Source organism: Mus musculus, chromosome 2, assembly GCF_000001635.26.
Source record: "Mus musculus strain C57BL/6J chromosome 2, GRCm38.p6 C57BL/6J".
Classification (NCBI taxonomy): domain Eukaryota; kingdom Metazoa; phylum Chordata; class Mammalia; order Rodentia; family Muridae; genus Mus; species Mus musculus.
The window spans coordinates 111519600-111591688 of record NC_000068.7 but is presented as its reverse complement, the minus strand read 5'-3'; the positions used below and the strand labels follow the sequence as shown (position 1 = coordinate 111591688).

Sequence of the window (72089 nt, the reverse complement as noted above, 5' to 3'; positions counted from 1 at the left end):
CCTGATGTCCTTTCTTCACTTCCCTCTCCTCTCTCAGCCAGGTCCCTCCCTCCCTCTGCTTCTAATGATTATTTTGTTCCACTTCTAAGTGGGATTGAAAGTATCCACACTTGGATATTTCACTCCTATATGGCCTGTGAATTGTATCATGGGTATTCTAAACTTTTTGGCAAATATGCATTTATCAGTGAATACTTACTATGTATGTCCTTTTGGGTTGGCATTACCTCACTAAGGGTGATATTTTCCAGTTCCATCCATTTGCCTGCAAAATTCATGATGTCTTTGGTTTTAATTGCTGAATAGTAATCCATTATGTAAATGAATCACATTTTCTGTATCTTTTCTTTGGTTGAGGGACATCTGGGCTGTTTCTAACTTCTAACTATTACAAAGAAGACTGCAATGAACATAGTAGAGCACGTTTCCTGTGATATGGCAGAGCATCTTTTGGGTTTAAGCCCAAGAGTAGTATAGCAGGGTCTTCAGATAAAACTATTTCTAATTTTCTGAGGAACAGTTAGATTGGTTCCCAGAGTGGTTGTACCAGTTTGCAATCCCCACAGGCAATGGAGGAGTGTTCATCTTTCTCCATATCCTTACTAGCAATTTAGGTCACTTGAGTTTTTGATCTCAGCCATTCTGACTGGTGTGAGGTTGAATCTTAGGGTCATTTTAATTGGCATTTCCTTGATATCAAGGGCTTTGAACATTTCTCTAAGTGCTTTTTGGCCATTAGAAACTCTTTGTTGTGAATTCTCAGTTTAGCTCTGTTCCTCATTGTTTAATTTTTTTTGTTTGTTTTGCTTTATTTTGCTTTGTTTTGTTTTGTTGTTTGAGATGAACTATATTGGATATTAGCCCTCTTTCAGATGTAGGGTGAGTGCAGATGTTTTCACAACCTGTAATTTGCCAACTTGTATATTGACAGTGTCCTTCACCTTACAGAAGCTTTTCAATTTCATTAAGTCCCATTTATCAATTGTTGATCTAAGAGCCTAAGCCATTAGTGTTCTGCTCAGAAAAATCCCCCTGTGCCAATGAGTACAAGGTTCTTTACTACTTTCTCTTCTATTAGATTCAGAGTATCTGGTTTTATGTAGATGTCCTTAATCCACTTGGACTTGAGCCTTTTAGATGGTGATAAATATGGATTGTTTTTCTTTTATTTGTTTTTTATTTTTTTATTTTTTTACTTTATTGGATACTTTCTTTATTTACATTTCAAAAGTTATCCCCCTTTCTGGTTTCCCCTCTGAAGACACTCTCCCCCTATCCACTCCCCCCTCTCCCTGCTCACCAACCCACACACTCCTGCTTCTTGACCCTAGCATTCCCCTACACTGGGGCATAGAGCCTTCACAGGATGAAGGGCCTCTCCTCTCATTGATGACCTACTAGGCTATCCTCTGTTACATATGCACCTGGAGCCGTGAGTCCTACCATGTGTATTCTTTGGTTGGTGGTTTAGTCCCTGGGAGCTCTGGGGGGTCTGGTTGGTTCATATTGTTGTTCCTCCTATGGGGCTGCAAACCTCCTCAACTCCTTGGGTCCTTTCTATTGTTCCTTCATTGGGGACCCTGTGCTCAGTCCCATGGATGGCTGTGAGCACCCACCTCTGTATTTGTCAGGCACTGGCAGAGCCTCTCAAGAGACAGCTATATCAGGCTCCTGTCAGCAAGCACTTGCTGGGATTCACAATAGTGCCTGGGTTTGGTGATTGTATATGGGATATATCCCCAGGTGGGGCAGTCTCTAGATGATCATTCCTTCAATCTCTGCACCATACTTTGTCTCTGTAACTCTTTCCATGCTTTGTTTCCTCTTCTGAGAAGGATCAAAGTATCCACATTTTGGTCTTCTTTTTGAGTTTCATGTGGTTTGTGAATTGTATCTTGGGTATTCTGAGCTTCTGGGCTAATATCCACTTATTAGTGAGTGCATATCATTTGTGTATTTTTTTTGTGATTGGGTTACCTCACTCAGGATGATATCCTCCAGATCCATCCATTTGCCTATGAATTTCATAAATTTATTGTTTTTAATAGCTGAGAGTAAATGTAATACATTTTCTGTATCCATTCCTCTGTTGAGCAGCATCTGGGTTCTTTCCAGCTTCTGGCTATTATCAATAAGGCTGCTATGAACATAGTGGAGCATGTGTCCTAATTACATGTTGGAGCATCTTTTGGGTATATGTCCAGGAGTGGCATTGCTGAGTCCTCAGGTAGTACTATGTCCAATATTCTGAGAAACTACCAAACTGATTTTCAGAGTGGTTGTGCCAGCTTGCAATCCTACCAGCAATGAAGGAGTGTTACTTTTTCTCCACATACTTGCCAGCACCTGCTGTCACCTGAGATTTTTATCTTAGCCATTCTGATTGGTGTGAGGTAGAATCTCAGGGTTGTTTTGGTTTGCATTTCCCTGATGACTAAGGATGTTGAACATTTTTTTAGGTGCTTCTCAGCCATTTTATATTCCTCAGTTGAATATTCTTTGTTTAGATGTGTTCACCCATTTTTAAATAGGGTTGTTAGGTTCTCTGGAATGCACCTTCTTGAGTTCTTTTTATATATTGGATATTAGCCCTCCATCGGATGTAGGGTTGTTGAAGATCTTTTCCCAATCTGTTGGTTGCCTTTTTTTCTTATTGACAGTGTCCTTTACCTTATAGAAGCTTTGAAATTTTATGAGGTCCCATTTGTCGAGTCTTGATCTTACAGCACAAGCCATTGGTGTTCTGTTCAGGATTTTTTCCCCCTGTGCCCATATGTTCCAGGCTCTTCCCCACTTTATTCTCTACAAGTTTCAGTGTCTCTGGTTTTATTTGGAGGTCCTTGATCCACTTGGACTTGAGCTTTGTACAAGGAGATAGGAGTAGATTGATTCTCATTCTTCTACATGCTAAATGCCAGTTGAACCAACACCATTTGTTCAAAATGGTAGGAGGTGTCTACCTCCTACTCAGTCTGTTTCTAGACAGCTGAGGTGCCAGCACCTCTGACCACAAACCCTTTCAATTATTTTTGAGACACTGAATGAATTCCCCTTGAGGCTCAGGCAATATCTATACTCTCTTCTATCTTTAAAAACAATTAAGCCAAACTTAGACTTCTACCCTATGATTACCTGATTGTAGGAAGCAGGCAGCTTTTACTTTGGCTCTCTGCCTCAGAGTTACCATCCTAAATATTTCCACAGCAGGGGAACTCAGAGCTTATGAACTGAATCTGTCCCTTTGTTTCTTTGCTTAGTATTCCTATGTGCTAGAGCCACATAACTTCACTCCAGTCACCGAGAAACCACCACTCCCCTCCTTCCAGACATGCTTCACTGTGTCTGAATCAATCCAAGAATCCTCAATTATTAGTGAATTCTTGCCTACCATCTGTTGCATGTAGTTTTAAAAACATGCTTATTCTTCCTTGGGGGCTCTCCCTGTGTTCCGGGTTATGTTCCAAGAACAGCTGCTGACATGGAGAGTCCCATTCTGCTAAGCTGCCAACAACTACCCTTCCTGAAAACTCTGGGAGCTGCTCTTCATGTGCTACCTGCTAAATGTCCCTGCTGACTCCTACAACCACCAATGACTACCCTGCAACAGTGCCCTTTCTCCTGCCCACTGAAATCTTCTTAGATGGAAAACACAAGACAACCTAAATATTTTATAATCAGCCAGATAACACAATCACTTGGCATGGGATCTATTGTCCTAAATTCATCAGCAATCTTATATCGGACTTTTTCCAGTGGTGGCCACAGGTTATAATAGCCTTGAACATATCCATACAGAGGACAATTTCTTGAACAGAATACCAATGATTCAGGCTTTAAGATCAACAATTGACAAATGAGACCTCATAAAATTGAAAAGTTTCTGTAAGGCAAAGGTCACTTTCAATAGGACAAAACTGCATTCTACAGATTAGGAAAGGATTTGTATAGTTGGATTAATATCTAAAATATAGAAAGAGTTCAAGAAATTAAATTAAAGAAAACCAAATAACCTAATTTTAAAATGGGGTACAGAGCTAAAAAAAATTTTTTTTAGCTGAGAAATCTCAAATGGCTGAGAAGCACTTAAAGAAATATTCAACATACTTAGTCTTCAGGGAAATGCCAATTAAAATGACCTTGAGGTTCCACCTTTCACCAATCAGAATGGCTAAGCTCAAAAACTCGAGCAACAGCATATGGTGGCAAGGATGTGGAGAAAGAAGAACAATCTTCCATTGCTGGTGGAACTGCAAGCTGGGAAAACCACACTGGACATCAATCTGGTGCTACCTCAGAAAACTGGAAATAGTTCTACCTGAAGACCCAGCTATACCATTACTGAGCCTGTATCCAAAGATGCCCCACTATACCACAAAGACATGTGCTCAGATATTTTCATAGCAGTCTTTTTTGTGATAGTCAGAAGCTGGTAACAATCCAGATTTCCCTCAACAACAACAACAACAACAACAACAACAACAACAACTACAACAACAACAAAAATGGAGAGAGAAAATGTGATTCTTTTAACAGAGGAATACTACTCAGCTATTTATTTTTTATTAGATATTTTCCTTATTTACATTTCAAATGTTATCCCCTTTCCTGGTTTCCCCTCCAAAAACCCCCTATCCTATCCTCCCCCCCCCCCCCCCCGCTCACCATCCCACCAGCTCTCATTTCCCTGTCCTGGCATTCCCCATTCCCCTACACTGGGGCATCAAGCCTTCTCAGAACCAAGGACCTCTCCTCCCATTGATGTCCAACCAGGCCATCCTCTCCTACATATGCAGCTGAAGCCATGGGTCACTCCATGTGTATTCTTTGGTTGGTGGTTTAGTCCCTGGGAGTTCTGGGGTTATTGGTAGTTTCATATTGTTGTTCCTCCTATGGGGCTGCAAGTTCCTCCAGCTCCTTTAGTCCTTTAAAATGAAGACTTTGATCTGCATACAGGCCTGACCCTTTGCCACAGATATCTGAACCCCAGTCCTATCCCACATTCCAGTCCTGCACAGAGAGAACAGGTTTCCCAGGAGTAGTAACATACCAAAGATCACAGGTGAGACCATCACTGCTGCCCAAAAACTGGACCCAAGTGAGTTCTTCCCAGATCCCACAGGACCCAAGATCCTAGGAATAGCCATGGACAGGATCTTTCTGGATTCCATCTGTGCCTGGGGATAAACATGTGCCACAGCTATCTGGACCCTAGTTTTGTCCCAATCCCCAGTCAATCCCAGAGAGAACAGGACTCCCAGGAGTGTTAACACACCAAAGATCACAGGAGTAATGACACACCTAAGACTATAGGCTCACAGGCTGATAGGAGGGACAAGCTCCTGTTAGAAACAGCAAAACCATCTATCACCAGAGATAACCAGAAGGCAAGCACAAAAACATAAACAACAGAAACCAAGGCTACTTGGCATCATTAGAACCCAGTTCTCCCACTTCAGCTATCCCTGGATACCACAAAACACTGAAGAACCAACATTCAAATTGAAAATTAATTATGATGATGATAGAGGAATTGAAGGACTTAAGTAACTCCCTTAAAGAAATACAGGAGCACACAGGTAAACAGGTAGAAGCCCTTAAAGAGAAAATACATAGGTTCATTTAAAGAAATACAGGAAAATAAAGAAGCAGGTGTTTTCCATACAGGAAAAAAAAGTGGAACAAAACCATCTAGGATCTAAAAATGGAAATAGAAACAATAAAGAAATCACAATGGGAGACAATCCTGGAAATAGAAAACCTAGGCAAGAGATCAGGAGTCATAGATGTAAGCTTCACCAACAGTTTAAAAGAGATAGAAGAATCTCAGTTGTAGAAGATACCATACAAAAACTTTGACACAACAGTCAAAGAAAATGTAAAATGCAAAAAGGCCTAACCCAAAACATCCAGGAAATCCAGGATACAATGAAAAGACAAACCATAAGGACAATAGGCATAGCAGAGCAAAGATTCCCAACTTGAAGGGCCAGTCAATATCTTCAACAAAATTATAGAAGAAAATTTCCATAACCTAAATAAAGAGAAGCCCATGAACATACAAGAAGCCTATAGAACTCCAAATAGACTGGGCCAGGAAAAAATTCCTCCTGTCATATAATAATCAAAACACCAAATGCACTAAACAAAGAAAGAATTTTAAAATCAGTAAGGGAAAAAGTTCAAGTAACATATAAAGGCAGACCTATCAGAATTACACCAGACTTCTCACCAGAGACTATGAAAGCCAGAAGCTCCTGGGAAGATGTCATCTAGACTCTAAGAGACCACAAATGCCAGCCCAGGCTACTATACACACCAATACTCTCAATTACCATAGATGGTGAAACCAAGACCATGACAAAGCCAAATTTATACCATATGTTTCCACAAACCAGCCCTATAAAGGATAATAGTTGGAAAACTCCAACACAAGGAGAATAACTACTCCCAAGAAAAAAAGATGAAATTAATCTTCTTTCAACAAATCAAAAAGAAGATAGCCACACAAACATAATTCCACTTCTAACAAGAAAAATAATAGGAAGCAGCAATCACTGGTTCTTAATATTGCTTAACATCAATGGACTCAATTCTCCAAAGAATTGAGACATAGACAAGGCATAGACTAACAGACTGGATAAGTAAACATGCCCAAGAATTTTGCTGCATAGAGGAAACACACCTCAATGACAAAGACAGACTACCTCAGAATAAAAGGCTAGGAAAAAAAATAATTTTTTCAAGAAAATGGTTTCAAGAAACAAGCTGTGGTAGCCATTTTAATATTTAGTACAATCTAATTTCAACCACAAGTTATCAAAAAGGACGAGTAAGGACATTTTATACTCATCAAAGGAAAAATCTACGAAGATGAACACTCAATTCTGAACATCTATGCCTGAAATGCTAGGGTACCCACATTCATAAAAGAACTTAGCTAAAGCTCAAAGTGCACATTTAACATCACACAATAATAGTGGGAGACATCAACACCCCACTCTTACCAATGGACAGATCACAGAAACAGAAACTAAACAGAGACACAGTGAAACTAACAGAAATTATAAACTAACTGAATTTAATAGATATCTTTAGAACATTTTATGCTAAAACAAAATAATATATCTTTTTCTCAACACCTCATGGTAACTTCTCCAAAATTGACCATATAATTAGTCACAAAATAAACCTCAACAGATACAAGAAGATTGAAAAACAAAAACAAAAACAAAAACAAAAAACATGCATCCACAGACTAAAGCTGATCTTCAATAACGCCAAAACAAAACAAAACAACAGAAAGCTCACAAACACCTGGAAGTTGAACAACTCTCTACTCAATGATAATTGGGTCAGAGAAAAAATAAAGAAAGAATTTAAAGAATTTTTAGAATTTAATGAAAATGAAGGCACAGCATTCCCAAACCTATGGGACACAATGAAAGCAGTGCTATGAGGAAAACTCATAGCTCTGAGTGCCTCCATAAAGAAATTGGGGAGAACAGTTGCCAAACAATGTCCATTCTATTCTCTCTACTTACTCCTTTCCAGTCTAAAATTTTAAACTGTTTTCCCTGTCATTTTGTATAGTTACAATGTAAAACCTTACACTGGTACTAAATGGTACAAAAACTTTTCTCTACAATGGTACTAAAACTTTTTTTAAACATACTAAAATTAAATTTAATTAACCTTATAATCATATTTATACAATCCCATTTATATTAAGCATTTTAAGAAAGGTAATTTGATTCATAAATATATATATATATATACATGTTTAATATATAATGTATTTTATATATATCTATATTAGATATTTTCTTTATTTACATTTCAAATGTTATCCCCTTTCCTAGTTTCCCCTCCAAAACCCCCCTCCTCCCTACCCCCTCCTCTGGTAACTGGTCTATATAGGTGTGTAGCTTTATATGCTTTTATCACTGGAGATCAGGGCATAAAACCATGTGTCTATTTGTTCTCATGAAAAGCACAATCATCATGGCTCAGAGATTTGCCAGAAAGTAACAAAAACATATATAAAGAAAGAATCTACAACTGAAGCTTAAAATTTGAGGGAAATGAAGATTGGAAGCAGAGAACAAAAGGAAAATAGAGGCATCTTTTCAATGTAGCTTCCATAGATTCATACCCCCGATAAAGCCTTCATGCTCCAATTCTGAAGAAAGTCATCCACAAGATCAAACAATGGAACAGCCCTTTCATTCTCTTTGGTTATCCATGCCTTAATGTCTGAGCTAATATTTAGAATGTAATTATTTCTCTCTATGATTATATATTTTCCCACTCCTAAAAAAATGAAATAAAGAATAAAAGAAAGAAAGAAAGAAAGAATTTGGCAAGAGCATATACTAGCAGCTTAACAGCACATCTGAAAGCTCTAGAAGGAAAAGAATCAAATACACCCAAGAGAAGTAGATGGCAGGAAATGATCAAACTCAGGGCTGAAATCACCAAATAGAAACAAAGAGAACTATACAAGAATCAACAAAACCGGGAGCCGGTTCTTGAGGAAATCAACAAGATAGATAAACCCTTAACCAGACTAACCATAGAGCACAAAGATAGTATCCAAATTAAAAAAAAAAAACATCAGAAATAAAAAGGGAGACATAACAAGAGAAACTGACGAAATTAAAATATTATCAGACCCTTCTACAAAACCTAAACTCATCTAAACTGGAAAATCTTGATGAATTGTATAATTTTTTTTAGACAGATACCAGGTACCAAAGTTAAAGCAGAATCAGATAAACCATCTAAACAGTGCCATCACCCCCTAAAGAAATAGAAGCAGTCTTTAAAAGTTTCCCAACCATAAAATAGAAAAACAAAAAAAGGCCTAGGACCAGATGGGTTTAGTGCTGAATTCTATGAGACCTTTAAAAAAGACCCAATTAGAAATCTCTTCAAACTATTCCACAAAATAGAAACAGAAGGAACACGACCTAATCTGTTCTATGAAACCAGTTATGCTGATAACAAAACCAAACAAAGAAAGAGAGCTTGAGACCTATTTTCCTTATGAATATTGATGCGAAAATACTCAAAAAAAAACTTGCAAAACAAATCCAAGAACTTATCAAAACTATCATTCACCATGATCAAATTGGCTTCATTCCAGGGATGCAGGGATGGTTCAATATATGGAAATCCATCAATGCAATCCACTATATAAACAAACTCAAAGAAAAAAACACATGATCATCTCATTAGATGCTGAGAAAGCATTTGACAAAATTCAATACTCCTTCATGTTAAAAGTCGTGGAAAGAACATGAGTTCAAGGCCTGTACCTAAATAGTAAAAGCAATCTACAGCAAACCAGTAGCCAAAAACAAACTAAATGGGGAGAAACCCGAAGCAATACCATTAAAATCAGGGACTAGAGAAGGCTGTTTGTTCACTCTCCCTGCCAAATCAATATAGTACTTGAAATTCTAGCCAGGCTCTGAGGCAGCGCCATTTTTGGCTCCAGACAACTGGCCACCTTTCTGGTCAGAGCACAGGTGTCCGCCCGGCCCGAGAGGCTTCTGCCTCAGGTTCCACGGGAGCCAGCTAGGTTCCGGGACTCCGCGGAGGGCAGTCTGCACAGGTGAGAGTGTGGAATACAGAGGCCAGCAGTCTCTGGGACAGGCGAGAGCCACAGACCCTATGAGGCGGCGCCATTTTCGGCTCCAGACAACTGGCCACCTTCCTGGTCAGAGCAGAGGTGTTCCCGGCCCAGGAGGCTTCTGCCTCAGGTTCCACGGGAGCCAACTTGGTTCCGGGACTCTGTGGAAAGTAGTCTACACAGGTGAGAGTGTGGACTACTGAAACAACGGCTTCTGTGACAGGCCAAAGCAACACAGCTTCTGGGAAAGATCCTGTTTTGGGCCTTCATCTTCGGCCAGGAGGAGGTCCAAACACCAGATAACTGTGCACCTTCCCTGAAAGAGGAGACCTTGCCTGCAGAGACTGCTCTGACCACTGAAACTCAGAGGAGAGAGCTAGTCTCCCAGGTCTGCTGATAGAGGGTAACAAAATCACCAGAGGAATAATCTCTAAACAGAGACAACTATAACAACTAACTCCAGAGATTACCAGATGGCGAAAGGTAAATGTAAGAATCTTACTAACAGAAACCTGGACCACTCACCATCATCAGAACTCAGCACTCCCACTTCACCCAGTCCAGGGAACCACAACACACCTGAAAAGCTAGACATGGATTTAAAAGCATATCTCATGATGATGGTAGAGGACATCAAGAAGGACTTAAATAACTCACTTAAAGAAATACAGGAGAACTCTGCTAAACAAGTAGAAGACATTAAAGAGGAAACACAAAAATCCCTTAAAGAATTGCAGGAAAACATAACCAAACAGGTAGAAGACATTAAAGAGGAAACACAAAAATCCCTTAAAGAATTGCAGGAAAACACAACCAAACAGGTGATAGAATTGAATAAAACCATCCAAGACCTAAAAAGGGAAGTAGACACAATAAAGAAAACACAAAGTGAGGCAACGCTGGAGATAGAAATCCTAGGAAAGAAATCTGGAACCATAGATGCGAGCATCAGCAACAGAATACAAGAGCTGGAAGAGAGAATCTGAGGTGCAGAAGATTCCATAGAGAACATTGGAACAACAATTAAAGAAAATGGAAAATGCAAAAGATCCTAACTCAAAACATCCAGGAAATCCAGGACAATGAGAAGACCAAACCTACGGATAATAGGAGTGCATGAGAATGAAGATTTTCATCTAAAAGGACCAGCAAACATCTTCAACAAAATTATTGAAGAAAACTTCCCAAATCTAAAGAAAGAGATGCCCATGAACATACAAGAAGCCTACAGAACTCCAAATAGACTGGACCAGAAAAGAAATTCCTCCTGACACATAATAATCAGAACAACAAATGCACTAAATAAAGATAGAATATTAAAAGCAGTAAGGGAAAAAGTTCAAGTAACATATAAAGGCAAGCCTATCAGAATTACACCAGATTTTTGACCAGAGACTATGAAAGCCAGAAGAGCCTGGACAGATGTTATACAGACACTAAGAGAACACAAATGCCAACCCAGGCTACTATACCCAAACAAACTCTCAATTACCATAGATGGAGAAACCAAAGTATTCCATGACAAAACCAAATTCACCCATTATCTCTCCACGAATCCAGCCCTTCAAAGGATAATAACAGAAAAAAACCAATACAAGGAAGGGAGCCATGCCCTAGAAAAAACAAGAAGTTAATCCCTCAACAAACCTAAAAGAAGACAGCCACAAGAACAGAATGCTAACTTTAACAACAAAAATAACAGGAAGCAACAATTACTTTTCCTTAATATCTCTTAATATCAATGGAATCAACTCCCCAATAAAAAGACATAGACTAACAAACTGGCTACACAAACAAGACCCAACATTTTGCTACTTACAGGAAATTCTTCTCAGAGAAAAATATAGACACTACCTCAGAATGAAAGGCTGGAAAACAATTTTCCAAGCAAATGGTATGAAGAAACAAGCTGGAGTAGCCATTCTAATATCTAACAAAATCGACTTCCAACCCAAAATAATCAAAAAAGACAAGGAGAGGCACTTCATATTCATCAAAGGTAAAATCCTCCAAGAGGAACTCTCAATTCTGAATATATATGCTCCAAATACAAGGGCAGCCACATTGATTAAAGAAACTTTAGTAAAGCTCAAAGCATACATTGCACCTCACACAATAATTGTGGGAGACGTCAACACACCACGTTCACCAATTGACAGATCATGGAAACAGAAACTAAACAGGGACACAGTGAAACTAACAGAAGTTATGAAACAAATGGACTTAAGAGATATCTACAGAACATTTTATCCTAAAACAAAAGGATATACCTTCTTCTCAGCACCCCATGGTACCTTCTCCAAAATTGACCACATAATTGGTCACAAAACAAGCCTCAAAATATACAAAAATATTGAAATTGTCCCATGCATCTCATCAGATCACCATGAACTAAGGCTGATCTTCAATAACAAAATAAATAAAAGAAAGCCAACATTCACGTGGAAACTGAACAACACTCTTCTCAATGATAACTTGGTCAAGGAAGGAATAAAGAAAGAAATTAAGGACTTTTTGGAGTTTAATGAAAATGAAGCAACAACAAACCCAAACTTATGGGACACAATGAAAGCATTCCTAAGAGGAAAACTCATAGCTCTGAGTGCCTCAAAAAAGAAACTAGAGAGAGCACACATTAGCAGCTTGACAACACACCTAAAAGCTCTAGAACAAAAGGAAGCAAATTCACCCAAGAGGAGTAGACGGCAGGAAATAATCAAACTCAGGGGTGAAATCAACCAAGTGGAAACAAGAAGAACTATTCAAAGAATCAACCAATCAAGGAGCTGGTTCTTTGAGAAAATCAACAAGATAGATAAACCCTTAGCCAGACTCACTAGAGGGCACAGGGAAAGCATCCTAATTAACGAAATTAGAAATGAAAAGGGAAACATAACAACAGATCCTGAAGAAATCCAAAACACAATCAGATCCTTCTACAAAAGGCTATACTCAACAAAACTGGAAAACCTGGATAAAATGGACAAGTTTCTAGACAGATACCAGGTACCAAAGCTAAATCAAGATCAGGTTAATGATCTAAACAGTCCTATATCCCCTAAAGAAATAGAAGCAGTCATTAATAGTCTCCCAACCAAAAAAAGCCCAGGACCAGATGGGTTTAGTGCAGAGTTCTATCAGACTTTCAAAGAAGACCTAATTCCAGTTCTTCACAAACTTTTCCACAAAATAGAAACAGAAGGTACTCTACCCAACTCATTCTATGAAGCCACAATTACTCTGATACCTGAACCACAAAAAGACCAAACAAAGATAGAGAACTTCAGACCAATTTCCCTTATGAATATTGATGCAAAAATCCTCAATAAAGTTCTTGCTAACCGAATCCAAGAACACATCAAAACAATCATCCATCCTGGTCAAGTAGGTTTCATCCCAGGGATGCAGGGATGTTTCAATATACAGAAATCCATCAACGTAATCCAGTATATAAATAAACTCAAAGACAAAAACCACATGATCATCTCGTTAGATGCTGAGAAAGCATTTGACAAAATCCAACATCCATTCATGATAAAAGTCTTGGAAAGATCAGGAATTCAAGGCCCATACCTAAACATGATAAAAGCAATCTACAGCAAGCCAATAGCCAACATCAAAGTAAATGGTGAGAAGCTGGAAGCAATCCCACTAAAATCAGGGACTAGACACTCTCGCCCTATGTATTCAACATTGTACTTGAAGTCCTAGCCAGAGCAATTAGACGACAAAAGGAGATCAAGCAGATACAAATTGGAAAGGAAGAAGTCAAAATATCACTTTTTTGCAGACGATATGATAGTATATATATGTGACCCTAAAAATTCCACCAGAGAAGTCCTAAGCCTGATAAACAGCTTCAATGAAGTAGCTGGATATAAAATTAACTCAAACAATTCAATGGCCTTTCTAAACACAAAGGATAAACAGGCTGAGAAAGAAAAAAGGGAAACAACACACGTCTCAATAGTCACAAATGATATAAAATACCTTGGCATGACTCTAACGAAGGAAGTGAAAGATCTCTATGATAAGAACTTCAAGTCTCTGAAGAAAGAAATTAAAGAAGATCTCAGAAGATGGGAAGATCTCCCATGCTCATGGATTGGCAGGATCAACATTGTAAAAATGGCTATCTTGCCAAAAGCAATCTACAGATTCAATGCAATCCCCATCAAAATTCCAACTCAATTCTTCAACGAATTAGAAAGGGCAATCAGCAGATTCATCTGGAATAACAAAAAACCTAGGATAGCAAAAACTCTTCTCAAGGATAAAAGAACCTCTGGTGGAATCACCATGCCTGACCTAAGGTTGTACTACAGAGCAATTGTGATAAAAACTGCATGGTATTGGTATAGTGACAGATAAGTAGACCAATGGAACAGAATTGAAGACCCAGAGATGAACCCACACACCTATGGTCACTTGATCTTTGACAAGGGAGCTAAAACAATCCAGTGTAAAAAAGACAGCATTTTCAACAAATGGTGCTGGCATAACTGGCAGTTATCATGTAGAAGAATGTGAATTGATCCATTTCTATCTCCTTGTACTAAGGTCAAATATAAGTGGATTAATGAACTCCACATAAAACCAGAGACACTGAAACTTATAGAGGAGAGAGTAGGGAAAAGCCTTGAAGATATGGGTACAGGGGAAAAATTCCTGAATAGAACAGCAATGGCTTGTGCTGTAAGATCGAGAATCGATAAATGGGACCTCATAAAATTGAAAAGCTTCTGAAAAGCAAAAGACACCATCAATAAGACAAAAAGACCACCAACAGATTGGGAAAGGATCTTTACCTATCCCAAATCAGATAGGGGACTAATATCCAATATATATAAAGAACTCAAGAAGGTGGACTCCAGAAAATCAAATAACCCCATTAAAAATGGGGCTCAGAGCTGAACAAAGAATTCTCACCTGAGGAATACCGAATGGCAGAGAAGCACCTGAAAAAATGTTCAACATCCTTAATCATCAGGGAAATGCAAATCAAAACAACCCTGAGATTCCACTTCACTCCAGTCAGAATGGCTAAGATCAAAATTCAGGTGACAGCAGATGCTGGCGAGGATGTGGAGAAAGAGGAACACTTCTCCATTGTTTGTGGGATTGCAAGCTTGTACAACCACTCTGGAAATCAGTCTGGCGTTTCCTCACAAAATTGGACATAGTACTACCGGAGGATCCTGCAATACCTCTCCTGGGCATATATCCAGAAGATGTCCCAACCAGTAAGAAGGACAAATGCTCCACTATGTTCATAGCAGCCTTATTTATAATAGCCAGAAGCTGGAAAGAACCTAGATGCCCCTCAACAGAGGAATGGATACAGAAAATGTGGTACATCTACACAATGAAGTACTACTCAGCTATTAAAAAATGAATTTATGAAATTCCTAGGCAAATGGATGGACCTGGAGGGCATCACTGTGAGTGAGTTAACCCAATCATAAAGGAACTCGCACAATATGTACTCACTGATAAGTGGATATTAGCCCAGAAACTTAGGATACCCAAGATATAAGATACAATTTGCTAAATGCATGAAATTCAAGAAGAACGAAGACCAAAGTGTGGACACTTTGCCCCTTCTTAGAAATGGGAACAAAACACCCATGGAAGTAGTTATAGAGACAAAATTTGGAGCTGTGATGAAAGGATGGACCATCTAGTGATTGCCATATGCAGGGATCCATCCCATAATCACCCTTTAAATGCTGACACCATTGCATACTCTAGCAAGATTTTGCTGAAAGTACCCAGATATAGCTGTCTCTTGTGAGACTATGCCGGGGTCTATCAAACACAGAAGTGGATGATCATAGTCAGATATTGGATGGATCACACGGCCCCCAATGGAGGAGCTAGAGAAAGTACCCAAAGATCTAAAGGGAACTGCAACCCTATAGGTGGAACAACAATATGAACTAACCAGTACCCCGGACCTCTTGACTCTAGCTGCATATGTATCAAAAGATGGCCTAGTCGGCCATCACTGCAAAAAGAAGCCCATTGGACTTACAAACTTTATATGCCCCAGTACAGGGGAACCCCAGGGCCAAAAAGGGGAGTGGGTAGGTAGGGGATTGGGGGGGTGGTTATGGGGGACTTTTGGGATAGCATTGAAAATGTAAACTAGGAGAATACCTAATAAAAAAATAAATTAAAAAAAATAGAAATTCTAGCCGGAACAATTAGACAATAAAATGAGGTCAAAGGGATACAAATTGGAAAGAAAAAGAGTCAAAGTATCACTATTTTGATATGCTATGCTATGCTATGCTATGCTATGCTATGCTATGCTATGCTATGCTAGTATACTTAAATGACCCCAAATACTCCACTCAAGAACTCCTAAACCTGATAAACAACTTTAGCACAGTGGCTAGATATAAAATTAACTCAAACAAATCAATGGCCTTTCTCTACTCAAAGGATTACCTATCCTAAATCAGATAGAGAACTAATATCCAATATATATAAAGAACTCAAGAAGGTGGACTCCAGAAAATCAAATAACCTCATTAAAAATGGGGCTCAGAGCTGAACAAAGAATTCTCACCTGAGGAATACCGAATGGCAGAGAAGCACCTGAAAAAATGTTCAACATCCTTAAGCATCAGGGAAATGCAAGTCAAAACAACCCTGAGATTCCACCTCACACCAGTCAGAATGACTAAGATCAAAAATTCAGATGACAGCAGATGCTGGCGAGGATATGGAGAAAGAGGAACAGTTCTCCATTGTTGGTGGGATTGCAAGCTTGTACAACCACTCTGGAAATCAGTCTGGAGGTTCCTCAGAAAATTGGACATAGTACTACTGGAGGATCCTGCAATACCTCTTCTGGGCATATATCCAGAAGGTGTCCCAACCGGTAAGAAGGACACATGCTCCACTATGTTCATAACAGCCTTATTTATAATAGCCAGAAGCTGGAAAGAACCCAGATGTCCCTCAACAGAGGAATGGATACAGAAAATGTGGTACAGTTACACAATGGAGTACTACTCAGCTATTAAAAAGAATGAATTTATGAAATTCCTAGGCAAATGGATGGACCTGGAGGGCATCATCCTGAGTGAGGTAACCCAATCACAAAAGAACTCACATGATATGTACTCCCTGATAAGTGGATATTAACTCAGATACTTACAATATCCAAGATATAAGATACAATTTAAGAAACTCATAAAACTGAAGAAGAATGAAGACCAAAGTGTGGACACTTTGCCCCTTCTTAGAATTGGGAACAAAACACCCATGGAAGGAGTTAAAGAGACAAAGTTTCGAGCTGTGACAAAAGGATGGACCATCTAGAGACTGCTGTATCCGGGGATCCATCCTATAATTAGCTTCCAAACGTTGATACCATTGCATACACTAGCAAGATTTTGCTGAAAGGACCCAGATAGAGCTGTCTCTTGTGAGACTATGCCTGGACGTAGCAAACACAGAAGTGGATGCTTACAGTCAGCTATTGGATGGATCACATGGCCCCCAATGGAGGAGCTAGCGAAAGTACCCACGGAGCTAAAGGGATCTGCAATCCTATAGGTGTAACAACAATATGAACTAACCCGTACCCCCCGGAGCTTGTGTCTCTAGCTGCATTTGCATCAGAAGATGGCCTAGTAGGCCATCAGTGGAAAGAGAGGCCCATTGGTCGTGCAAACTTTATATGCCTCAGTAGAGGGGAATGACAGGGCCATGAAGTGGGAGTGGGTGGGTAGGGGAGTGGGTGGGGGAGCGTGTGTGGGACTTTTGGGATAGCACTGGAAATGTAAATGAAATAAAAACCCAATAAAATAAAAAAAAGAAATTAGTGAAACAACACTTTTCATAATAGGCACAAATGATATACATTATCTTTGTGTGACTCTAACCAAGCAAGTGAATGATCTGTATGGAAAGAACTTCAAGTCCCAGAAGAAAGAAATCTAAAATCTCAGAAGATGGAAAGGTCTCTGATGCTCAAGTATTGGCAGGATTATTATAGTGAAAATGTCCATCTTGCCAAAAGCAATCTACAGACTTAATGCAATCTCCATCAAAATTTCAACTCAATTCTTCAAAGAAAGAACAATTCTCAAATTCATTGGAATATCAAAAACAAACAAACAAATAAACAAACAAACCAGGATATCAAAATCTAGTTGTCTTAGTCACGGTTTCTATTCCTGCACAAACATCATGACCAAGAAGCAAGTTGGGGAGGAAAGGGTTTATTCAGCTTACACTTCCATACTGCTGTTCATCACCAAGGAAGTCAGGACTGGAACTCATGCAGGTCAGGAAGCAGGAGCTGATGCAGAGGCCATGGAGGGATGTTCTTTACTGGCTTGCCTCCCCTGGCTTGCTCAGCCTGCTCTCCTATAGAATCCAAGACTACCAGCCCAGAGATGGTCCCACCCACAAGGGGCCTTTCCCCCTTGATCACTAATTGAGAAAATGCCTTAGAGTTGGATCTCATGGAGGCATTTCCTCAACTGAAGCTCCTTTCTCTGTGATAACCCCAGCTGTGTCAAGTTGACACAAAACTAGCCAGTACACTAGTCTTTTTCAAAATTAATTAATTAATTAATTGCTTTTACACTCCATATTTTATTCCTTTCCCCTGCTGTCCACCCTCTAACTGTTCCACATCTCATACCTCCTCCCCAACCCCTGTCTCCACATGGATGTCCCCACCCGACCTGGACCTCTAATCTCCCTTGATCTTTGCAAAAGTAATTAAAACCATCCAGTGGGAAAAAAGACAACATTTCAACAAATGGTGCTGGCTTAGATGTAGAAGAATGCTAATCAATCCATTCTTACCTCCTTGTACAAAATGCTCAAGTCCAAGTGGATCAAGGACCTCCACAGAAAACCAGGTACAATGAATGTAATAGAAGAAAAGTGGGGAAGAACCTCGAACACATGGGCACAGGGGAAGTTTTCCTGAACAGAAGACAAATGGCTTATGCCCTAAAATCAACAATCTACAAATGAGACCTCGTAAAATTAAAAAGCTTCTTTAAGGCAAAGGACACTGTTAATAGGACAAAACAGCAACCAAGGGTTTGGGAAGTGATATTTTCCAACCCTACATCTGATATAAGGCTAATATCCAAAATATACAAAGAACTCAAGAAATTAGAGTTCGGCAAACCAAATAACCCTATTTAAAATGGGGAACAGAGCTAAACAAAGAATTCTCAACTGAGGAATCTCCCATGGCTGAGAAGCACTTGAAGAAATGGTCAGCATCCTTAGCTATCAGGGAAATGCAAATCAAAATGACCCTGAGATTCCACCTCACTCCAGTCAGATTGTTTAAGAAAAAACTCAGGTGACAGCAGATGCTGGTGAGGATGTGGAGAAAGAGAAACACTTTTCCATTGCTGGTAGGATTGCAAGCTGGTAAAAACACTCTGGAAATCAGTTTTACAGTTCCTCAGAAAATTGCACATAGTACTACCTGAGGACCCAGCTATACCACTCCTTGGCATATACCTAAAAGATGCTCCCACATATAACAAAGACACATGCTCTACTATCTTCATAGCAGCCTTATTTATAACAGCCAGAAGCTGGAAAGAACACAGATGTCCTTCAACAGAGGAATGGATACAGAAAATGAGGTACATTTACACAATGTAGTACTACTCAGCCATTAAAAAGAATGACTTCATGAAATTTGAAGGCAAATGGATGGAACTAGACAATATTATCCTGAGTGAGGTAACACAGTCACAAAAGAACACCCATGGTATATAAGTGGATATTAGGAAAAAATCTCGGAATACCCAAGATACAACTCACAGATCATATGGAGGTGAAGAAAAAGGAAGACCAAAGTGTGGATGCCTCAGTTACATAGAAGAGGGAACAAAGCAACCATGGGAGGTAGAGTGTGGGAAGGATTTGGGAGAAATAGAGGAGGGGGAGAGGAAAAGGGGGGCAGGATCAAGTATGAGAGGAGACAGGGGAGATGTTCAGAGGGTCAGGAAACTGAACAGAGGTATTTAGCAATGGGGAATAGGGAAGTGGGGGTAGCCACCAGAAGGTCCTAGATGCCAGGAAAGCAAGAGGCTCCCAGGACACAATGGGGATGACATTAGCTGAAATACTTAACAAAGGGGAGAGAGAATCTGTGGAGACCATTTCTAGAGTTTAAACACAACCCCTGTTTGAGGGGTGGGGCCACCCACACTTCTCAAAAATTTAACCCAGAATTATTCCTGTCTAAAGGAAATACAGGGATAAAGTTTGGAACAGAGACTAAAGGAAAGTCCATCCAGAGACTGCCCCACCTTGGGATCCACCCCATATACAGACACCAAACCCAGACACTAGTGCAGATGACAAGAAGTGCTTGCTGACAGGAGCCTGATATGGATGTCTCTTGAGTGGCTTAGCCAGCACCTTAGTGATACAGATGGAATGCTTGCAGCCAACAATTGGACTGAGCAGGTGTTCCCCAATAGAGGTGTTAGGGGAAGGACTGAAGAAGCTGAAGGGGTTTGCAACCCTATAGGAAGAACAACAATATCAACCAACCAGACCCCACAGAGCTCCCAGGGACTAAACCCCCAACCAAAGAATGCACCTGGCTCCAGCTGTATATGTAGCAGAGGATTGCCTTATCTGACATCAAAGGGAGGGGAGCCCCTTGATCCTGTGAAGGCTTGATGCCCCAGTGTAGGGGAACACTAGGGCTGTGGGGCAGGAGTAGGCGAGTGGGTGGGAGAGCACCCTCCTCAAGACAAAGGGGAGAGAAATGGGTGTTTGTGTGTGTGGGGACCCAGAAGGGGGATAACATTTGAAATATAAGCAAATAAAATGATTTTAAAAACCATAAACAAACAAACAAACAAACAAACAAAAGGGCTGGATGAAGCAAGCCAGTAGAAGACAAAAAGGTCCCAAGAGCAGGCAATAGAATCAGAGACATCCCTACTTGCACTATTAGGAGTATAACAGAAACTCAAGCAACAACCACAACATGTATGCTGAGGGCCTACTGCCTACCCATGAAGGCTAAGCAATTGGCAGTTCAAGTCTCTGTGATTCACTAATAGCTCTGCTTAGTTGATTCTGAGGGCCTTGTTCTGGAATTTCACATGCCTCTACACTCTTTTCTCTTCCTCCTGTGTTTGGTTTTCTGAGCTCTATCTAACTTGAGACACAAGCCACTAGATGGATGGAGCCTATGCCAAGTACTGCCTAGATCGGAAAAAACAAAAACAAAAACAAAAACAAAAACAAAACAAAACAAAACAAAACAAAACAAAAACAAAAACAAGCAGGATGGCTCAGAGACTACCAGCAGATCTAGATATGATTAACAACAACAAAGTGAATGAATGATATACTTCCTTATGATATTCTGCTACACTCATAGAGCAGTTATAAGCCAAATCATCGTCAGAAAGACTTCCTTCAGCAACTGATTAGATAAGATACAGACACCCACAGTCAAACATTAGTCAATTACTTTTTATATTCAGCCCTGCACCCAGTACACAGGCAGAATGAAGCCAATCTTTGAATTAGAGTTCTACCATTTCCCTAATTTTCTATACACGACAATTTTTACCTGCATTTCTTAGATGGTTTAAATCTAAAATTAAAATAAGCATGTTTGAGAGGTGCATCAATGTCTTCTTTATAAAACTTACTTAACGAAGATGGAGGAAAAATGTCTCTGAGAATAAAGGTGTTTGCTGTGGAATTCTGACAATCTAAGTTCAACTCCTAGGAAATTCAGGAAGGTAGAAGGAGAGAATTGACACAGTGACCCTATGACCTCCCCCTATATATATATAGTATGGCACAAATTCACACACACATACACAATAACTGTAGACTACATGTACATAACTATAGATTATATAAAAAATAATTTTCAACAACTTTATGGGTTTAAGTAACTTGATGGCAAATTCAATCATGCAAATATCACATAAAATTACAGAGCACAGTCAAATTCATCAGTTATGTGACCAAGATTTGACCCAGATTGCATGCATTACAGTATTATGTTCACAGTATTTTTGATTTTTGTTTTATTTTTTGTAATATTTCACACTTTTAATAATTGGTCATATAAGTATAAAATGTTTGGAGTCACTTTGATTAAATACATATAGCAAAAGATCAGGCAGCAGCAAACTTCTCTTTCTTCCTTATTAATGAAAAGAATAGTTTTGAAAGGTTGACTAACATTATCAATGCTGTGATTATTACTATGTGTATTTACATGTCACTCTTTCTATTCTCATAAATAATTAACACTCTTAGCAGAGAAATCCCCAGGAGGTGTCCAAGATAATTATTTTCAAGGGTTTTTTGTTCAGTATAAAGAATAGGTGATATTGGACACCCATGGGACATTTGCAGGAAGGAAGATAAGTCAGGCTGAGGGGAAAACTCTTTACACAACATCAATGTCTTCATAAGTACCCATCAGATGGGAAGACAGTCTGACCCACAGGAAAATTGTGATTTTTGTAAGTAATTTCTCTGATATTATTCTGTTAGGAAATTCTTAAAATGGTTCTAGATATTACTTTTTACCAATTCAGTATATGGTTGGCTGAGAATTGCTTGTTTTTTTTTTTTAAACATCTTTAGAGTTCAATTTATGTGTTTTCTACACCTGTCCCATTCCATGAGTCTTTATGTCTGTATTAGATGATCATCATTCTTTATCAGATAAACCATTAAAGCAGTATTTAGCTAGCATTGTAAAATATCCCCTTCAACTTAAATAAAATATATTTTAATTCAGAGTGAATAAGATATAAGATAACTTTAATTATATAAATAGTAAAAATGATAGCAATTCAAGTGAGAAGAGACATAAATGGGTACTTTATAATGCAGATTGTAAGTACCTGAAAGCTAGTCTCCACAGGAAAGGAGGAATAACATGACAGGAATGAGCCCTCTAATTTGTTGCGAAATGTGGTTAGACCTGAATTTGTATATAATAAGAAAGTCTGGCTCAATAGGTTTGTGTGTGTGTGTGTGTGTGTGTGTGTGTGTGTGTGTGTGTGTGTGTGTGTGTGTGTGTGTGTTTGTGTGTGTGTGTGTGTATGGTATGTAAAACTACACACATATATACGTAATAAAATATACAAAGAAAAAGGCTATCAACTTGAGGGTGGGACTGGAATACTTTAAGGAGTGTAGGTAAGAGATATTTAAGAAAGGAAAAGGAAGGGGAAAGTGACGTAATTCTACTGCAATTAAAAGCATATTTTCTAGTAAAATCACCCTAACACTGTACAAACAAAACAGTCACAACCCCAACAACAACTAATCTTCTGGCAAAGTAGTTCATTAGAAGCTACCAAAAACATCACTTTATAAGTCATAAGTATCTATCACTTGGTATCTACTAAGTTTGGTAAATATGGCTACATCCACAAGTACCTAAATATTAATACTTAGATTCGTATCTTGTTTGGCACTTTGATAAAAGACCAATAAATATAGAAAAAATTACACATAAAAGAAAATTGTTTGTAGACTGCAAACCAGATAATTCAGTTTGTTTCCCTTCATTAATATCTGTTAATATAAAACCAAAATTGGAATTAACACTTAGGTAAAGGCAAAAATTACAGAGCACTTTAATAGATTATAGTTTTTTATTATGTCTAGTAAAATACTGAGAGCGCCTGGGCAAGAGAAGAGAAGGACAAAGTGATTATTATGTTCCTAACAATCAATATGCACCTCAAATATGCCTTTCACAGCAGCATATCTCATAGTTACTGAACAGGTATATAGGAACTTAAGAAAAGTATAAGTAGTAAGTATTTTAAAGAAAATTCACACAAACAAACATCATCTTTATAGCAAATATTTGTGTTAACATATGTATGACATATATTGTCATACATGTAAATGATATATATATATATATATATATACACATATATATATATATAGTCTGTTTTTATAACTATATATTACACAGAGCTCATTTGAACAGACTCATTTCCTATAACCAACACTGTAAACTATAGTATAAGGAGTGAATTCATGGATAACAGTATACTGGAGACTAGAAAGGTCTGATTCGCATGTGTATATTTTCTTCTGTATCTTTACTATATATTAATACATTAACTATGTAACATCTTTTTAAGCTATTGTAGTACATGGCTCCATTTTTTGCTAACATTTAAGTTATCACCTGAAGGCAAAACATTGTGAGTATCATCATTAAAACAACTGATAAACGATGGTCACCAGAATGTGTCACAAAGCAGACATAGCATATTTTACATCCATAGATGTATAATCCAATAGTGTGCTATGTTCATAGTACATGAGACTTTGTTCTACTTTTCAATGAAAAGGATAGTCTGACACAGCTTTGGGAAGAAGTGTACTTGCTTTCTTAAATAGTAATTCTTTTCATTTGAGGCACAGTTCTATCATCACTTTCTAAACTTGTGCAGAACAAACATAGTAACAGAAAAGGTGATAAAGAGCACAAGGGAAAGTGCAATAAGTCTCATCCCTACACAAAGAAGAAAGGTAACAAAGATATGCTGAGGGCTGGAGAAATTGTCTTACTCAGAACAAGCAATTAAATATATTATTCAATATTAAATGATTTGTCCTTTCAACTTGTATATACAAGTGACATTATGGAGACTGATCAAGTTATACTTTAGAATAAATATGTATATGAATATATATGTATGCACTTAAAAATCACTGAAAAAAGAGGCCATGAATTTGAAAGAGGGGATGGAGGATGTCTAATGAGTGATTTGTTGGGAAGAAAGGGAAGGTGAAATTATGTACTTATATTTTAATTTCAAAACATAAAAGAAATAACTAAAACAAAACAAAAAACGCAATCCTGGAAAATTTAGGTTTGTTAGAAACTATCCTATTGAAAAATCAAACTGTCAAGGAACAGGAACCCTTTTTTGTATAATCAGGGTATCCTTATATATTTGGTAAATCTCTGAAAAGTGCATGCATTCACTTATCTGCTGCCATGCATATAGCAGATGGTTGTGTTACCTGATGCCTTCAGAATGTTCTTGGTTTCATTTACTTGTTTGCTTCTATTGTTATTGTTGTTATTGGACTTGTTTTCATTTTTACTCTACCTTCAGCACCCTTACAAAATAGGGATGTAAAATAATTGTAAAGATAATGTCAGGGATCTCATTGTTTCCTGATGATTCCCCTAACCTAGAGAAATCAAAGAATCAAAGATGATAAGACCTACAAGCTGAAAATCATCAAGAGAATTACAAAGTGGAGGAGAAAATAGAGAATGATTATCCACCATCCAGCTTGAGTACTGTCCATTCGATCAGTAGAAGCACTTTGCCTGTGCTTTGAGGTGAAAAATTGCTGCTCACTGGATGGATAATTTCACACACATCAGAAGCTGGGAGTCAAAGAATAGCTATGTTTACAGGTTTATGTAATTTATGTTATTCTTTAAAACAACATAGATGATCAGTAGATAAGTAAGAAAATGAAAACATACACTTATGATGCCTTGAGTATAGATGATATATAACTCATATCAAGAAACTACAATACCTAAAAGTCTAGTTCTCAATATCTTGTGGTTGTAAGATAAAAAGTTGTTGATGCGACTTGAGATCTACATATTTTAGTGCTAAGTTTTAACTAAATGTGACGTTTAGAGCTGAGGTTTGAATATGGGTTGCTTTGTTCTCTGTAAATCTACTCCAATAGGTATTTGCATTGGCAATTTTTAATCAGTTTAGTTAAATAAATAAATTTGATGATGTATACTTGTTAATAAATAAGTGTAAACATAGTTTGATGTTTCAATTTGGTATCTGTGCATGTCTTATATGTAATGCATTCCACTAAAGTTTTCACAACATGTGCATTAGAGATTTAAACTAAAATTTTAATTTATTGATGTCATGGATTTTGTTTTTACTAATGCTCAAGAAAATCATTAAACATGCTTTCAAAAATGGGCTCATCCTGTGTGACTATTTGTACTGAACTACAATGCAATTCCCCACACATTTTTGAGTTTAAAACTCATTTTTGTTGTAGAATATCATGATTGCTACTAACTGAGACCATTTATTTAAGAAACCACATATTCAGGCGGTGGTGGTGCATGCCTTTAATCCCAGCACTTGGAAGACAGAGGCAGGTGGATTTCTGGGTCGAGGCCAGCCTGGTCTACAGAGTGAGTTCCAAGACAGCCAGAACTACACAGAGAAACCCTGTCTTGAAACAAACAAAAAACAAAAACAAAAGAAGCCACACATTTTTTGTTTTCACATTGCTGTCTTTCTCTCCTCATTTTTCGCCTATAAGAAGTATTTCCTGATAGACAATGTGTATAACAGTCTCACCTGATGCTTCTTTTCTTGGGGACTTGCTCTTGGTTCATGAACTTTACCTGGGGAAACAATGTCACTCATGTTTGGTTTTGATTTCTCTTTATTTTATGCATTTCTATCCACCAAGTTTCAACACAAATGTCGACTTCTACAAAGGAAGTACCTTATCCCATATCTTCCGTTGATTGATAATCTTTCTTTCTTTGCAGTTTATATCTGAGGACAATCTGAATATAATGGATGGAGGCAACCGGTCTGTTGTGTCAGAATTTATACTCCAGGGACTTTCCCACTCAAAAAATATTCAGGTCTTACTGTTTGTGATATTTCTGATGCTTTATCTGTTCATTGTGTCTGGAAATATTGTCATCCTGACCTTAATAACCACTGACCCCCATCTGCATTCTCCCATGTACTTCTTGTTGGCCAACTTGTCCTTTGTTGATATGTGTCTTTCCTCAAACATCACTCCTAAGATGATCACAGATTTTCTCAGGGAAAACAAGACCATTTCCTTTGCAGGATGCATGTCCCAGGTCTTTTTTACCCATTGCATTGCTGGAGGAGAGATGATACTGTTGGTGGTAATGGCTTATGACCGCTATGTAGCCATCTGCAAACCACTCCACTACTTCACCATCATGAACCTGAAGAGGTGCACTGGGTTGGTGTTGACTTCTTGGACAATTGGATTTATACATGGTATAAGTTACTTGGTAGTGTTTGTGCATCTGCCTTTTTGTGGTCCCAAGGAAATAGACAGTTTCTTTTGTGACATGCCACTTATAATCAAGCTAGCCTGCATGGATTCCCATAATTTAAATACTTTAATGAATGCTGAATGTGGGGTTGTGGTTGTAACTTGCTTTAGTCTCTTGCTTATATCATATACCTACATCCTTGTCACTGTTAGCAAGAGCTCTAAAGCTGGAGCATCTAAGGCTTTGTCCACTTGCAGTGCCCACATCACTGTAGTGATGATCTTTTTTGTACCCTGTATTTTCATCTATGTGTGGCCTCTCAGCATCACCTGGTTTGACAAATTTCTTGCTGTGTTTTACTCTGTTATTACTCCTCTCCTAAATCCAACCATTTATACACTGAGAAATAAAGAGATTAAAAATGCCATGAAAAGATTCATAGGCAAATTTCTAGGTCCCAAAAGAAATTCTTAATATCCAGAATTGTGTAGTAATTTCCTCACATGTTGAGACTTGCTGTATTACAAAGCTTTAAAACTAACAATATTGTTTCTATTTAAAATACATACTAAGCTTTCAATAGATATATAATTTAATATTTACAATATAAATATGAGTAATATTTCCACATGCCATCAAACTATGCTTCTATGTTTTTAATAAAGTTGCACTTAACTTTTCAAACTGATCTCATTTGTTTAACTTTATGAATAAAATACTGGTATTTCTTCCCGAGTATAATTCTGTACACAACCATATATTCCGCAAATTACTTACTTCCTTTGCCAAATAACTGATATTGTTTTTGTCTTATCACAGATATCTACCAAAATACTAATTGGGTAGGAAGAAAGGGTTAAGAATGGTGAAATGAAGTGATAAACTTCACATGGACCAGCTTTGAGCTTTACTTTGTGATTAAAAAAAAAATCAGGTTAATATAGTGTCATAATTAAATGAATGAATAAAGATTAATTAGATCTCAATCTTATCTCATTCTAATATTAAAACTTTTCATTTAAATTATTATTTAATATTGCATAATATCCTGAAGTTCTATCTCCTTGATTTTAAATGTCCATAAATAATTACTATAACTATTGTACTTCATTTAATGTCTTAACACAGATGAGACATTTAACAAAAGCATTTGTAAGTCCACATATGTTGCTGTTGATCAGTGGTGCTGCCAACATTATTGCTTTTGCCCTTGTTTGTTCACCATAGCCATGTGGAAACAGCCTGTTGATGAATAAACAACGTATTTTGCTATTAGGACACAAAGAAATCAATCTCAAATTGACTTCCTCCTATTCAATAGCATTCATAGTGCTAAATGTTGCTAGAGGCATTGGGGAAGAAAATATTTCAATGGTCTTACCCTACTCTAGACCCTGGATGGGAAAATAGAAACTTACCTGTCAAGATATATCTACTATTATAATAATGGCAGTAGTCTGGCAGAGAAAACAGCCAATTTTTTAGTGCCTCTTCTCATAGGAGAGAGATTATTCCTGATACTGTAAAGTTGGTTAAAACTTGAAAGCCATTCAAGCAGCTTACTAGTTTCAGATTTTACATTTATTTTATTCATTCTGAGTTGACTTTTTTGTTTTTAAAAATAAGAGATTAGGGTTTGATTTCACTCTTTATATAGGCATCCATTTTCCAAACAAGATTTGTAGAAGATTCTGTCTTTGTCCCATGTTATTTCATCATCTTGGTTGAAAATCGGGTCACTGTAAGTTTGTGGACTTAAGTCAAAATCTACTCTATAATATTAGTTTAGACAATGGTAGACAATCATGCCATTGCCACATGTTTTGCTTTGTAGTAGAACTTGATCTCACGTATAATAACCCAATGAATACTTTTCTCTTTGCTCAGAAACACATTGGTAATCTTTGTGCTTCCAAATTGTTCTTGCTAGAGACCACTACTATGTGATTCGTGATTTCCTGAGCGGTAATATTTTAATATTGTTTATGGTTTTATGATATGATGTGGGCCTCTGGATTTAAGTGTTGGTTAATATTTTATAATTTTTCTTTTTGCCTATTAAACTGATAGTACAAGGAAGAAAAGTGGGCTAGAGATTTGATAAAATTACTGGGGAAAGATGAAAGGAATAACAGGAGAGTCAGGACTCTGACAAGACCTGGTCATTTGTTTTCAAGGATTGGCAGAGAGGATCATGGTGGAGTGAGAGATCAGCAATGGTCAGTTCAGATCTTTTACTAGATCTTGTATTTATCCACGATCTTTGGTGAATATTTGCAGGTCTCTTAACACATCTGTCAATGTGGGCTGGTGCCTGGTAGCATTTGTTATGCAATTTATACTTCTTCATGATACACCATTTCCATAAATTCAACAATATTGTACATCTTAAATTAGCTTAAGGGTGCAGAGTTTCAGAAGTGTTCTCACTACATACATAACAAAAAATAACCGGTACCATAAAAATGATATTTTCATTAGCTTGATTGCTAAGTTTATTTCATAGAATACGAAACAAAATACTGCTCTTCACTTTAAATATACGCAACATTAATTGAGTAATTATAATTAAATAAAAATTAAAAGTGGGCTAGAAGACATGAGAAGTTGAATACAGCAAAGGAACAATGACTACATTTATGAGTAGAAACAATTAAACAATTAAATTGAACATATACTAGTAAAATAAGCAAAGATTGTGCTAGGGGTTCTTAGAAACATAATTTTCTCTCTCTCTCTCTTTTTCTCTCTGTCTCTCTCTCTGTGTCTCTCTCTGTGTCTCTTCTCTTAATACTTTCAAGTATCTTATAATCTATATGATAGTTTATTTCATTCAAAATATAGTGACCTAAATGCTAATTTTATCTAAGAAAAACTTCACAGCAACATAGAAGCTACCTTTTGACAAAATAAACCATTATTGGGGTTTAACAATATCTAAATATAAAATTAACAACTAGAATTAACAAAGCCAAAAGTTGAATTTTCTCAGTGTTTGATTTAATTGAGAATTTTTCCATGCGAGGAAATGTTATGCACAGTGTTAGGCTTATCTCAATGATTATTATTATTTTCCATTTGTAAAATCTTGGTTCATTAATTCCTTTTTCTCCCTTCCTCTTCTTTACCTAGTTTTTATGTTCTCTATCATTTATTTGCTTCTATCTATGGTTGTCTATATTTACTGTAATCAAATGCTTGCTTGTTACTCAAATTTCACTGACTGTCTCAAAAATATTCATTTATGTTGACTTATTTGAATAAGGACCATGACAATTGCCCTGGTTGATGCCTTTTCAGTCTTTCAGTCTCTACCAATTTTTTGACAACTACTTTTTCACACTGTGAGTTTAATGACTATTCCAGACTATTGTCCCAATGACTACTCATACTTCAGTTGTGTGTTACTGTCTCTATCTAGTATTTTAGCACATTTCTCTTTTGTGGGTATTATTGGTAGAATGTCATTACATAGAGAATTTTTATTGGTTCAGCTCATTAATACTTACTTTATACTTTCTTTTCCTCACATGCTAACAATCCTAACAATCCTAACAATCATGATCTGTGTGTTAGTTTTCTGATTATTAACCTCTTGTAAGTTTTATTACAAAACTCTTACCTAATAATTTTTGGCTTCTATTGTTTATCTTATATCCATTAATTGGTTTTCTAATTCCATGATTACACATTTGAATTATGAACTTGAATTTGTATAAGCTATTTACTTTTGACCTATATAATTGCTTCTTCTCAAACTGAAAATATCAAAGAATACATACTTGATTCTGACATTTTTTTTAATGATCACATTTCGAATATTTTGGTTTTGTTACATTTATCATAAAAATTAAAGTATCAGAATATTTAATAAGTTAACTAGCTTCATCCAAATAAATTAAAATGTCATTTTTAATTTTAACAATCATTTTGTTGATGTCTTTATATTCTAATGCTTCAACTTCTTATACTCTTCATTACTTCACTGATCTTCCTCCTATTAGCTATTTCTCCTTCTCTGCTCTTTTTCCTCTTTTTCTTTTTCTTTTCTTGTTCTTGTTCTTCTTATTTTTCTTGTTCTTGTTCTTCTTCTTTTTCTTCTTATTCTTCTTGTTCATCTTCTTGTTCTCTTCCTCTTTCTAGAAAGGCTTTATAATTAATTTTCATATTTACATTGCAAATGTTGCCCCTGGTCCTCCCTCTTAGAGTTCTATCCCTCATCCCCCTACCCTTTACCTCAGACAGGTTGCCTCCTGCCTCAGGTATTTCCCCTCCTTGGGGCATCAAGTCTCTACAGGATTATGTTCATTCTGTCCCACTGAGGCCAGACAAGTTTTCTGATACATCTGTATTGGGAGGCCTTGGACCAGCCAGTGTTTTCTCATTTTAGTCTCCAGGAGCTCCCAGGTGTCCTGGTTAGTTGACACTGCTGACCTTTCTGTGGGGTTACCATTCCCTTCAGTTCATTTAATTGTCCCTCTATATCTTCCATAGCAGTCCTGGAGCTAAGTCTAATGCTTGGCCATAAGTATCTGTATCTGTCTCATTCAGTTCCTGGTACAGCCTCTTAGAGGACAGCCATATTAGCCTTCTGTCTGCAAGTACAACATAGCATCAGTAAGAGTGTCAGTATTTGTTATCCTCCTATCTTAGGGTTTTACTGCAGACACCAAGGCAACTCTTATGAGGACAACACTTAATTGGAGCTGGCTTAAGGTTCAGAGGTTCAGTCCATTATCATCAAGGAGGGAGCATGGCACCATCCAGGCAAGCTTGGTACAGGAAGAGCTGAGAGTTCTACTGGATTCAGGGCAAATAGGATGAGAGTCTTAAAGTCCATGCCCACAATTACACATTTCCTCCTACAAGGCGGCACCTACTCCAACAATATCATTCCTCCAAATAGAGCCAATCTCTGTTCCAAGCATATTCAAATCACCATAACAGTTAAATAATTCTTCTATCTAAGTAGACTGATTCACTTTTTATAACACTGAAATTGTGACTTAGGGTATTATCTCTAGTTGTTCATGCAACTTAGACAAATTTTGGTAGCCAAGCTTACGTTCATCCCTGTATTTTATAGTACATGTATTAGAACTTATGGAGCTAAGTGCCAGCTATCAAAAATAGCACTTTCCCAAAAAACTGTATGCTTCTGATGAGGAATGATCATATACGTAAAATGTAAATGGTATCCTTCTATTATCTAATTTATTAACTAATGTGTAGATGGCATGATCCCCAGAGGTAGTTAAAGCCACTGATAGGAAATTATTGTATATAATAATTATTTACAATATAAACAAGAATGGGAATGGATCTTCACAAACCCTATATCTGACAGAGGGTTCATATCCAAAAATTATAAAGAATTGAAGAAGTTAGAATCCAAAAATACAAATAACCCAATTAAAAATGGTGTATAGAGCTAAACAGAGAATTCTTAACAAGAATCTTGAATGGCTGAGAAACAGTTAAAGAAATGTCCAATATCCTCAGTCTTTTGGAAAATGCAAATCAAAAAACCCCTATATTCTACCTTACACCATTCAGAATGGCTAAGATAAAAAACTCAGGTGATAGCACATGTTGGCAAAGATGTGGAGAAAGAACAATCCTTCATAACTGGTGGGATTGCAAACCATTACAACCATTCTGGAATTCAATCTGGCAGTTCCTCAGAAAATTGGAACTAGCTCTACATAAAGGCCCAGTTACACTGTTCCTTGGTATATATCCAAATGATGCTCCACAATATCACAGGGACATGTACATAATGTTTGCCCCTGAGACGCCTTGGACACTTAGTGGGTGGCTTTTATTTTGGCTATTCCATTAATTAATTTATTTATTCTGTTTAGATCCTGATCACAACCCAAACTCCCTCTTCTCTTTCTAGTCCCACTCCCATTAACTCCTCCCTCCTTTACCCACTCCCCTTCCTTAGGGAGAAGGGGAAGACCCTATGGATATCACCCCCACCCCCCTGGAGGGGGTCACTTCAGTCTCCATATGCCTAGCTGCTAGGGGCCTCAGTGTGGGTTAACACCATAGACTCCTGGGAACCTCCCCGTTTCCAGATCTCTGACTAGTCCGAGAGATGCCCCAATTCTGTTCTCTTTCCTAGCCCTTCCCTGCCCTACTCACCCCTCATGCTATCCCTATTCCCATTCCCCTCCTCAAGCTCTCTCCCACCAAATTCCTTCCCTCCATCTACATATGATGTCTATTTTGTTTCTTCTTTAGAGTTAGGTTCATACAATGCCCTCTGGGCTCTCCTTATCACCTAGTAGAAGAGTACAAATAAATCCATATTTATCAACCTGTACTCAAGTCCAAGTGGATCCCAAAGACCTCGAGATAAAATTAGACACACTAAACCTAACAGAAGAGAAAGTATGAAGTGCCTTGAACACATTGGGACAGTAGACATATTTCTAAATAGAACACCAATAACTCTGGCACTAAGATTGTTACTTATTAAATGAGACCTCATGAAACTGAAAAGCTTCTACAAGGCTAAGAACACCATCCATATGACAAAACAGCAGTCTACAGAATGGAGAAAAACCTTCATCAACCCTACATCTGGCAGTGGATTAGTATCTAAAATACATAAAAAACTCAGTAACCTAATTTAAAAAGGGGTCACAGAGCTAAACAGAGAGTTCTCCACAGAGGAATCTCTAATATCCAAGAAGCACTTAAATATTCAAAGACCTTAGTCATCAGGAAAATGCAAATCGAAAGCACCATGAAATTCCATCTAACACCCATCAGATTGGCTAAGATCAAAAACTCAAGTGACTGCACATGCTGATGAGGGATATGGAGGGAACTCTTCCACTGCTGGTAAAAGTGCAACCTTGTAAAACTACTTTGTAAATCAACTTGTTGGTTTCTTTTAAAATTGAGAATAGTTTTACCCTAAAGCACAGCTGTATCACTCCTGGGTATATACTCCAAAAATGCTCCATTATACCACAAGGACACGTGGTCAACTCTGTTCATAGCAACATGTTTTTCTATTAGCCAGAAAGTGGAAATAACCTTGTAGGAGGCTTCTGTATGCCCCCTTTCTGCATTCAGAAATCTCTCTTTAAAATGACTTGTTTATTGACAAGACCAGCATGTAGCTCTAGACTTTAGAGGTGCTGCAAGAGCCTCTTTAGTGACACTGGCAGTATATGTCTGAGTTTCTATTTCTTGCCATGTCAGGATCCAGTCATCCAGAGGAGCATTCTTTATTGGACCCTCCACTGTTTGTATCTCTCTTATGGCCCCACTATAAGCTGGTTGGTGCAACGGTATGCTCCCTGCCTCAGCATACTTATTTTTCTGTTCCATGGAACTCTATACTCAAGAAAAAACTGTAGTAAAACCTTCAGTAGTGTTAGGTCTCACTCTGTAACTCTGGCTCCTCTCAGCACTCCTCTCCCTGACCACTACCTCAAACATTTCTCTCCTAGGGACTGACCTTCCTCTTTCTTTCTTCTAATCTGATTGCTATTTAAATTGAATATGTTAGCTATTCCAGTCTCTTGGCCAAGGGTATTCTCTTGGTCCATGGCTCCTTTGGGGTTCTCCATCCCTTCTCTCCTCTTATGGTAGTGTTTAGTCTGTCAGCCATGTTCACACTGTACTCTTAACTCTGCCTGCTTTATCCCTTATATCTAAAATAAAAATTTTCTCCATACTTTAGGAATAGCCATGTGTTCTTCCTTTTATTTCATTTTTTTTTTCATTCACCTAGTGCTAAAACCTTGCACAGGCATAAATGAACTCCCTTCCAAAGGAAATGGCCTCTCCTCCCAAGCTGCTGGTTTGTCTCTCCTAAGATATATGTTCATATCTCTTGTTTCTGTTGCCTTCTGCCAACAATCATATTTGATTTCAAATTCTGGAGTCTACCTCTTCAGATGCTTCTTGCCTTCTCCTGCTCTAACCATGCATTTCTCCTTGTCTACTCAGTAAGTGTCCTATCTTTGACTTCTGGACTCTGCTATGCTTTCAAGGGGCCCACCAGATGTGCAACATTCTATTCACTAAGACACCCACTCTTCTCTATCTACTAGATCACAGCTCTTTTTCAAAATTATCTCAGCTCTTCTCTTCAGCTATTTTCTTTTCTACTTGCTCTAACTTCCTTAGGTAAATGTCAACACAGAGGTGCCCGCTTTTACTAGTTTTGCTACAAAAACCACAACAGTTTGTCAAGACAGTCCTCTCATCTTACTTGATCCCCATCCTATAGAAAGGGATACCTCTTTTTTATGATTTAGGACATTTCTTTCTAAGAAGTCTTTCAGTCCACTTGGAGATGCCTTGGATTGAAATTCTTGTTACAACTACACTGACCACCTCTGCTCCCTGTGGCCTCTTTCAGCTCCTTTCTGGAGCTTCCTCACCTTCTCCTAGGAGCTGCCTGGTAATTTCATCAGCTTCTCTATTATCCCTTAGACCTATACTGTAACCCTTTCCTCACCTTCCACCATACAGCTCCCTCATCTTCTCCATTTCAGAGCTGCCTACATTGTCTCTTTCTTCATCCTTCCCATATGAGGATCTTCCCTTGGTGGAGTTCCTACCTGCCATCCTTGTTCCTCTGCCACTCAACTTCTTGTAGGTCCTACAGGTTCTCTCCTCCCTCCTGGCCTTTACAAGATTGAAATTCTCTCTTAGGTGGAGTTCCTGATTGTTCTTAATTGTCTCTTAAAACTAGAGTGTTCTCTGTCTCTCAACTCCTTCTTGGAGCTTAAGGGAGCCCTCTCTGTATAAAAGTCTGTTTCTTTTTTCTTTGATTCAATTACTTCCTTGAATAAATCAGAGATTTTATTTAAGTATCATTGTCTTAATAAAACAGCTTGACTTCAATGCAGCTCAATGACCAAAGATGACAATCTCAACTTCCAAATTCTATCAGAATCTTCTGTCATCACACAAGAAAATAATCAGAATGTCTCTTATCTCTATGGTTCTTCACTCTTGTATCTCTAAAATTTTTTAGTTCCCAGCTTTCAAGAACCTTTTAAAACATTGTGTAAATATTCTGTATCTCAGGATTTTTAAGATAATTGAGCAATTAATTTAGATAATTAAAAATATCTAAAAGTATTTGGATTAAAACCTGTAACAAAAAGTTTATATTTAAAGCCTAAACATACTTAATTTTAATATGCTTCTATATACTATATTCAACTTTTGTTTAGTATATATACATATATATATGTGTGTGTGTATATATAATATACTATACTATATGCTATTATAAAATTCTATACCATATACTGTTAGCATATATATTAAACTACTATACACTATGCTATATAAAACATATTACATACTACATACTGCATACTATATACTATGTGCCATATGTGTCTATCTATCTAATATGTATCTAATATAGACATATGTGTCTATCTATCTAATATATAATATACAGTGTCTGTACTATATAATGTTAGAATATTATTAGACTATATATAATTGGAGCACATATATATATACATACACACACACACACACACACACATATATATATATATATATATGTATGTATAATCACATACATATATATGATTCAACTCCTGTGTAGAACATAGATCAATTAGAAAAATGTATGTTTTAAATAGCAATCGTGTGACTTGCTACCATCCTAGCTTATGACAACTTCATGGTGGAAACAACAATATGAGACATTTTACTAAGGTTAAAGACAGTTCATGACATGTGACTTTACCACCATCTTGATTAAGATTACCACATGGTATAAAGCAACTAAAGTAATAATTGTAAAACTTTTTATTCCTACTGACCTCTCTGCTTATCATTGTATATCCTTTTCCACTAAGGAGGCAATACCAGTTTCCCAAAAAGTTTGGATTAGGATATATTTTTTTCTATAATGATAAATCCCCAAGGTTATAAAAGTAAAATTATATTAGCAATAATTGACTTGGGGATTTACATCTAACTGCCTAAGTTTTTTTGCTAACTGTTCAATGTCAGACTACTAGAAATTTTCAATAAGGAAAAAACATATGTTTGATAAATAATACATATTTGATAAGTAAGGTTTATAAATTCCTAAAGTATACTCAAGTCAATATTAATTGACTTGAAGATACATACATGTCTAGCTTGTTTGTCATTATAACTGTATTAAGCTTTAGATATTTGTCTAGCATCTTTATATTTGTTCACTTTGTTAAACTTTAGCTACTTGGATAAATGGATTCATATAAGAAACTTTCATATTCTGTAATAGTGTACTATAAAAAGGCAGAAAAGTCTCTCTGTGGACTATATTTATGATTTAAAGTTTTATATTGATGCTGAAAGGATTCTTAATTAAATCTCCAACTCAAACTTTTTAAGGCTCAAACTTAATAAATCTGTAAAATCTCAATCTTATAAAAGCTACTAACTTGTAAATTATTAAATATAATTAAGACATGCAAGTTAATTCTTAGATAATTTATATATGATCAAATTCTTTAATGTGCTCAAAACTATGCTCATAGTGTATATGTTAAGTGTATATGTAATTCAGTCATAGAGACAAGCTTTATTCAGCTTCCTGCATGTGTTTTCAAGTTTAAGCTTAAATGAGTACCTAAAAACAAAGTTTGTTTAGCTCAGGTATATTAATTAGATAATGGCCCTTAAACTCTTCAGAGTTCTGTTAAATATAGCTTTTAAAAGGTTTAATGGCAAAGCTTTCCATGATAGACATAAATGTCAGATCCCAGTGGCAACCCTAATGTCAGAGAGGCAGGAGTGGTGGGGTGTGGTAGACAGCACCATGTGGATTGTGACTAACCACTGGGAAATGTTGCCACATGATGCACCAGCTGTAAGGGCTCGGCCCAAACTATGGTCACTGTTGGGTTTATTGCTCTACTCTGCCAAAGACAAATTAGCCCATTCCCCAAGTATCTTCTCCATAGAAAAGTCTATTATCTTTTCTGTGCTTGCCTGAAGACTGATGCTGCCCAGACCTCTGCCTCCAAAGAAGTCATCAAGACCACAGGAGCCTAGGGTAATGCTCCTGGTAGTGGTTAGTTTCTATCATTATGCATGATACATGGACCATTTTGGTTATATTTCCTGCTATAATTTATCATTATCAGATCTCTGATAGTGTTTATGACTGCCTAACTATGTGAACTTGGTTTGTAGCGACTGTTCTCAGTAATCAACCACTGTATCTCATGGTTAATAATTAAATTTTTAAATAGTTCAAAGTTTATATAAATTGTCAAGGTCTAAGAAAGTATTTTATGATGTGTAAAAATAAGTTGTAAAGGTATAAGACAGTGATTTAAGGTATATTAAAAGTGAGAAATGTTTCAGACATCTTTCCCTTTCTAGGCTATTGTTATATTTAGATTTCTAACATTCAGAGTTTTGACATTAAGCAATCTGATACGGTATAATCTAGATCTGGTGAAAGACTGCTCTTATTGTTATAGTCACAAGCTCAAAATTTAAATTAACTTTGGTTCTTTTCTAAGTGAGTACTTTAAAATATTTCTAGTCATGCTAAAAAATCTGTCTAGTCTATGTATCCAGCCCTCTGGAAAGAGTACTCATGGTTTTTACCTTAAATCATTTTTGGGTCTTCAAGCTTTTGTTATGAGTCAAAGGCATGAGTCTACTGCTTTTGCTACAATGTAGATTTCAGTACAGAATTCTTATACGCGTTCTCACGACCGGCCAGGAAAGAACACAACAAACCAGAATCTTCTGCGGCAAAACTTTATTGCTTACATCTTCAGGAGCAGGAGCGCAAAACCCCAAGCCCCAAAAACGAAAGCCCCCTTCTTACATCTTTAGGAGCCAGAGCGCCAGCGCGCCAGAGTGCCAGCGCAAGAGCGCAAAAGCGCAAGCAAGAGAGCGCAAGTAAGAGAGAGAATGGCGGAAACCCCGTCCCCTTTTAAGGAGAATTATTCTTTGCCTAGGACGCATCACTCCCTGATTGGCTGCAGCCCATGGCCGAGTTGACGTCACGGGAAAGACAGAGTACATGTAGTGGTAAAATACCCTTGGCACATGCGCAGATTATTTGTTTACCACTTAGAACACAGGATGTCAGCGCCATCTTGTGACGGCGAATGTGGGGGCGGCTCCCAACATCTCCCCCTTTCCTTTTAATAAGAGCAATAGGCCACCCATATTAATGAGAGTGGAGATAGAGGTCAAATCTCCAGTGTGCAGGTAAAGGAGCCATGTACAGGATTAGCTCTTAGGCTCACAGGCTTTTACCCAGAGCAACCCTGACCTGCTCCCGTGTCGTTTTGCCTGGAGAGAAGGACACTTGGACACTCAACCTTCTTGAAAGATGACATGTCTCCCTAGAATAGGCTCATATATGCCGCAGAGCCCTTCTACTGCAGTGCTTAGCCGTGCAACTCTCTCGGGCTGCTGAAGCACACTCACTCTATCCCGTGCAATGAGTCTAGCCTCGTGGGATGTAAGAGCTGAGTGGCCAGCGACCTATTGCCTAAGCATAGATATATCAGGGGAAGCACCATGTTCTAGGGCTGCAAGTGCCTGGGCAATAACCACCTTGTCTCTCCTAGTTTGGGCCTTAAGCTTACAGACCAACCAAAGAAGCAACACTAATCCACAGCAAAGTGTATCTCCAAATAATATCAATCCCACCCATTCTTTAAAGAAGGAAAATGCTGAGGAGATCCAATTGGGTAATCCTTTGGTCAGGGACAGGTCCAAGCGCGTGGAGTTGACCTGAAGTCTCAATTCTCGAAGGATCTGTTCAAATTCAGCCGTCCAATTCTGTAACATATACTGAAAAAGACTTTTTGACAAATTAGCTGCCCTAGTAAATTTCTCATACTGAATGGAAGTAACACACAATCCCGGAAACTTTTGTTCACATCTCAGCTGAGCTATTTGCCATAATACATCTAGTTGTATCTGGACAAGATCTATGAGTTGATTAACCAGCATGAGACCTCCCTGTATCTTGACATTAGCTGAGGCCTGTTTATCTATGACTGTAGTCACTGAGGCTGACAAAGTGTTAATGGTGTCAGTCGTCTGGACCTGTCCAGACAGAGCCAAGGCTGTCTGAATCAAGGCTAAACCCAGTTCCTAGTTAGTGGTAAAAAAGCAGGGGAATACTTGAGCATTATACATCACCGTCATTAGGAGTGGAAATGTCGACATTATCCCCCAACGCTGCTCTCTCTTTATTATTGACGCCCTGGACATCACCAAGATGAGGGACATCAGTATTCCCTTGGTCAGTCTGGATTTTTCGGGTGAGTCTTTCTGGTATCCAAAATGGGTTGTCTTCATTCTGTGGGAAAACACAGATAGCTCCCCTGGATCTTATCAAAATAGGATCCGGGCCATACCATTTATTATCAAGGACATTTTTCCATTTAACCATCTCATTGGGCCTATCTGGCTCTGAACAATGACGTTCAGCCGCAGTATGGCCATGAACATCAATATTTAAAAAATTGAGTTTAAAGAGTGTCATAGACACACTCTTGGTACTCGGGGTAAAGTCTCCTCAATTTCCCTCTTCTGTTTTATAAGATAGGCTTTGAGGGTGCGATGCGCACGCTCAACAATACCCTGTCCTTGAGGGTTGTATGGAAGTCCAGTCAGGTGGGTCACGTCCATCTGACGGCAGAACTGTTGGAATTTTTGAGACGTATAAGCTGGTCCATTATCAGTCTTAAGGAGTTTGGGTTTTCCCCAAGCACTCCATGCCTCAAGACAATGTTGAATCACATGTGAGGCCTTTTTCTCCGGTTAACGGAGAAGCAAACATGATGCCAGAACATGTGTCAATGGACACATGGAGATATTGAAGTTTTCCAAAGGAAGAAACATGTGTAACATCCATTTGCCAGACCTGTAGAGGTCGAATACCGCGTGGGTTAATTTCCACATGAGGAACTGGCAAGAACTCACAGCAGCTTTGACATTGAGTAACAATGTCACGGGCTTCTTTTCTTGTCAAGGAGAAACGACTGCGTAATGTTTCAGCCGTCACATGAAAATTGTTATGAAAATTTCTTGTAGCCTCTACCGGGGATGATAGGGCAGCAGCCACCACTTTAGTGGCCTTATCTGCCAAATCATTTCCCAGAGCCATGGGGCCAGGTAGGCCTGAATGGGCTCTAACATGAGTAATATAAACAGGAAATCTTCTAGATAACAAAACTAATTGTATCTGCTGAAAAATATTGGCAACTCTACTGGAAGGCTTAATCACTCCAGCCACTTCTAAAAGATTTACTGCATTAACCACATAGCAGGAATCTGACACAATATAAAGGGGTTCTAAAAAGGTTTTTAAAACTTCTAAAACCACTAAACATTCTACCACTTGAGGTGAATTTTCATTATATTGTTTGGATACCACTTTACCATTAGCCACATAGGCACCTATGCCAGTTTTTGATCCATCAGTATATACCACAATCCCATTTTTAAGTGGGTTTCTTACTGTTATTTGTGGAAACACAACAGATTGATTTTGGGCAAACTGTAAAATTGGATGTTTTGGATAATGGTTATCTATTTGTCCTGAAAAGGAGGTAACTAAAACTGCCCAATCATTAGATGTGGCTGCCAAGGTTTGAACCTGTGCAGCGGTATAAGGTACAATTAAAAGATATGGACTTCGCCCAAAGTGGGTGATTGCTGCTTTTAGGCCTTTAAGGGCAAGCTGTGCAATTGCATCAGGATATCAATCTATTATTTTAGCTGGGGATACGTTTGGATGGATCCACAACAATGGCCCATTCTGCCACAAAACTGCGGTTGGCAATTGTGCTGTCTTAAAGACACACAAACTGAAAGGCTGCGAATCTTCAATACGTTGTAATTGTGCATTCTGTAAGGCTTTTTCCACTTTTTGTAAGGCCTGGTTAGCAGCTAGAGTAAGAGCCCTAGGGGAGGAGATATGAGGATCTCCTTCTAAAATACCAAACAAAGGCCTTAACTCAGCGGAAGGAATCTTTAAAAAAGGTCTGAGCCAATTAATATCTCCCAACAGCTTTTGAAAATCATTTAAGGTATGGAGGTGATCTCTTCTTATCTAAACATGTAAATATTGATTTCTCTCAAAGGAGGAAATATGTGTGACATCCATTTGTCAGACCTGTAATGGCCTGACGCCACGAGGGTTTACCCCTACGTGAGTAGATAAAATTTGACAACAATCTAAAGGCATTATTAAGTAATCAGAATCACTTTCAGTAGAACCAATCCCTTTTGCAGCTCTAGGAATACCAGAGGAAGAAAAAACAGCCATGTAGGCTTGGCAAAATTATTAGTTGAGCTATTTTGTCCCCTTGTGATATAGAAAAGACAACTTGAGGACAAGAACAGAGAACCTGAAGTTCCCCTTTATAATCTTGATCTACAACTCCAGGGTAGACAATAAGACCTTGTAGGCTGCAAGAGCCTGCCTCTGTCATACTGGCCACAAAATCTGAGAAGGACTCCTAAGGTCCCTGGACGATCTTTGTTAGTTGTCCAGTGGCTTCACCTGCTCGGGAGAGCGCCTTCCAGGCCCTAATAGCCTTTTCATCTGATTCAGAACTATTAAAAACTGGCTCCTTGAGCTCACCTAGTGATGAGTATAGGCTCCTTCTCCTAGAAACCTCCGCTGATTGATCTTTTTTCTTTTCTTTTTCCTTCTCCTTCCTTCCAATCTCTCCCCAGGTATTCTTACCTGACCTAAACTTTTCCTCAGGTTCAAGACCCGTGGAAAGGCCTGTATACTTATTTTGTGTACCATATTTTCTCTTTGCTCCTACTCTCTCTCCCCGCTTTACTTCTGATAGATTGTCCTGAATTTCATCCAGAATCCGCCCTGCCTTAACCACTTGATAACATGTGAAAAGGAACAAAAGGGCTTCTAACACTAGAAAAAGTTCAAGGCCAAACATACCTTGTAAAGCTATTTTCCACTTTACTTCTGATAGACTGTCTTGAATTTCGTTAGAAAGTTCAAGGCCAGGCGTACCTTGTAAAGCTATTTTCCACTTTACTTCTGATAGACTGTCTTGAATTTCGTTAGAAAGTTCAAGACCAGACTTACCTTGTAAAGCTGTACTCACTGGTACTTCTGTTCCCCAGCTGAAAAGTTCTGAATTCATGCAGTTGAATCCTTCTCAACAGTCTGTTTTACGGGAACCTTTATTACCGTGACCCGCAGTTCTGGTTCCGGAATGAGGGATCTTCCTTGCGCCGGTGATGGTAACCGTCCCAGGTTTTCTTGTCCCAGGATTTTCTCGTCCCGTCCCAGGTTTCGGCACCAACTCTTATACGCGTTCTCACGACCGGCCAGGAAAGAACACAACAAACCAGAATCTTCTGCGGCAAAACTTTATTGCTTACATCTTCAGGAGCAGGAGCGCAAAACCCCAAGCCCCAAAAACGAAAGCCCCCTTCTTACATCTTTAGGAGCCAGAGCGCCAGCGTGCCAGAGCTCCAGCGCCAGAGCGCAAAAGCGCAAGCAAGAGAGCGCAAGTAAGAGAGAGAATGGCGGAAACCCCGTCCCCTTTTAAGGAGAATTATTCTTTGCCTAGGACGCATCACTCCCTGATTGGCTGCAGCCCATAGCCGAGTTGACGTCACGGGAAAGACAGAGTACATGTAGTGGTAAAATACCCTTGGCACATGCGCAGATTATTTGTTTACCACTTAGAACACAGGATGTCAGCGCCATCTTGTGACGGCGAATGTGGGGGCGGCTCCCAACACAGAATAAAAACAGTGGTTATGTTGATATATTTAAAACGTTTATCTCTTTTTGTAAACTAAAGTAAAGCATTCCTATAAGCTCCAGGAAGTCACAACTTTGATCCACCTGCCACAGGTCAAATGAAATCCAGATAAGCACTCCTGTTAGTAACAGCCTTCATTTCACCACCTGTCTATTCTGATGGTAGGATGCCCCCCTTTTCCTGGTCTTGGGACTCCTTCCATGAACCAACTACCATGACCACATGCCTAAAGATTCAGATATACACCAACCCAAGATAAAATTTTTCTCTTCTTAACCCCTTAACTTTACCTTCTCTCCTTAGTCTATCTGTCCTAGAAGGTTTCAAGTCCATTGTAGATGTCTCCAATGCTACATACAAAGCACCATCTCCAGGTTTTCCCTCGGAATATGTATCCTAGTTGATGGACCGGGATTCCAGACTACTCCAAAGCAGCCTGCACTTCTCTAGCACCAAGTTGTCCTGTAGACCCTGGACAGCAAGCAAAACTGCCTTCACTCTTCTTTATTCCTGTTCTTTGACCATCATTGCAACTTTCCTGTGCCCCAACAATGATGCACAAATATCAGCAGGAAATAGTTATAGACGAGATTACTTTTTCTATCATCCAAAACAGGCTGAGATGTTAGTTCTCAAAGCAAGGCAAGTCTCATTGAGGATCTATTGTTCCTACCAGCACTTCTCACCCTAGCTGCTACCTGAAACCTGTCCCTCCCAGAGGCTGGGCTTCTGCTTCCCTTTTCCCAGCCTAGATCTCTGTATAACTCAACCATTTTGGTCATTCCACTCTCTTGGCCCAGGCTGCTGCTCTTGTTTAGTAGCTCTGATCTTGCTCCTCGCCCCCTCCTCTCTCATGGTCCTGTTTACTCTGCTCCTCAAGTCTAGTCTGTACTCTTACCTTTGACTGCTTTCTATCTTATATCTAAAATAAAAACCTCTATACTTTAGGAGCAGTCAGGTTTTCCTTTTATTTTATTTTTTTCAATCAAGTAGGTTCATTTCTTAAATTTTTTAAACTTGATGTGTCTCTGTTGGGTAGGATTTAAATTCATGGGAAAGGAGAGATTTTGGATTGCTTCTTTGGCTAGCAATCATCATAACTAGCACAAAGCTGTAAAAAAAAAAAGTTATAAATTTGGTGGCAACTGAGATTCTTTACTTCTAAGCTACATTGTTAAAACAATGCTGTCCCTGAAGGGTATAAAGAAGATGGCTTCACCTGCACTACCCTTTTGGTCCCTATTGTGACTTCCTCCTTCTTGTCCGATGTGTCTGCTTTTGTGGCACAGCAAGCATTTCTATCAGTGATGGTGTTTTTTTTTTAATATTTTTATTAGGTATTTTTCTAGTTTATATTTTCAATGCTATCCCAAAAGTCCCCCATACCCTCCCCTTCACTCCCCTACCCACCCACTCCCACTTTATGGCCCTGGCATTCCCCTGTACTGGGGCATATAAAGTTTGCAAGTCCAATGGGCCTCTCTTTCCAGTGATGGCCAACTAGGCCATTTTTAGATACATATGCAGCTAGAGTCAAGAGCTCAGGGGTACTGGTTAGTTCATAATGTTGTTTCACCTATAGGGTTGGAGCTCCCTTTAGCTCCTTGGGTACTTTCTCTAGCTCCACCATTGGGGGCCCTGTGATCCATCCAATAGCTGACTGTGAGCATCCACTTCTGTGTTTGCTAGGCCCCAGCATAGTCTCACAAGAGAGAGCTCTATCTGAGTCCTTTCAGCAAAATCTTGCTAGTGTGTGCAATGGTGTCAGCGTTTGGAAGCTGATTATGGGATGGATCCCTGGATATGGCAGTCTCTAGATGGTCCATCCTTTCATCTCAGCTCCAAACATTGTCTCTGTAACTCCTTCCATGGGTGTTTTGTTCCCAATTCTAAGAAGGGGCAAAGTGTCCACACTTTGGTCTTCGTTCTTCTTGAGTTTCATGCGTTCAGCAAATTGTATCTTATATCTTGGGTATCCTAAGTTTCTGGACTAATATCCACTTATCAGTGAGTACATATTGTGTGGGTTCCTTTGTGATTGGGTTTCCTCACTCAGGATGATGCCCTCCAGGTCCATCCATTTGCCTAGGAATTTCATAAATTCATTCTTTTTAATAGCTGAGTAGTACTCCATTGTGTAAATGTACCACATTTTCTGTATCCATTCCTCTGTTGAGGGGCATCTGGGTTCTTTCCAGCTTCTGGCTATTATAAATAAGGCTACTATGAACATAGTGGAGCATGTGTCCTTCTTACCGGTTGGGACATCTTCTGGATATATGCCCAGGAGAGGTATTGCGGGATCCTCTGGTATTACTATGTCCAATTTTCTGAGGAACAACCAGACTGATTTCCAGAATTGTTGTACCGACTTGCAATCCCACCAACAATGGAGGAGTGTTCCTCTTTCTCCACATCCTTGCCAGCATCTGCTGTCATCTGAATTTTTGATCTTAGCCATTCTGACTGGTGTGAGGTGGAATCTCAGGGTTGTTTTGATTTCCATTTCCCTGATGATTAAGGATGTTGAACATTTTTTCAGGTGCTTCTCTACCATTCAGTATTCCTCAGGTGAGAATTCTTTGTTCAGGTCTGAGCCCCATTTTTTTAATGGGGTTATTTGATTTTCTGGAGCCCACCTTCTTAAGTTCTTTATATATATTGGCTCTTAGTCCCCTATCTGATTTAGGATAGGTAAAGATCCTTTCCCAATCTGTTGGTGATTTTTTTGTCTTGTTGATGGTGTCTTTTGCCTTGCAGAAGCTTTGCAACTTTTTGATTTCCTCCCTTTTCTTAGTTAGTTTTGTTTTCATTGTCTTTATCTCTGTCTGCCACTAGAAAATCTTGCAGTGCTTTAACTATCTCCCCCACCCCCAATTAGGCATTCCAATTTTAGCCATCATAATAGGATAGAAAGATTCAGACAACAAACTTTTAACCCTAGCTTCCTCTCTTTGTGAATTATTTAAAGTACTCTGCCACTACCAGAACAAAGGGCTCCTCTACAGAAAATCAAGAATTTATCTGTAGGAAGTCAGATTAAAACTTTTCTAGCTCATATACTTCTCCTTTAATTTCTTTATCTTTGAGAAGGAACTTTGCCTCCTGTGCCAAAGCTGTTTTCTTGAACAGGTGGCAAAGTTTCATTCCACTCTTGGTTTACTTACTTACTTAATTTATTTATTTATTTTAATTGACTTATTTATTTTCATCCCATACACTGCACCCCATATTCCCCCCTCACTGAGACCCTCTTCTCCATTACTTTTCCCCTTCTCTTCTAGGAAGGTGGGTGTGCCCTGGGTACCCCCCCCCCCCACATGGTGCAACAAATCTCTATCAGATTAGGTGTATCCTCTGTCACTAAAGCAAGAAAAGACAGCACTGTTGGGAAAAAGATACCACAGTCAGGTTCAGCTTTAGTGAGAGTCTCTGCTCTAGTTGTCTGGGGGAACCATATGGCAACCTAGCTGCACATCTTGCTATATATGTGCCAGAGGTTTCATTCCAGTCTATGAGTGTTCTTTGGTGGTCTGGATTCTGAGAGTTCCTAGAGGTCCAGGTTGGTTGACTCTGTTGGTTCTCTTATTGGGTTCTCACTCCCTTTATGATGGCTCTCTGAAAGCACAATAGGGTATCATTAACAGTGTCAGGGATTGGTTCTTGCCCATTGGATGGGTCTCTAGTTATTGCTTGGTTATTCCCTCTATATCTGCTCCATCCACTATACCTGTGAGCTGAAAAAGCCTTTGACAAAATTCCAACACCCTTCATGTTAAAAGTCTTAGAGAGATCAGAGATACAAGACACATACCTAAACTTAATAAAAAGCAATATACAGCAAGTCAATATCCAACATCAAATTAAATTGACAGAAATTTAAGGCAATCCCATTAAAATCAGAGATAAGACAAGGCTGTGCACTCTCTCCCTACCTATTCAACATGGTTCTAGCCAGAGCACTAAGACAACTGAAGGAATCAAGTGGATACACATTGAAAAAGAAAAAGTATCACTATTTGTGGATGATCTGATGGTATACATAAGCAACCCCCCAAAATCTACCAGAAAACTACCAGATACAGTTAAGAAACAATATCACAAAGTGACTGGCTACAAAATTAACTAAAACAATCAGTATCCCTTCTTTATACAAATATTAAACAAGCTGAGAAAGAAATTGGGGAAATAACCACCTTTTTCTCTCTCTTTTCTTTCCTTCCTTCCTTCTTTCTTTCTTTCTTTCTTTCTTTCTTTCTTTCTTTCTTTCTTTCTTTCTTTCTTTCTTTCTCTCTTTCTCCTTTTGTAATATAGGCACTTACACCTGTTTCTATTGTATCCCATGTTGTGGGTATATTGTGTAACTATTTTCATTGATTTCTAGAATGTCTTTAATTTCTTTCTTTTCTTTTCTTTTCTTTTCATTTTTTTCTTTCTTCTTTTTTGACATGGTTTCTCTGTGAAGCCCTGGCTGTCCTGGAACTCACTTTGTAGACCAGGCTGGCCTCAAACTCAGAAATCCACCTGCCTCTGTCTCCCAAGTGTTGGGATTAAAGGCATGCACCAGCACTGCCCAGCAATTTCTGTATTTCTGTCTTGACTCATTTTTCATTAAATAGAGAAAGTTTTAGTTTCCATGACTTTGTAACTCCATGCTCTAGTTGATATCTAGCCTTAATTTATGGATGTCTCATAGGATTCAGGGACTTGTCTCAAATTTCTTGTACATGATGAGACTTGCTTTGTGTCCAAGTGTGTAGCCAATTTTGGAGAAATTTCCATATAATATAAAGAAACAGTATACTCTTTTGTGTTTGGTTCAAATGGTTTTAAAGTATCAGTTAGCTACACTTGGTGTATAACATCTATTTAGCTCTAATATTTCTCTGTTTACATTTTGTTTCCATGACCTTTCTAGTGATAATAGTGGAATAGTGAAGAATCTACTATTATTCACTATTAGTTTGTAAGGGTCAGTATATGACTTTAGCTGTGGTAATGTGTGTGTGTGTGTGTGTGTGTGTGTGTGTGTGTGTGTGTGTTTTAAAACTTGTATACCCATTTGCTCATAGCATAAACCTCAGCTCAAAGGCTCAGAAAATATTTTCAAAAAAATCATAGAAGATTTTTTTTCTAACCTAAAGAAGATAATGCCTATAAATATACAAGAAGCATACAAAACACCAAATAGATTAGACTAAAATAGGAAGTCTCTTAGCACATAATAATCAAAATACTAACTATAGAGAACAAGGAAAGATCCAGCTTATGCACGCTGCTTGGCTTAGTCTCTGGGAGTTCTGAGGGGTCTGGGTTAGTTGACACTGTTGTTCTTCCTTTGGGGTTACAATCCTCTTCAGCTCCTCAGTCCTTCCTCTAACTCTTCCATATTGGTTCCCAGCCTCAATCCAATGGTTAGCTGAAAGTTTCTGCATTTGTCTCAGTCAGTTCCTGGTCGAGCCTTTCAGAGAACAGCTATGCCAGGATCCTGTCTGTAAGAACAACACGGCCTCAGAAATAGTGTCAGGGTTTGGTGCCTGCCCATGGGATGGATGCTAAGTTGGGCAGGTCACTGAATGGCCTTTCTTTCAGTCTCTGCTCCATTTTTTTGTCCCTGCATTTCCTTTAGACAGGAACAATTCTGGGTCAAAAATTGTGAAGATGGGTGGGCGGGCCCCTTTCTCAACTGAGGGCCATGTCTATCTACTGGAGGTGGTCTCTTCAGGTTCCATGTGTCTACTGTTGGGCATTTCAGCTAATGTCCCCACTGAGTTCTGGTATCCTCTCACACCCCAGGATTCTGGGACTTTCCAGAGGTTCCTATTGCCCCCCTAACCCTCACTGCTTCATATTTCAATTCCTCCCGGCCCTCTGGATGTCCCTCTTGCCTCTCCCCATACTCGATCCTGCCCCTCTTTTTCCTCTCCCCCTCCCATATCCCACCCAATTTCCTCCCTCCCTCTACTTCGCATAATTATTTTGTTCCCCTTCTGAGTGGGTTTTTGGTGTCCAGACCCAAAATGATAGGCATGGTATGTACTCACTGATAAATGCATATTAGCCAAAAAGTTAAGAATACCTATGATACAACTCACAGATCATAAGAAGCTTAACAAGATGTTCTCATTTTTTTATCTTTGTTTATTTTGCAGCTTTAATGACCAGGAAGAAATTGAAAGGAGCTGAGATACATCTCTAATAATTTTAAATTGAATCTGGTAAACACGTTCAAGGCTTGTCTCTAGATGTGCTTCTTAACCAGTCTGTGTTCCCAGTTCTTTTGAAGGATTCAAGCACATTGTTTTTTCAAGCACTGCAACTGGAGAGCTAGTATATTAAGAAAGCTTCTCAGGCCTTGGCAGTACAACTTTAGAAAATAAGACCACCCCAGCTGGGGATTTATCTCATTGATGGGCACTAAACCTTGACACTATTACTAATGCTGTGTTGTGCTTGCAGACAAGAGCCTAGCATGGTTGTTCTCTGAGAAGCTCTATCCAGCAGCTGGCTGAGACAGATGCACATATTCACAGCCAAGCATTGGAAGGAGGTCAGGGTGCCCTATGGAAGAGTTTGGGAAAGGATTGAAGGAACCAAAGAAGATGGCAACTCCATAGGAAGACTAAGAATGTCAACTAATCTGGATCCCTGGGAGCTTCCAAGACTGAGCCACCAAGCAAAGCACACACAGAGACTTGTCCAAAGCCCTCAGCATATATGTAGCAGAGGGCTGCCTTGTCTGGCCTAGGTGGGAGAGGATGTATCTAATCCTGTAAAGATTTGATACCCCAGGGAGGAGGTATGCCTGTGGTTGGGCACCCTCACAGAGGTGAAGGGAGGGGCATGGGGGAAGAACTCTGCTAGGTGGGATCAGGACAGGGGAAGCAATATTTAGGATGTAAATAAATAAAATAATTAATTAATGATAATAAACAAAACAAATCAAAAAACCAAACAAGACTCCTGAAATACTATAAATTGTACATGTCTTTTTCTGTAAGTAATGAACTTCTTTGAGGAAGACTACTAGGGCAACAAAGTTATGGTATTATAAAAGAGGGATATTCACTGGTACTACATGATTCAAGTACTACAGTCTATGTCTAAAATGACAATGTACATTACCATTGAAAACTAGGCTAGAAATAACACATGAAAGTGTTGATCATCCTACTTCAATATTTTCTTCAATTTCCATAATTGTTGGTTTATGTAAATGCATATTTTATCTATTAGATTCACATGAGTTCCATAAAATCATTTGTACATATTCAATGTTATCTCATTTGGATAAAGATGCTGATAAAGTTATATTGCCCACATGTATGTACGTTTGTACAAGTAAAGTAACATGGCAGCTTGTCCAGTAATTACTGGTAATTAGAATTAAGTTATGCAGATTTGAATAAACAAAACATATATAGCACTTTTATTCTGTGATTAGGAGAACTCCGTACAAGTCCTTCTCAAGTAAAATGGTTTGAGCTATATGCCTTAGTTTTCTTAAAGTAATATAAGAAATATTTGTATTCTATGAATTACTGCCAGCATCACATATAGTTATGAAGAATGTTCAACTTCACCAATCATGTGACCAAGATTTGACACAGATTTGCCATGCATTCATAAATTATTTTCACAGCATAGGTTTTGCTTTGGTCATATATCACATTTTATAGTGCATGGTCCCATAACTACAAAAAAAAAGATCCACTTTGAATTTATACCTATAGTAAGAAACCAGAGAGCAGTAAGCTTCTCCTTAGTTCTTATTGGTGAAGTGAAGTGAATGATTCTGAAAAACTGTCTAATGTTATTGATGCTGGGATAGGTAACAGGAAGTTCATCTCTTCCTGTTTGGACAAATATGCAATAGGCACTATCACCTGTAACAGAAAATCCCAAAGAGATGTCCAAGGCAATTATTTCTAGAGTTCTAATTTTGATCAGAACAAAGAACACGTGAATTTCACCCATGAGACAATTTGAAGAAGTGAAAATAGGTCTGGGTGAGGGGAAGATTATCTCTACAAGACATAGATGTCTTCTTGAACACTCATCAGATGGGAAGAAAATTTGATTAAAACAAATGTGAGTTTGGTAAGTCATCCTGTCACTCTAATATTTTTCTGTAAGGCAATTCTTAAAATAATTCTAGTTACCAATACCCACTATGTATGGAGTTGAGAGTTGAGATTGGTTTTTTTCTCCTTTGTCATTTTAGAAACCAATTAATGTTTTTTTTTCCACCTCTCCTGTTCCATGTATGTCCATGTCTATAAGATCATCATTCTTTACACATAGGTTTTGTTTTGGTCATATATCCAAATCCATAAATGTACTATACATCTAATATAGTTCAAATATTCCCTACCACTTAAGTGAATAAAGTATTTTTTGAATCAAAGAGTGCATAGTAGATACATTTCCACATAAAAATAGTGGTAAAAATGAAATCAAATTAAATGGGAATTGTGGAAATCAGAATAAAGAATTCTGCCATCTCCTGTCTGCTAGAAAAAAGAAGAAATAGTCTCACGAGGGATGAGCTTCCTTATTTGTTGGCAGTGCCCAGTTGTCAGCTCTGAAAGCATATGCAGCAACAAAAAATGGACTCAACAGATTGTATTTATACTCATTTTTCATACATTTAATATAACACCCATATATGTAGCAAAAAAGAATCAAGGGGAAACAGGCTAGTCACTTGATAAGTATCATGGGAAAAATATGAGGAGGTTCTTGGGAGCAATTTCAGGAAGGAAAAGGAATTGGGTAAATGATAGAATTCTACGTACATTAAAAATATATATAAAAGTGAAACATACATACTACCAACAACCCTAACGAAAACACACAACAACAAAACACAACACAACAATCAATCTGTGAGCAAAGCAAGCTATTAGAAGCTGTTAGGTGCCCTTCCATCATCAATGTCTATCACATGGTGTCTTTTTAAGTTGTATAATTTTCATTACACTTGGAAATCCTTACAGAATCAAAATACTGAGACTATTACAAAGTTTATGACTTTATACAAGGGCACTCAATATAGGAAAAAAAAAAGCATTGAAAACTAGGAAAAAAATTATTATTTCTCTTTTAGACTCTAAAATAGATTATTCAATTTGTATCTGTTCATTCATTTTTATAATTATTATGTGTAAGCCAACCTTAGATTATCTAGAATGATTGCTACTGAGTTAGATGCAAGAATTTCAGATATGTTTTGATAGATTATTGATATGTTCCTGAAAACAATTTGCATGTTTAATACATCTTTTGCATTTATGTATTTAAATTACCAAATAAGTATCTGTAACTTAAGAAAAGTATAGGTAGCAAGTATTTTAAAGAAATGTGATTATCAATATGTGTGTGTATGTGTAAATAACAATAAATATGTGTATGTAGTTATAAAATATGCATGTGAAAATATGTTCATATATAAATGCATGTGATATATATATATATATATATATATATATATATATGCACATGTATATCTTAAACAAAGAGTTCAGATGAACCATCAAAACCAAAACATAATGAACAATATTGTTTCAAGATACACTAGGAAATATAACTAAAGGAAACAACTCGAAAGCATTAATGATTCTTGTATGTATATTTAATTCTATATTTTTATAAGAGGTATTTTCTCATAGATTATGTGTATATCAGTCACATCTGATGCTTTTTTTCTTGGAGAGTTGCTCATTAGCTTTTACTTTGAGCAGCAATGTCACTCATATTTGGCTTAGATTTCTCTTTAACATATGCATTTCTATTCAGGTAAGATTCAATAAGAATGTCTAATTCTACAAAGGAAGTAGACTACCTCATACTTCTAATGGATATTTTTTTTCTTTTCAGGTTATTTTTAAGGACACACTGAATAAAATGGATGGAGACAATCAGACTGTTGTGTCAGAATTTATACTCTGGGGACTTGCCCATTCAAAGAATATTCAGGTCTTGCTATTTGTGATATTTCTGATGCTTTATCTTCTCATCATGTCTGGAAATATTGTCATCCTGACCTTAATAACCACTGACACCCATCTGCATTCCCCCATGTACTTCTTGCTGGCCAACCTGTCTTTTGTTGACATGTGGCTCTCCACAAACACCACTCCTAAGATGATCACAGATTTTCTCAGGGAAATCAAGATCATTTCCTTTGCAGGATGTATGTCCCAGGTCTTCTTTTCCCATTGCATTGCTGCAGGAGAAATGGTGCTGTTGGTGGCAATGGCTTATGACCGGTATGTGGCCATCTGCAAGCCACTCCATTACTTCACCATCATGAACCTTAAGAGATGCAGCAGTTTGGTGTTGACTTCCTGGACAATTGGCTTTATACATGGTATAATTTACATAGTAGTGATTGTGCATCTGCCCTTTTGTGGTCCCAATGAAATAGACAGTTTCTTCTGTGACATGCCACTGGTAATAAAACTTGCATGCATGGATTATCATTATTTAAATACCTTAATGAATGCTGACTGTGGACTTGTGGCTATAACTTGCTTTATTCTGTTGCTTACTTCCTACACATATATTCTTATGACTGTATGTAAGAGCTCTAAAGCTGGTGCATCTAAGGCAATGAACACTTGCACTGCCCACATTACAGTCGTGCTAATCTTTTTTGTGCCCTGCATCTTTATTTATGTGTGGCCTCTCAATATCACCTGGTTGGACAAATTTTTTGCAGTGTTTTACTCTGTTTTTACACCCCTCCTAAATCCAGCCATTTATACACTGAGAAATAAAGAGATGAAAAATGCTATGAAAAGGTTCATAGGCAACTTTCTGGGTCCCAAAGTAAATTTGTAATATCCAGATACGCAAACTCCTTACTTTAAATAAGTTAAATACTAACTAGGAAATAGATTTAAAATCAGGAAATATAGTTTATATTTGAAAATGTTACCAATCTTCTAATATAGAAATAATATATTTTAAAATTATATAACATTATTAATCAACCAGTAAAGCATTGTTAATCCTTTGTCTTAAAATCTAAATATGAATAATCTTTATAAATATAATGAAAGAATGTCATCAATCTATTTTTTAATGAAGTTTAGATTATTTTTATTGACCAAACTCTTGTGTTTATCTTTGTGAATAACATCTTAACAAATTTTATTTGAGTATGATTTTGTACATCACTACACACCTCAAACCCTCCACTGACTCCATCAAATGGGCCAACTTCATCACCTTTTGCCTTATCACAGCTATTTACTGAAACCTTAATGTGGGAGGCAGTAAAAATTAAAAAAATAGATGAAACAAAGTGATAAACTTGACATAGACTATCAGTGAAGCTCACTTTGTGTCTGTGTGTTTTTTAACCAAGTGAATAATGTATCCAAATAAAACATTTGGATAAAGATTAATTAGGTTTGTGACTTGTATAATATCCTAAAATTTAATCTCCATTAGGACAGTGGAAGACAGTGTTCATAAATAGACTAATTATTAAAACTATTGTACTTCATTCAGTGGTTAACCCACATGTGATATTTTACAAGCATATTTGTAAGTATAAATGTGGTGTATTGGTCTGTGAGGGTGCAGATGTGTAAATAAACCAGACTATTTTATTTCCCATTTATGGTGATCATAGTTATATATTAATGAATAAACAACATACTTTGGTTTCAGAACATGGGAAATCAATCTCAAATTGATTGGGAATCTTCCTCCTATTCAATATCATTCATGGTGATAAAAGTTGAGCAGGATACTGGGGAAGAAAGAACATCAATTGTCTTACACAGATCTAGACCCTGCATAGGAAAATATAAACTCACCTAGCTATATGTGGGTACTACTGTTACAATGACAATAATTTGATGGGGGAACTCACTATATTTTGGGTGCCTTTTCCAAGGGAGAGAATTTATGCCTGATACTGTGAAGCTGGTTAAATTTTATAGCCATTCAAGCGATTTAAGATTTTCAGATCTTAAACTAAGGCTTTCTACTCATTTGGAGTTTTTAAACAAACATAAGGGGTAAGATTTTAATATCATTCTCCCATGTATGCATTCAGTTTTTCCAACAATATTTTTGACTATTCTGTCCTTCATCCACAATACATTTATCATATTTATTGACAATCAGGTCACTGAATTTTTGGGTAATTACTTAAAATCTTTTTGTAATTTATCTTTTCTGTTTACATCCTGATCACTGCCCCCTCCTGGTAACCCCTTCCCACAATCTTTCCCTCATCCTCTCTCTTCTTCTCCTGTGAGCAGGTAGTACTCCCCTGGATATCCCTCCACCCTGGTACTTCAAGTTTCTGAACGGCTAGGTTCTTGCTCTCCCTTGAGGCCAGACATGGCAGCCCAGCTAGAAGAACATTTTGCACATAAGGGATCAGTTTTGGGGATGGCCCCATTCCAGGTGTTCAAGACCCACATGAAGACCAAGTTGCACATATGCTACACATGTGCAGGGAAGGCCTAGGTCTAGACATTGTATCTTCTTTGGTTGGTGGTTCAGACTCGGAAAGCTGCAAGGGTTATGAATACTTGGCTCTGTTGGTCTTTCTGTGGTGTTCCTATCCCTTCAGAACCCGTAATCCTTCCTCCTATTTTTTCATGAGTTCTCAAGCTCCACTCACTGTTTGGCTGGAAGTGTCTATATCTGTCTGGGTCAGGTGCTGGATGGAGCTTCTCAGAGGACAGATATGCTAGGCTCTTGTCTATAAGCATAACAGAGTATCATTAATAGTGTTAGGGATTGATGTTTGCCCATGGGATGGGTCTCAAACTGTGTAGGTTATTGATTTCCATTCCCACATTCCCTGCTCCATCCCCCATGCCTATATTTCTTGTAGAGAGGATAAATTATGGGTTGAAAGTTTTGTGGGTGAGTTGGTTATCTCTATTGCTCCACTTGGTTTCCTGACTAGCTACAAGAGGTTCAATATCCCCAGTGTTGTAAGCCATAGCTAATGTTACCCCCATTGGTTCTTGGGTGCCTCCCTTATCCCAGGTCTCTAACTCATCCTATAGATGCCCATTCCTTCTTGCCCCAATGAGATATCTATTCATTTTCACAGTCATCTGGCCATCTTTTCTGTCCTTCCCCACATATGATCCTGAACCTCCCCCCATTTTTCCCTACACCCATCCTATTTCCCTCCTACCATCTACCTCTTATGAATATCTTATTCCCCATTCTAAGTGAAATTCAAACTCCCTCACTTGGGCCTTCCTTCTTATATATAAGTAACATCTTGGTAGACAATCATGCCATTACAATGCTGTTTTGACTACTATTGTAGTCAAATTGTTCCTGCCTAAAAGAACTGGAGGGACAAAAATGAAGAAGAGACTGAGGGAAAAGTGGTCCAGTTACCAGCCCAACTTGAGACCCATCTAAAGTATAACTTCAGTTCATATCTAATAATCCAATGAGCATTTTGTTTTGTTTTTCCTTTTTTCCAGGGATATTTTGACTATCATTTGCTTCCAAATTGCTCTTTTGGGGATCATTGCTATGTAATTGGTGATTTATTATTCTAATACTGTTTTTGGTTGGTGATAGGATGTTGGCTCTGAAGTTAGGTCATTGGTCAGATTTTCCTAACATGAATTTTTAGAGCATTAGGTTAAAGTCCCAAGGAAAGACAGTGAGTTGAAGTTTTAGTGAAATTTCTGGGTCAAATTGAATGTAATAATAGGAGAGGTAGAACTGTGTCCAGTCTGGTCATTTGTGTTCATGACTTGGCAGTGAGGGTCTTAGTGTAGGGTGCATTGAGCAATGGCAGAACCAGGTTTTTTACTAAGTTCAGCAAATGACCCAGACAATTTTGCCACATCTAGCAATGTGTGCTGGGAACTGGCAGAGTTTGCTGTATAATAACTATCATTTCAGGATACCATATTTATACAATATTGTAAATTTCAAAATTACTTACAAAGAAGTTGGTTCTGATATCTTTTTCCTACATAAATATAAAAAAAAATACTGGAAACTTTAAAAGCATCCAATGAAATGTCCAACAGTGGGGAGAAAGAATTGTAGATTCCACCTCCAATTGTTCCTGCAAAAAAGAATGGGAGGGACAAAAATGGAGAAAAGACTGAGGGAAAGACAGTCCAGTGACCAGCCAAACTTGAGACCCATCTCAAAAGGATGCTCCAAGGCTTGACATATTACTGATGCTATAGTCTGCTTACAGACAGGAGCCTAGCATGGCTGCCCTCTAAGAGGCCCAACAAGCAGCTGAAAGAGTCAGAGGGACATACTTATACCCAATCAATGAACAGAAGCTGGTGATCTCTGTGGTTGAGTTAGGGAAAGGCTAAAAGAAGTTGAGGAGGAGGGCAACCCCATAGGAAGCTCAGCAGTCTCAACTAACATGGCCCCTGAGATCTCTTAGAGACTGAGACACCAACCAGACAACATACAGAAGCTGCTCCAAGGCCCCCAACACATATACAGCAGAAGACTGCCTAGTCTGGCCTCTGTGGGAGAAGTCAGATGCATCTAACACTGGAAAGACTTAAGGCCCCTGTTGGGAGCCGCCCTCACATTTGCCATTATAAGATGGCGCTGACAGCTGTGTTCTAAGTGGTAAACATAATCTGCACACGTGCAGGGGCAGTTTTCCCGCCATGTGTTCTGCCTTTCCCGTGATGACAACTGAGCCGATGGGCTGCAGCCAATCAGGGAGTAATACGTCCTAGGCGGAGGATAATTCTCCTTAAAAGGGACGGGGTTTTGCCATTCTTTTTCTCTCTCTTGCTTTCTTGTTCTCTCTCTCTTGCTCTCTTGTTCTTGTTCTTTTTCTTGTTCTTTTTCTCTCTCTTGCACTCTTGCTCCTGAAGATGTAAGCAATAAAGCTTTTGCCGCAGAAGATTCCGGTTTGTTGCATCTTTCCTGGCCGGTCGCGAACGCGTGTAAGAGGCCCCAAGGCGAGGGGAGGTCTAAAGGAGGTGGGCATCCTCTTGGAGAGAATGGGGAGGAGAAATGGGATGAGTAACTGTAGGAGGGCAGACCAGGAGGGAGTAACAACTGGAATTTAAAAGAAAAAATAAAGGTAATAATAATAATAAAAAGCATCCCATATGTTCATTAGACTGATTATGCAGATTATTTCATGGATTATAAATATATCAAAACACTGTTCTTCACTTTAAGTTTGACCAATTCAAATAATAAACATAACTTTTATAAGTAGGAATAAATAAAATAGAAAGCAGATTAGTAAAACAAGGAAACAATGTATTAGTGGTTCCAAGAGACAGAAAACTGTGTACCTCTTTCTGACTCTTTGTCACTGTCTGTGTGTGTGTGTGTGTGTGTGTTGTATCATTTATGGGGAATGACACCTTTGTTCTCTTAATACCTTCAAGTGATTGAATAAAGTTCTTTCAATATAGATGATATTTTTTTTTCATTCAAAATCTACTGATCTAAATGCTAACTTCACAGAAACACCAAGGCTACCATTTGACAAAATAGACCATTGTTGGAGTTTAACAATATCTCCACATAAAACTACCTAAGTCAAAAGTTGAATGTTTCCTGTGTTTTATTCCATTGGAAATTTCACCATAGGAGATGGTGTCAGGCCCATTGTAGTTATTATTTCTTTTCTGTAAAGTCTTGGTTCTCTAATTTCCTTTTCATTTTTATTCTCCTCATCCTTGTAGTGATATTCTTTACTTCATTCTCTCTATCATTTATCTGCTGCTATTTCTGGCTGTTTATATTTGTTGTCTTAAATATTTGCTTCTTATTTATTTATTGTCTCAAAAGTAGTCATTTAAATTGGCTTGCTAAAAGAAGGATCATAGCAATACTCAGTATTGCGCTGGTTAATGCTTTATTCGGTAGTTCTTTTATTATTATTATTATTAATTTTATTTATTTACATTTCAAATGTATCTCCCTTCCTGATTTTCCCACCACAAATCCCTTATCCCATCCTCCCTCACCCTGTCTGTATGAGAGTGCTCCTCCACTCCCCACCCCCAACTGTCTTAGCATTTCCCTATGCTGGGGCATGGAGCCCTCACAAGACCAAGGGCCTCCCCTTCCACTGATGCCAGATAAGGCCATCCTCTGCTTTTATGCACCTGGAGCAATGGGTTCCTCCATGTATACTCTTTGTTTGATGGTTTCGCCTTTGGGAGCACTGGGGGGTCTGGTTGGTTGCTATTGTTGTTCTTCCTATGGGGTTGCAAATACCTTCAGCTCCTTCAAGACCTTTTCCTGTCTTCCTATCTGAATCAGTTCTTCACATGCTGTTTTTCTCCTTGAATTTGATGACCATTCCAGACTATTTGACGATTCATGCTCTAGTTTTATGTTCTTACATCCATGTAGTATTTTTGTGTATTTCTCTTTTGTAGATATTTCCAGTAGAATGCCATTAAATATAGAATCATTATTGGTTAAGCTCATTAATAATTACTTTTTACTTTATTTTCCCTAGATAATATGAATCACAGTCTCTGGTTCAATTTGTCTGATTCTTTGTCTCTTGTAAATTTTATTACAAAACTCTTAATAATTTTTGGTTTCTATTGTTTACTTTACACCCATTAATTGAATAACTCATGATTACAAATTTGAATTATGAACTTGAAGTTTTCTAAAATATTTACTTCTGAACTATACATATTTGATCTGTCTTCCTTTTTAATAATCACTTTTCAGTTTGATTTTGTCACATTTGTTGCAAAAAACCAAGACAGTTCAGAGTATTTGATAAGCTTATTAGTTCTGTCCACCAAAAGGAAGATGTCGGATTTTAAATTTTAACAATCAATTTGTGGATGCTTTCATGTAATGATGATTCAATTTATTATACTTACCATTGCATCATTGATCCTCATATGATCCATTTCCTGTTTTTGGAAGATTATTTTATTTTTTGTGTTATTTTGGTTTTTTAGTAGCAAATTCATTAGATTCCTTTAACTATGACATGAAAAATTGTATCTATGCATGGTGGTGCACGTATATATCTGCACTTGGCAGGGGAACTAGATATATTTTCATAAGTTTAAAGGCAACATGAGCTACATGATGAGTTTTAGGGCATTTTGACAATGTGACATGATGCTCTGTCACAAAAAGTTAAAATAAAGAAGTTCCAGAATGATTTTGCATGTTTCTGCTGTAGACCTAGCATCATGTATTTACCTAAGAAATCTAGATTTTTTTTTTAGTGACAAAGAGTGCTTGACAACAACATAAGGACATTAAATATAATTTTCTTTTATTTGGATTTCAGAGGAAAATGTTGAGAACTACTTATATCTTATTAAAATAAAACAATTCATATTCATATCATTAATTGAAATTAGATAAACATTGTTTAATGATATATATTTTTATTACTGATATTAATATACTTAGTCCTTTGCTTTAATCAAATAAGTGTTGTTTAGAAAGCAAAACCACTGTTACCAACTTATAGATAGTTGAACTTTGCATGATTTCTGTTTAATGATTTATTCATTTCATTGGAATTTTATAACTTAAATAAAATATCATTAAATAAATTATTTTTGATCAAACTTGATTTTTTAGAGATTACACAATGCTTTGTATTATACTTTTAAAAGTGATTCTTTGTGAACTTCATAAAATAATCAGATATATCCCTTTTCCCCTGAATACTTTGATCCAATATTCTCTTCTAATCTCCCATGGAAATTTTAATGTTTTTGTTTTCATATTCTAATTTTTAATCGTTTGTACTTGTATATGACTGTATAATATTCTGTGCCCATGTGTGCATGTGTCAATGAACGAATGAAGGCATGAAATTCCTTGGTGTTGCCATGAAGTTGTGCTATTTTGTGTTCTCACTAACAATATATTAGAAATTCCTTTTTTTTTTCTATAGGTTATCCTTAGGTTATATTATTAAACATTGAGATGATGTATCCAATAGGCCAAGGATGGTATTTAAGTATAATTTAAGCCTGCATATATTTTAGCATGAAAGAACTTGAAGATTTTTCATGTAAATATTGATTTTATCTTACATATAAACTAAAAGATTATATGCTTTGCTCAATTTTCTATTAGATTGTTGAGATCATGAAATTACATACAATAACAATAATGGCTGGTTTTTAAATATTAAAATTATTATTTTGGTGTTTTATTAATTTTCTCATCTATCTTCTTTTTAGGTAGTTTAATCTGACGTTAAAACTAATTATATATATATATCATATATATGATTTATATATTTAAATTTATACTCTCCTTTACTTTTTTCCTGATATTTATAATTCCTCAGTAGGATAGAAAGAATATGCTCATGGAAGAATATGCATACAATATACACACTTGCACATAAATCTATACATTTCCATTGTAGCTCCAGTGCCCCAAATAAATATTTGCTAAAATTGGAATAAATCATTCCCCCAAAGTAATTTGTGAAATACCAAACTTTGACTAAGTCAAAACTCTTTACTACATGACCATCAATTAGTATGGATAATATAATACTATCTAAAATTCACTGAAAGGTGAGTATGTCACAGGACTATGTTCCCTTATGTAACTTTAGTAATTAGATACTTCTCAGCCGGGCAGTGGTGGTGCACACCTTTAATCCCAGCACTTAGAAGGCAGAGGCAGGCAGATATCTGAGTTCGAGGCCAGCTTTGTTTGCAGAGTGCATTCCAGGATAGCAAGGGCTACACAAAGAAACCCTGTCTTGAAAACCAAAAAAAAAAAAAAAAAAAAAAAAAAAAAAAAACCAACAACAAAAAAAGTAATTAAAGACTTCTCATAACCATGTATAATGCATATCTTGATCTTTTTATTAATGTGTGGACCAAAACTTATTTTAAAAAAAGATAGCCATAATTGTGTTTAAGTGGCATTGAACCATCATCTTTTGTTTTTAACATTCTGATAATAGAAATTGATAGTTGTATATAAGTGATATACTTTTTGCCAAGATAGTCAAAGGCTGAAAAACTCTTAATTCTAATTCTGTTTACTATTCTATAGTCAACTGTAGTATCTCAGGTCGTTAAATGTCTTTTGTTTATTTGTTTGTTTGTTTTTTGGGGGGATTTTTTGGGGGGAGTTTTTGTTTTGTTTTGTTTTGTTTCGTTTCCTTTTGTTTTGTTTCATGAGACAGGATTTCTCTGTATAGCCCTGGCTGTCCTGGAAAGCACTGTGCAGACCAGGCTGGCCTCGAACTCAGAAATCTGCCTTCCTTTGACTCCCAAGTGCTGGGATTAAAGGCATGTGCTACCATTGCCCGGCTTCTTTAAATGTCTTGAAAAAAAATAATACTGGATAGTTCAGTATTGCTGTCACATCTGATGAGGCACTAATAGACTATGGTTTGTTATAGTAGTAGTAGTAAAAAAATGATATGGTTACCAGGAAGAAATACCACTTATGAATCTCAGTAGTAGGCATATAAACTATTATCATTGAGCACATTTTTAGTTAGGTATTATTAATTCTCTTATTATGTTTTTATGGATAATGCGCAAATTAAAATTTTCTTTAATGTAAAATAGTCTAAATTGTATCTTTTATTATAACAAATAGAAAAGTATCCAGGAAGTTTCAGTTGAACACAAAGAATACCATAATATTACACTTAATTATGCAAAAATGAGTGAAATAGTATTTTGAAATAAAGCTATTGATTTTGAACCTATATAACCTTGAAAATGCAAGGTCCAGAAAACAAAAGAACTACTGTGATATGAGCAGTCAGTGTAGACAGAGCCTTAGATGACCTATTTTATAAAAATAAAAGCTATAATAATCACAGATAATAAATCAAGGCAATATTAGAACATTCTTAAACAATTACTAAGTGAGGTAAAATGGAATTTTATAACTCACATAAGGTCAGCTGCATAATGTAATAACTTCTTTTGCTCAGTATCTCAATCTCGTGGCCAGAGGAGATCTATGAGTTCACCCAAAAGTTTAAATTCCATTGTCTCAGGCGTCTCATGGCAGTTTTCATCTCTGTGTTCCTCAGTGTGTATATAATGGGGTTCAAGAGAGGAGTGACCACAGAATAAAACACAGCAAGGAATTTATCTAATGACTTGATGGGAAAGGGCCAGGCATAAATGAAAATGCAAGGTCCAAAAAACAAAAGAACTACTGTGATATGAGCAGTCAGTGTAGACAGAGCCTTAGATGACCTATCAGAAGGGCGGCGCTGGATGGTAGTTAGAATGATACTGTAGGAGATGATTAACAAAACAAAAGAGCACACAGTAAGCACACCACTGTTGGCAATGACCATGATGTCTAACCTATATGTGTCTGCACAGGCAAGTTTGATTACTCTAGGAAGGTCACAATAAAAACTGTCAACCTTATTGGGACCACAAAAGGGTAAGTTGACGGCAAAGGCCAATTGGCTCACTGAGTGTAGGAAGCCAGTTGCCCATGCAGTAGCCACAATGCCAGCACATACATTGCCACGCATAATTATTGTGTAGCGTAGAGGCTTACAAATTGCTACATATCTGTCAAAGGCCATGGCTATGAGGGTCACCAGCTCACTCCCCCCAAAGAAGTGAAGGAGAAATATCTGTGCAAAACAGCCATGGACAGAGATGACTTTGTGTTTCCTGAAAAAATCAGCAATCATCTTTGGTGCTGTGACAGAAGACAGACACAGATCAATGAATGAGAGGTTGGCCAGAAGGAAATACATAGGAGAGTGGAGGTGGGAGTCATAGGTTACTGTCATGACAATAAGAAGGTTACCAAACACAATTCCTACATAGAAAATGAGAAAGAATGCAAATAGAAAGATCTGAAGTCCCTGAGAATCAGAGAGGCCAATAAAAATAAATTCTTTCACCACAGAGTCATTTGCTTCCCTTGATGATTCATTCCAGAAGAGAGTCTCTGTATTTGCCTTGGAGAAGACAATAAAAAATTAATTCAGCATTGTTATATGCAAATTTAGCTTCTGTTCACACATTAAGGATTTGATATGATCTATTGCATACAGCCCCTAAGCTAAAACTAAAAACTCATGATTTAAATCTCATTGCTTCCTTGCCTGTATTGTTCCTCAGTTAGCCAAGCCTCCCAATTTCTCTATGGTTTTAGATTCAATCCCAAAATAATGTTACTGTTTGTGCTGCGTTTTCTGTACTATCTTCCTAGGCTTACTTCACTCATCTCTGAACATCAAGACATTAAGATATATAGAATGGTCCATTCATTTAAATGTTAAAGTGCTTAGGAGAAAATAAATTAACAAATGAAACAAAATGTACAAAATGGAAATGGCAAAACTAAGTAAAAATATAGAGTTAAGAGATTCCATGACACATCACCTATGTATAACATAAAAGGCAGAGATAGGGATGATGTGCAGTGTCTTGTGGGAGATAAGAGGATATAAAAATGTTTTGGTAGAATTCTGTCATCTCCTCTTTGTTTAGAAATTTACATACTCATAACCAATTGTGCTTACAAATTGTGTTCATCTCTCCATTATTCCATACCTTCTTCTTTAACCATTCCTAGTTAAGTATCAAATAACTGTGTACAAAGTCCTATGAAAATTTAGTGATTTTTTTTCCAAATATGGGGAAGATCTAATCATAAAATAATTCATGAAACTCTTTAAGTCTGTGTCTCCTTAATCCTGTAAAATTATAACCATGTGAATACTGACAACACTCTAGGATAGGAGATATATTGTGGTGTGGCTAGTTAATGAAAGCATCTCTTTAGAATCATATTGTTTAAAAAATTGTTTTGAGTTTTAATTTATTTTAAAACTTTGAATCATTTGGGGGAATAGAGAAGATAGAAAAGAAAAAATTCCAGAATGTATCTCCCTGAGAAATATGCCTAAGATGAAGGTGGCTCAAGCGTTCTTATCTGAAGAAAATCAATATCTACCATAGTAGAAAATAAGAATTTACGAATGTAATTTCTCAGAAAAAAAAAGAGAAATCTTGTAGCTCAGTATGAGTCACATCTGCAGAGTTTTGTTGCTAAGAGGAGAATGTTAAATTCTAATCCCCATCTAGTGTCCGTTAACCAGCACATGGCCTCCTCAGGCTTCATTGGGGAATGTTAAAAAGACTAAAGATGTTTTTAAATGATTTACAGATTATATTTTTCAATTTTCTTTCATTGAAGGAGGTTTCTTGCACTTTACACTGCATATATGATACTAAGGGGCAAGCATGACTAAGGCATAAATATTTTAATCACACCCTCTTTCAATTCAATCTTTTAAATATTATGCCTTCATAACCTTCTTTTGCCTTAATTTCTTTTTCAACAAAATATCTTTTTATTCTTTGAGATGGGAATCAAGGCATTGAGTTTAAGTCATATCCACTGCTTGATCCTGGATGTCTTAAGAAATATTCAGGGGCCTTTATTTTTCTGGTTTCAAAATGGCATAACTCAATCAATAGTTTTCAAAATATCCACAGCTGTATCAATGTACATTTCAACTTTTATGAAAAAATTTAAAAATTTTCCTGAGAATATTTATTTAAAAAACTCACAGAAATTAATATACTAGATTTAGGGGGACAGAAGAATTGTAAAATCTACTAAATGAAGAGGAAGTAATTTCTCATGTCAAAAAAGTAAGTGTAGGAGTCAATCTTTACTGCTGCTAGAACACCACTAGCAAGGGTTATCCTCTTACTATTACCCATGTTGATTATTATAAGCGCTTAAGGCAACCCTAAAGGGTTTTTCATTCATTTTCCTGAAGAAAAGAATCATAACTGAGTTCTGCCTAATGAAATTCTACTCATAGAGACATGTAATTTTTAACAAAATTCTAACCTGGAGTTGCTTCTAATGATGAATTTAAATTTTGTAACTCCACTTACCTCTTTCATAACTTGAAGAGACAGCAGTTATCTTAAGAGACAGAACAGTACAGAGTCCCAGTCTTTATACAGTTTTTAAAAGCATCCATTTCTGGGAGATTGAATTTATGTGAATTGTCCTTCTGAGCAAACTGATTGGCTAATGGTAAGAATTCATATAGTAAGCAGAAGCCCCTAGAGGATCCAGAAACAACCTGAGATTTCCTGGCAAACTGGTTCAATATTACAGGTTTTCTCTTGGCCTTGGAGGAAACCATCTATCTGAGTTAAGGATCATTGTCACAATTTCTTGGGCCATTGGATAATATTACTATCTCATTCGATCTAAGTCTAACTGTCTAAAAATTAAAATACATGAAATAACATGGAGAAATTAAATTCTATATGTATTAATCATATAGTGAAAGATAATATTTAGATATTATACAAATAGCATAGCTTAAGCTGTCAATGACCAATATGTAGAGAACAGAGGAAAAAAATACTCAGTAGTATTAAAAGTCTCAGTGCTTTCAGTTTGCTTTATTTATCTGATTTAATTGCAATGAAGACACTAAAGTGAGTGAAAATAAACAACCAATGTTTTTAAATTATATATAACTGCAGAAAATAACTATTCAGACATTATCTAAACTGTGTGTCTTTTTCTCTAAGTCATTCTTTAAAGAAGACTGCCAAGCCAGTAAAATTTTGCTTTATAATATACCAAAGGTTTCTTTTGTGGGAGTTGATGGATTACATGATTCAAAATCTATGGTCTATATCTTAAATGACAATATACATTATACATTACAAACTCAGCTTAGAAGAACACATACAAGTTCTAATAATGTTTCTTTTCCTATTTTTCTTTATTTTTTATTATTTTCTTTATTTACATTTCAAATGTTATCCCTTTCCTAGTTTCCCCTCCAAAAAACCCCTATCCCCTCCCATCTTTCCCTACTCCCCAACCCAGCCACTCCCATTCCCAGTCCTGGCCTTCCCCTATACTGGGGCATAAAACCTTCACAGGACCTAGGGCCTCTCCTCCCATTGATGACCAACTAGGCTATCTTCAGCTACATATACAGCTAGAGCCACATGTCCCACCACCTTGATTGGTGGTTTATTTCCACGGAGCTCTGGGGGTACTGGTTAGTTCTTTCTTAAAGTACACAGATTATTTCCTCTTAGTTTACATATTTGTTTCTTTACACAAACTCATATTTTTCCCCAATGGACCCACATAATTTCCCTAAGAAATATCTATTAATATTCAATGTTGTCCTGCCTACAAAGAGATATGATAAAGTTTCGTTGCATACATATACATTATTTTTTTAACTAAATTTTAATCTTTTTATGACAGTCCAGTTTTTATCCCCCTCCCTATCTACCTTCCAACAGTTCCTCATCCCATTCTTCTTCTCCAGTCTCGAGGAGAATGTCCCTATCCTCCTCATCCCATCCCATCAGGTCTTCCTACCCCTTGGGGTCTCAAGTTTCTCTAGGGTTAGATAAATCTTCTCTCACTGAGGCCAGACCAGGCAGTCCTCTCCTACATATTTGTCAGGGGCCTCAGACCAGCTAGTGTAAGCTGCATGGTTGATGGTTCAGTGTCTAAGAGATCTTAGGAGTTCAGGTAAGTTGAGACTGCTGGTCTTCCTATGGGGTTGCCCTTCTCCTCAACTTTTCCAGCCTTTCCTTAATTCAACCACAAGGGTCCCGGACTTCATTCCATTGGTTGTGATATGTGAATTTTTACAAGCAAAATGACGTGGAACTTTGTATAGCAATTTCTGATCATTTCACTTTAGGTATGCTGATTAAGAAAAACCATGTATAGTATCTTTATTTTATCATTGGCAGAATTTATTGCAACTGAATATTAGGTGAAATTATTTGATAGGTAGACATCTTAATTTTCTAAAATCAATAGAGGAAATTTTTGTATTCTATAGCGTTCATACTTATGGTATTCAGTTCATATATGCAATATCACATACACTTATAGATCAAACTTCATCAGTCAGGTGATCAATATTTGATAGATATTTGCCATGCATTAGGAAATTACATTCATAGCATGGGTATTGTTCTGGTCATATCTCAAATTTTTAACTTATGGTCTCATAATTAAATGAGGATGCCTCAATCCCACTTAGAAGGTTGAAAGAAATAATCACTGGAGACAGAGGGATGGTGGGACATGGGTGGGAAAAGTGAGGGGGAGGCAAAAAGGGGAACAAGGGTTAGGTATGGGGGGAGTCATGAGAGAAGCCCAAAGGGCTAGGAGAATGAATGGAAATAAGCAAGCTATTGGGTGGGAGGTGAGGGACCCTCTAGAAAGTACCAGAGACCCAGGACATGAGATACTCTCAGGGCTCAATGTGGCTGACGTTAGCCAAAATGCCAAACAATGAGGACAGGGAACACATAGAGTCCACATTCAGTAGATAGATAGGGCCTCAAGTGGAGGGATGGGGTTACTTATCCACAGTCAAAATTTCTGATCTAGAAATATTATTGTCTAAAAGAACTACAGGAACTGAAATGTATAAGAGACTGAGGGAAATGTGGTCCAATGACTGGCCCAACTTGAGGCATCTTATGGGGATGGGAGGCACCAAAGCCTGACACTGTTACTAACGCTATGCCTTGTTTACAGATGGGAGCTGGGCATGGATGCCCTATGAGAGGCCCTCAAGCAGCTGACTGAGACAGAAGCATATACTTGCTCCCAACCACTGGACTCCTATGGTTGAATTAGGGGAAGGATTGAAGAAACTGAAGGGGAGAGGGACCCCATAGGAAGACCAGAAGTCTCAACTAGCTCAGAACCTAGGGAGCACCCACAGACTAAGTCACCAACCCGGGGCATACAGGGGCTGGTCATAGACCCCAGACACAAATATAGTAGAGTTCTGAATTGTCTGACCTCTGTGGGAAAAGATTAGCTTAATCCTTGAGAAACTTGAGGCTTCAGGAAAGGTGGAGGCCTGGTGGGTGGGGAACCCTCTCAGAGACAAGGGAGAGGAAGAATTGGATGAGGAACTGTGGGAAGGTGAACCAGGAGGAATGAGCAATGACTGGAATGTAAAAAAATAAAATAATTTTTAAAAAAAATGTGGTCACTTAGATTATATTGATATAGTAATAGACCAGGGAGGAGCAAGCTTCTCTATATTCTTTATTGATGAAGTGAATGATTTTGAAGAGTTTTTTGAAGTTATCAATGCTGGGATGACTAACAGGAGGTTTCACTTGTCCTTTTTTCTATTTGCATGGATATGTAGCTCTCAGAATCCTGCTTAATAGAGAAGTCCCTCAGAGAGGTTCAACATAATTATGTCCAACTTTCTCATTTTGTTTAAAACACAGAACAGTTGACATGGAAGACCCATGAGTCAATTTCAGGAAGTGAAGATTGGTCAGGCTGAAAGGAAAACTGTCTCTACACAACATGAATGTTTTCATAAGCACATATTAGATGGGAAGAAAATCTCTCCCAAGAGAAAATTATGATTTTTGGTAAGTCTTCTCTCTGATAGTCGTCTATTATATAATTATTAAATTATTTGTAGCTGCCTCTTTATATCAATAGCCACAATGTTTTGGGTTGAGAATTGTTTCTTTATCTTTTGTTGGTTTTAGAGGTCAATTAATGTGTTTTCCCTACCTGTCCTATTTTTTTGATCGCTCCTGTCTGTAACAAAGTTCATCATATTTAAATCAGATAACCCATATGAGTAATATCCATAGCATTCCCTTCAACTTAACTAGACAAAATGTTTTTAAACCAAAGTGCACATCGTAGAAAAGAAAACTGTAAACTTAGAACTTGGAGTAAAGTCAAAGTAAGTTTAGTTTATTTAAGTTTATTATAGAAATTAGCTAAAAAATAAAATAATTCTGCCAACTATTGCCTTCAATGAGAAAAAGAATTACCTACTCGCAAAGATGAATTCCTAGTTTATTGTTAAAAGTAGAGTGGTCAGTTGTGCAATCATTAGCCACAACAAAAATGAAGCCAACAGACTGAACTTGCATGCATTTGTGCATATACAAGTATTCATACACCCATATTTGTAACACTAAGAATCAAGGACAAAGAGGCTAGCCACTGAGGGTTAGCATGGCAACAGTATGCAGGGATGGTATTTGGGAGTGGTATAGGAAATAAAAGGTATTGGTATTGGTATTGAGATTGAGATTAAAAGAAAATAGAAATATAATGTAATTCTACTTCAAGTAAGAACATATATAAAACATATGTTTATATGTATGTATATAATTTTAGTAATTTATAAACATATACATTTATAAATATATACAAATATACTTGTATATATTTATATGTATATAGCACATATATATTTACATATGAACATATTTGGTACATTTGAAAATACATATTTTATATATGTAAATATACATACACATCTATATATGTCTGTATGTTTGCATATCTTACACAAAGAATTCAGGTAATCATTAAAAACACTGGCCATAACTTTATGAACAATATTGTTTTAAGGTACACTAGGAAATACAAATAAAAGGAATAACTCATATATATAATTGCACTGAGTATATAGAAAGATTTAATGATTTCCACATGTATATTTTATCATATATAGTCACAACACATCAAATTGAGTATGCAACATTCTCTAAGCTATTGTAATATATCATTAAAACAGGTCTGATTGTTGGGGCCAGCCTGCGGCTCTCATGTCTGGGTTCAAGCCTGGAAGGTATCTTGGAGCTGAAAGAAAAGGAATCTAGGCGGAAGAGAGAGAGTGAAATGGAACCAAGACAGGATTCTGATCAAGGCTCAACTTTAATGGCAGTGGACATGGTTTGTAAAGGAGAGGGGAGGCCCATTCCCAGTCACACTAAGTTTCTTGTGAAATTGTCAGAACAGCCTTTTAGCAGGAACTCGTGAAATTCACAGTTCGCAGCTAACTCCTGAAGATCTTGGAGAACTGGTTTGCCCTCAGGCAGGCAGCAGGCAGTGTAACATCAAAGGAGAGTGATGAGAAGCAGCATAGCAGGTGGCTCCACCTCAGTGGTGGATGGGTCTGAACCAGCCTGGCTAGGCTGAAGGAGGTTACATCCCCCCCCCCACCACCTTTTAAATAATATTAAACAAAACTGGACTGAGGCATAAAATTTATTTATGCTCTATAGTCCTGCCTGGGAGTTATGGTGGCTGGTGATCGTGCCTGTCTTAGGATCTCAGATCTTCTCAAATCATCCTTATCTGTCATAGGAGTGTATGTGCAGCTTGTTTGTGTTTATTTTTCCACAAAACATGGCTTTGTGGTGTATTATTAACAGCCATGGCCTCTTGGTATGTACCCCTTACTTAGATTGGTATGATTCCGTGATCTGGTTGCCCGTTATTGACTAACTGGCCCTCATAGCACACCATACTCCCAATTCAGACCAAAGCCACAATATGAACTTAGAATGCTTTTGATGGAGAATAAAAACTGCCATCTGCGCTGTTGGAGGCAAGGGTTTACTCCTGCTGCAGTCAGGCTGAATGGTGGCTGACCTGCTTGAGAAACAAAGGTGGGACAGTGAAAAAGCAACAGAATAAAAGCTTCTTTGAAGAAGTCCAGATACTCCATTCAGTTGCAAATTAGCAATGACCAAGCTTAGGCTCTGACCTCCTGGTGTGGGGGAGCTGACTTTGAGAATTAGCAGAAAGGGCAGACATTCTC

At 37.5% G+C, this 72089-nt stretch overlaps 2 protein-coding genes and 1 pseudogene across 2 annotated transcripts; 2 read left to right on the top strand and 1 right to left on the bottom strand.

Annotated features, from left to right (window-relative positions):
* The first annotated feature begins 26246 nt into the window (after positions 1–26246).
* On the top strand, positions 26247–27185 carry Olfr1295 (olfactory receptor 1295). Its single transcript, NM_146403.1, has one exon. The coding sequence runs from the start codon at positions 26247–26249 to the stop codon at positions 27183–27185; it is 939 nt and encodes a 312-aa protein (NP_666515.1).
* A 26216-nt stretch (positions 27186–53401) lies between these two features.
* Positions 53402–54340, top strand: Olfr1294 (olfactory receptor 1294). Its single transcript, NM_146885.1, has one exon. The coding sequence runs from the start codon at positions 53402–53404 to the stop codon at positions 54338–54340; it is 939 nt and encodes a 312-aa protein (NP_667096.1).
* Olfr1293-ps (olfactory receptor 1293, pseudogene) lies at positions 63447–64385 on the bottom strand (annotated as a pseudogene).

Excerpts from the sequence above, each read along its gene's own strand:
- Olfr1295 (NM_146403.1), top strand. The coding sequence starts at position 26,247 with ATGGATGGAGGCAACCGGTCTGTTGTGTCAGAATTTATACTCCAGGGA.
- Olfr1294 (NM_146885.1), top strand. The coding sequence starts at position 53,402 with ATGGATGGAGACAATCAGACTGTTGTGTCAGAATTTATACTCTGGGGA.